General features: G+C 42.6%; 1 protein-coding gene across 1 annotated transcript; it reads left to right on the forward strand.

Annotated features, from left to right (window-relative positions):
* The first annotated feature begins 5,423 nt into the window (after nucleotides 1-5,423).
* Nucleotides 5,424-55,035, forward strand: LOC146670978 (mitochondrial adenyl nucleotide antiporter SLC25A23-like). The gene is made up of 10 exons (XM_085403115.1): nucleotides 5,424-6,217; nucleotides 12,830-12,953; nucleotides 13,055-13,142; nucleotides 17,550-17,661; nucleotides 17,961-18,119; nucleotides 42,655-42,807; nucleotides 43,003-43,116; nucleotides 45,555-45,722; nucleotides 49,951-50,101; nucleotides 50,228-55,035. The coding sequence occupies exons 1-10, from the start codon at nucleotides 6,005-6,007 to the stop codon at nucleotides 50,407-50,409; spliced, it is 1,464 nt and encodes a 487-aa protein (XP_085259241.1). The 5' UTR covers nucleotides 5,424-6,004; the 3' UTR covers nucleotides 50,410-55,035.
* The last annotated feature ends 17,054 nt before the right edge of the window (nucleotides 55,036-72,089 follow it).

A 72,089-nucleotide genomic window follows, 5' to 3' on the forward strand; every position in this document is an offset into this window, starting at 1 on the left:
TGGCCCCCATGGACACCCCTGTTCTCCAAAATCCACCGAGAGCAGGGGTCCAGGCTCATCCAGTCTGAGGCCCACAGTGGCAGCACTATAGCCTTATTTTTCCAGTGAGGAAGATGCCCCTGGACATATGACAATGCCTCCATCAAAAGCTGTTACTCTATCAGTGCAGCAGTCAAAATAGTGTTCTCTGCTTCTTCTCCACACTTTGACCCTTTGGACCCATGTACTAGGCTTACTCCAAATAATGGTGTAATTGTGCAACTTGGTTTTGTAGAACACTGGCTTAAAATTTCCCCAATTAGGTATGGGCCCTTTTCAGGTCAGTTAAACATGGCATGCTTGGAGCAGACTGATCACATAATAGACATCTATGTTAATAGATGCTGATATAGCACCAGCACTTTACCAGCATTTTCAGTAGCACAATAAGTATTGGTTTGGCATCGACACAGAAGATTTGGTAACTTTGTGGCAAAAACTATGCAACCATTCAAAAGTCACTTAAAAAAAACTCTCTTTCCCATTCTGATGCTTGTATTAAATTTCAGCAGGTTGTATCAGTCATGTCTACGCGCCTAAATGCACTGAGTTTCTACCACATGATCGGCTGTTTATTCAATCATTTATTTTGTGAGTTGCTCTGAATTGTTGAGTCTGAAGCTATTAAAGCACAGATGGACAAAAAAGTGCCTGTACAGGTGGAAATTACAAATCGTATCTGCTCATGACGGCTACAGTCCATCACAAAGAGAAAGTGACACTGACCATTTTAATCTCTCCCTCTCTGTGTCTAATCCTGTGGATGCTGATCAGTGCACTTCACTATCTTCTGCTGTACGTCACTGCTCAAAATCCGCACCCTATTAATAGCCAATAAGCGATTAATTGTTCATTCACAAGTCATCTATAGGCCTGCTGACACAACTTCACCACCAGTGATGGATTTTAGCTATATTATGATTATTAATTATGCTGTGTGTTGTAAAGCATTAGTTATGCTTTACAACACACAGAGGTTCAAGTGTTCATAACTGTACAGCAATGTCACTTAATTATTATTATTTCAAAAGCATAAACAGCAAAATCTTAAGTTTATATACTACAGTTTCAATAATTAGTAAAGGGGATTATTTGCCCATTATCCACTATGAAATGCTGGTATATTTTAGCTCGCTCTAAGACACTGGACTTGTCTCTTGAGTAATTGTTTTAAAGAAGCAACTCTTTCATTGAGTCAATTACTAAACAGCCCTATTTTTGATTAATCTGCTCTTTATCATGACTAAATGCTGCTTCAATAATTAATCTCACTTCTATAGTACACACTGAAGAGGGAGAGGCAAAGCAGAGATCCTCAGACCTATTTTTTCCCAGCAAATGCCTAGTTGAGGAATCCAGCCTCTCAATTGTATCCTTACTCTACCTCAAGTCTCCTTCTGGTTAGACAAAACACCTCAACTGGCTCATTTTCATGTGAGGAGTAGCATCATTACTTAAACGCTGTGCATGAGGTGCAAGAAGAACATGACTGCACATTCTTTGGCATCATAATAAGACATCTGTTTGAGTATGAATGTTATATGAGAGCACTTGGGCATAGAAAAAAGAGCTTATATGAATGGGTAGATTGAGTAGAGAAGTGTGACACAAGAATCAGTCCTTTTATTAAACAGTCTTTTGTCTTAAGCATCTGCATTAATCTGCATTGTAAATAAAACTTTGAACTTTTCTTCAGAGCCCTGTGCTTGAGTCCAACTTAAACTAAGGTTATGACACAAGGGTGGCTCGAGAGGTAGAACATGTCATCTATAGATCTACTGATCCCTGGCTCCCCCAGTCTACATGCCACAAAGCTACATTGGAGTACGAATGTGTGTGAATGTTAGCTAGAAAGCACTTAAAGCATACAAGAAAGTACTTGTGTGAATGGGTGAATGTGGCATGTTGTATTAAGCGCTTTATAAGAATCAGTCCATTTAGCAGAAGAGTCTGTTAAACTAACAACCATTTTGCCACCATCATTTTTATAGGCTGACATTCAGGATAATTCATCACCTTTCAACTTTCCATCACATTTCCATAAAAGGATAGTTGTTGTTGAAGGTCTAGATGGGGCAATCGTTGCTCAAGTGTTGGCAGTTCGTCTTGTAATCGGAAAGTTGCTGGTTCGAACCCTGGCTCAGACAGTCTAGGTTGTTATGTCCTTGGACAAGACACTTCACCTACCACCTACTGGTGATAGCCAGAGGGGCCGATGGCATGATATGGCAGCCTTGCCTCTGGGTCAGTCTGCCCCAGGGCAGCTGTGGCTACAACTGTAGCTTGCCTCCACCAGTGTGTGAATGTGAGAGTGAATGAATAGTGGCATTGTAAAGCGCTTTCAGGGTCTTGAAAAGTGCTATATAAATGCAATCCATTAGTATTATTACATTGATAATGTGTTGATCTGGGGGTTCTCACAGAAAGAACATGATTCTCACCTCCATACAGTATTCCCAAGCATAGAAAAATGTAAGATATCATCAAAGGAAGTTAAATTCCTCTGTAACATTTTCCCAGAAACTGGAGTTAAGCCATATCCATTCAAGACAGCAGCAACCAGAGAAATGCCTGACCTACTAACAAGACTGAACTGCATAGTTCAGTGAAGTTCTACTGCAAAGGTGGAGCAAAGAATGGACTTCCTGTCTGGACAGTCAGAGCGAACATCTCAGAGAGGACAGTTCTCTTCGACTGAAGCACACATCGTGCACTTCATGTCCTTGAAGTCCTTGTCAGGGCGAATGACCAGAAAGCAGATGTTGTGAAGGTGCCAATATATTAGCTTGCATGTACCGCTTACAGCACTGCCGTTTCACATCATCATCAACATAAAGATCATTTCTTAAGATATGACCCAAGTATTTCACTTTGCTCCCCACATTCAATACTTGGTCGGTTAAATAAAAAGATGGAATATTTAGCTTGTGATCCTCCTTAGTTGGAGCAATCACAATAACACTCTTTTTAGGGTTAAAAGCAATACTGGGCACCATACCTAACACAAACTCTAAGTAAGTGCTGCAAACCAGCACTGTAGGGAGACAAAATGACCAAATCATCAGCATACATTAATAACAATAACGTTACCCACAATAGACCCAGTCTTACATGCATTTAACTTGACAGAAAGATCATTAAGATACAGACTGAATAGAGCAGGAGACAATATTCCATCTTGTTCAGACACTACTAGATATCTTCCCAGTGAGTGGTCTAAACCACATGCTTTTTAGAGGCATCCTCTCTATAACAAGTTGTACTTCTTCAGGTCGAATAATTTTGCCATTATTGAAACCAACTGTACTACTGTTAGTAAAATCTATTTCTTTCCAAAAAGCATACACCTTAATGTGCTGAAGCTCTTTTTTGCCATAGAATTTGCCCTCATCATGCAAACATTCCTTTTAATGAAGAGGCTAAACACAAGCTACAGGTACCTTGGTGTTCATCTAAACAATAAACTGGACTGGACTCATAATTCAGATGCCCTCTACAGGAAAGGGCAGAGCAGGCTGTACCTGCTGTGGATACTCAGATCTTTTGGAGTGAAGGGCCCAATCCTGAAGACCTTCTATGACTCTGTGGTGGCCTCAGCCATCTTTTACGGTGTGGTCTGCTGGGGCGGCAGCATCCCTGCGGGGGACAGGAAGAGACTGAGCAGGCTGATCCGCAGGGCCAGCTGTGTTCTAGGATGCCCTCTGGACCCAGTGGAGGTGGTGAGTGACAGGAGAATGGTGGCTAAGCTGTCATCCCTGTTGGACAACATCTCCCAGCCCATGCAGGAGACTCTGACAGCACTGAGCAGCTCCTTCAGTGGCAGGCTGCAGCACCCACGGTGTGGGACGGAGCAGGTCTTTCCTCCCAACTGCTGTCAGACTCCACAACAAAGACTTTTGCAGCTGATCAAACACACACATCCACACATGTGGAATAAGACTAAGTGCAATACTCTTTTTCTGACAAAGTTGTATTTTTACTCAGTTGTATATAGCATTTGAATTCTATTTTTATCCTATTGTATATTTTATTCTATTGTATATAGTATTTTATTTTATTTTTTCGATTCTATTCTGTACAGCTGTGTACAGTATATTATTCTTATTGTATTCCAGTGTTCTCCAGTTTTTGCTATATAACTTTGCACTGTCCACTTTCTGCTGTGACAAAACAAATCTCCCACGTGTGGGACTAATAAAGGTTCTCTTCTCTTCTCTTCTCTTCTCTTCTCTTCTCTTCTCTTCTCTTCTCTTCTCTTCTCTTCTCATAAATGAGCAGGTACAGAAAAAACCTCCACAAAAAGGCCACAGATCTATTGCCTTGTTGGGATACTTCAGCCCAGGTCAATTCTTTATGGGGCACCTGCTTCATTCCACTGTGCCAACCTTACAATCTCTGCTCAACCTATTGTTTCCTGACAGTGCTGCTGTCAGTGAAAGTCAGAAAGAGAGCAGAAATGCAAATCAGAAATGAGTCAATAAGTGCCAGCATATGCATGAGCTCTGCTACCATCCACCTGGGAAACAGATGTGGTTGACCAGCACCAAAGTGACAGGGACTGTAGTGTGTGAACATTCAACACCACTTACACTGAGCTGTACACCAGTTTATTACAATGGAGTCCACAGTGTAGATCAGGCTGAGCAGTTTTCAAACCATGGAGAGTGGACCTGTAAATAAATAAGAATTTATTCTTGGTTTGAAAAAAAAAATCAAAATGGTTCTACTTCAGTAGTGCCACTTTGTTACCACAACAATCCTTATGTTAGTATGTATAATCAATTTGTTGCTATGTGAGGATGGGCAGGGGATCCTCCGTGATGTTTTTTTGCAGTAGAGGGTTACAATGCTAGTAACTGCATGTCGCAGGCAATAAAAGCTCATTCGCTACCACTCATTTTCCTTGAATACAAACCTCTTAATGATCAGTACTTAGTAAAACACGTAATTTTTTTTTAAACTATCCTAGATGAAAGTTAGAGATTTTGAATGCTTCTTCACACATTGTCACATGCATAGTCTGGAATAAACCTGTAATAAACACTGAGCTGATTACATGATTCTTATGTAATTCCTTCTTAGTGAAAGTGATGCTTTTTCTGCCATCTCCCTTTTTACAACCATCCCCAGTGTTCCCTAAAACTTAAAGGATGTGTTGAATATTATAATCATGTTTTATTGTGCTGATTGGTAGTGCTAAACAGCTGTCAAAACCAGACTATATTTTGTGCTTTAGTGCGGCTCTCCTGTATATATCCTTCCCGTATATACATGTGTACAGAGGAGGCTTCCCACAGTTACAGCGTGGTCCTCTGTACCACCCAGTAAAACATGGAAGCGCGCCAGACTGTAAGAAGGCTGGCTGTTGATTTGATTTGGCTCCCTGTAAAATATCGCAAACCTAATACAATCGCGTGAACTCGGTGATCTTCTCTCGTGCACTGCTGTAAGCGCGCGCGTACGCTGAGGCAGTAGGAGCGCGTGCCGTCAGTCCCAGGGGACGATGAATTTGCGGAGGTAGACTGCGTTTTACTCACTCTCCCTTCAAGTGGGTTTGAGGTTTTCGTACCATTTTTTAAGTGCAAGTAGGAGGTGATGTTAAGCTCCTGGCGCGCACACAGATGTGTTTCTAAAAGCCTACACTGCGGTAGAATGAGCGACTCATTTACGACCTTCTACTATGACGGAAACTTAAATTCAGCTGAATGACTTTATGGATTAGCGCGTGCTGGGGAGGACTGGCTATGTAACTGACACGGGGATTAATCAAGCTCGTCCAAACCGCATCCATCCATCTGGAAGGAACGTTAGTCTCTGCAGACTCCGTTCTTCTCCATTCATCCGTTACTATGTAAGACAATGGTACCAGTTCCTCTGCAAAAACACGCGCGGTTGCTTAGTTTCTGATGCTTGGCTGTGAAACAATCTGTCGATCAGCACCAAAACCCGGTTTTCTCCATTTCATATGGGCGAAGACGAGGAGTGCTCCAGCGCCCCTTCACGCCGCGGAGAAAATGCAGAGAACGGAAAGAGCGGAGCAGCTCTGGACCCAGAAAGAGAAAAGAGGTATGCGGAGCTGTTCGAGCAACTGGACTTGAATAAAGATGGCAGGGTTGACATCAATGAACTGAAGACCGGACTGGCAACTCGTGGTTTACAACTCCGAGAGGCTGAGAAGGTGAGCAGGTGTTTTTAATGCGGCACAGGCTGAGGCAGACGCACGCGCACGCTGTACGTGAACTAGTTTATAGTGTTTGTAAAAAAAAAAGTAAACTTATCTTAAGGGTAAAGAGTGTGGAAATGGTTTCTTCTGTATTTTAGGTTTTTATTTAATCAAGTTTATCTTTGTGTGTTTGTGATGCAAGGGCGTAGATTTGGCATGGACGGAAGGGACATGTCCCCACCAATATTCAGCGATTATTGAATTGTCCCCACCAATAATTTGATCTATTCGAGTAAAGAAAATCAAACCCGATAGAAAGAAAAAAAAAAACCCCGATCTGTCAACGTCTCATTCACCCAGCGGTGCAGAAAGAGTTAAATTACGTCCTCTACTGGAGTCCTACCTCATGTGACAAATATGGCCAATGTGATTGGCTGTGCCTTTCAGGGAGCTCTGTTTGGTTTTACCAGCGGCAAGCCTGCGCTCAGGTTTGCCAACTTAGCGACTTATTAGCGAGTTTTCAGACCCCTTAACGACTTTTTTTCTAAAAAAAAAAAAAGTCGCTAAAAAAAGACGTGAAAGCGCGTATCACTTTTACTCTCAACAAGCAGCGGGTGCTGTAACGCAGTCAGTTCTTCTTTCACTCCTTTACTCTTATGCTGTTTTGTGGATCACAAGGTTTAAAACTACTTATAAACACACACACACAAAGTAACTCCACCAGAGTGCCTATTTCGGGTCACTTTTGCCGGTCCAAGCCCAGGTAAAGGAGCAGGGTTGGAATTGTGACATTAAAAAAAAACAATAATTGCTAAAAGAAATTTAATTTGTAGTTCTAAATAAACTCTAAATGCATTTAGGACGTTTTTTACTCACTTTATGTCTCTTCCACGATGTTATTTCTCTCTCCAACAACATAGGTTACAATTAGATTAGCATGACCAATTAGGCGATGACGTCATTTAGCGACTTCTAGCGACTTTTAGGACAACCAATAGCGATTTTCCTTACTGAGGAGTTGGCAACACTGCTTGCGCTGCGAGGAGGAGAGGAGGATGGCAGCAAAAAGGAAGAACCTGGATATAAGTATTTTTCAAAGAAACCTGCAAGTCACTTAAAGCCAAATTAACTCATAATATGTGTCCGTCATAATAACGTTACAGGCTATGCTAGGCTTTGGCCCACATCAGTCTAAAATTGTATGTAACCACGAATAACGTGTTTTGGAAACTAACTGCACAACAGGCAGCACTATTAGTTATCTCAGTCTCCCAGAGTAGCATTTCTAATTTTGATTGAAACTGTCAGAGAAAACGGCAGCTTTGAGCAAGCCAGGATATTAGTTTACAGAGGCTGTTAAAATTATATGTCTAACATTAAAATGTTGGTGACACAATAATTTCATCCTAATGGTACTGACATATTCATAAGGTTAATTTTTGAGACAAAATGTCATGAGGTAGTCTTGTAGTGCCACCTTGTAGTGCAGTTTGCACAAATTGTTTTAAAAATGCACTCACCCTACAAACATTACTGATGAGTCAAGATCTGCACAAATTGACAGAAACACCGAAGCAGCTACTCATTTTATTCTTATTGTCATGTATGTCCTATTTGTCAGGTGACAGAAGAACCAACACAAAGCTCGGAGAGTAATGGTGATACAAGATCACAGGTGAAATTGGATGATGACTTGTTGGTTCATTACTGTATTTGAAGCACATGTGTGACTGCATGTATTTGGAATGTCTCACTGTTATTTATCAGGTGACAGAGGCAGCTCTGCCATGCTGTAGCTCGGACAGAGGTGAAGAGGTGAGGTCACAGGTGACTGACTGATGATTTGGTGCTGTAGATTAAATAGTATTTATTATCATGACAATTGTTAGGCTGCTGATGTAAATTGTTTCATTAGTGTATATTTGACAAAGAATCTGAATTGACATGTCTCACTTTTTATATGGCACGAATCAATGTGTTATTTTATCAGGTGGCAATATGTCGTAGTGCAGTCAGAGGGGAAGAGCCAGGGCCAAAGGTGAGGCACATCAAGCACAGAATAATAATTGTAATCTGAGGATAAAACGCATGTACTGAGGCTGAAAGAAGCTTCAGTGCTCTCAGAAGACTAAAAAGATGGCTAAGGTTAACAATGACTCAAATGAGATTAAACAATGCTGCTGTATGCCATGTCCACCAGGAGAGACTGGACAGTATAGATGTAAAACAAATATGCCAGCAGTTTGTCTCAGTTAACAAGAGGAGAAGGCATGTGTTTGGCTCCTTCACATAGTGGACATTGAGTTGTTGTGTGGGACACCAGTAGTCCATGTCTGTTGCTGTAACAGTAGTTCATGTTTAGAATAGAAAATCTCAGCTCACTGATTTGATCGGGGCAATTGTGTGCCTAAACTGTTGCATAATTTTGCTGAGAGATCTTTTACTTTGTGGTAATCTTAAATGAGTAGTTTTATGGACAAAAACCACCAGGTCATTCAGTGTTCCCTTAGGGCCAAAATATAACAGATGTTGGTGTACTATAACTGAAGTAATGATGTTAAGTCCTTAAAGTCATATTCTTTTATTGTCATGACTGTATTTGAAGCTATTTTTATTTTTGTATGATACCTGATTTATATGGATTATGGCTGAAGTAAACTAAAGCCTAAAATACTTAGTCATTTGTTTAATAGTACTTTAACATTATATAAGTCACATATAAAACTATGAATTGTGATTTTAAATGGTTTAAAAGCACGTAGAATAGCACATGTAGGCAAGTATATTTCTCCTCTTTTTATTAAGAAGCAAAAACCAAAAGGAAAAAAAAGAAACAGGGCAGAGTTCAGTGGTTGAATCATCCGTCCCCACCAATGCCAAAACCAAATCTACGCCCTTGTTGTGATGTCTTACTGAGGACACTCGACGTCAACGTGGTACGTGGTAAAAGTTATGTCTCTGAACAGAAGAATGAATAGAAGAAAAGAACTAACTTTTGAAATCCTGATCGTGGAGTACTTAAAGAAAAATAATATAAGGGATTGAGCTACTTTATGCTGGGGAGTCTAACAGCTGCATCCCCATTTTAAACCAATGTCAGAAATGGCAACAGTCTGTTGAAATAAATCAACTTTGTCACACATTTAGCAATAAGTCCAAGTTTAATGACATTGCTCAGTTTTTCTTGGACTCAGTAAATGAACTTTTTCTTCATTAGCCATTCAAATAATACAGGGGATGCTATACGCTTTATATATGGACTTCTGAAGATCCACAAGATGCATGTGGGTTATACCCATGAAAACCTTGCCAATCTTCTCTGCCAGTGACAAAAACGTATTCTGCTACTGACTCTTGTTGGGTGCTGTTTATTGAGTTGGATAATTGAAGACATATTGGCAAATAAAGAATTTGTTAATTTAATAAGCAAGGGCCTCGGTATCATATGGAAGAACAGCCTGGCACCTCCCCCTCATGCTGGTCACCAGCTTGGTCACACACTGCTGTGGGATGGCATTCCACTCTTCAACCAGCTTTTTTGCAAGTCAGCCTGTGTGATTGTGTTAGTCATTCTGGCTTGAGCAACATGTCCAAGCTGATCCCACAAATGTTCAATGTGGTTGAGATCAGGACTGCAGGTAAGCGATAGCATCCTCTCCAAATTCTGGTGGTAGTGTCCAATAAACTCCACTCTGTGGGGGTGAGCACTGTCAAAGTTCAGTCCCAGACTGTTGAGATATGGGATTGCCATAGAGATGGCCTCCAATGATGATAAATCTTGTTTTTACAGTGAGGGAGATGCCGCTGAACACAATCACACTGTCTCCAGCAAAAGCTGTTACCAATGAACATAGCATTCTCTGCATCTTCTCCACACTGTGATCCAACTGCCATAGGCAGAATCTGGACTCACATAAGGTTCCTCCACATTTTCAGCTTCCAGTGAACATGTTGTCAAAGCAAGAGTCAATAGCAGACTAAGGTGTTTAGTATTGGCAGAGAAGATTTGGTAAGTTTTTCATGGACTCATCCCACATACTCAACTCTGCTATTCAACCCACAGATATATTTTCCTTACAAATGTGGCACCATTTAAAGGGAAATAACAGGCTTTCCAGTATAAGATTTATTGCCAATTAATACAGCAAGAAACAATTGAGCATGCACACATTTTCTTACTCTTTAAGAAAGTTTAGTTTTGTTTGCCTCAAGACATAGCTCAGGTACTGAAGCTGGGCTTTATTTACCTTACTTACTGTCAGTGTTGGTCAAGTTACTTGAAAAAAGTAATCAGTAACTAATTACTTATTACTTGACCAAAAAAGTAATCCCGTTACTTTACTGATTACTTATTTTCAAAAGTAATTAATTACTTAGTTACTTAGTAACTTTTTAAAAACACGATTTACAACCTGAATAGGTGATAAAGCGATAGATCTTTCAGCCCAATTCTACTTTTTCTGCATAATCCATCATACAAAATGTAATCAAATGGAAAAGTCTCCTTTTAAAACTTGTTTTATTAGTTTTAATCTTTTAACTTTATGCATCAAGCAAAAATTTAATTATATGCAACATTCTCTGACTGGAAGAAATTTGTTTAATATTTAAACCTATTTTCTACACATTCCAGCACATAAAATAATTTTTTTGTGTGTTTTTACACTCACTCTTTCAAATAGATGCAAGTAAAACACAGCAGCAAATAAATAAAGTCAAAGACTAGCGAGAGAAGTGACTGAAGAAGAAATACTCAGTGCATCATGGAAATTGCGCAGCAGCCTTTACCTGTTGCAGCATAACTAAGGGAGGATTCAGGGTCACCTGATCCAGCCGTAACTCAGCAAAAATGAAAGTTTGAAGCCTAATCTTAAAAGTAAAGATAGTGTCTGTCTCCTGAATCCAAACTGGAAGCTGGTTCCACAGAAGAGGGGCCTGAAAACTGAAGGCTCTGCCTCCCATTCTACTTTTAAATACTCTAGGAACAACAAGTAAGCCTGCAGTGTGAGAGCGAAGTGCTCTAATAGGTGATATGGTACTATAAGGTCATTAAGATAAGATGGGACCTTGTATGTGAGGAGCAGCATTTTAAATTTGCTTTCAGGAAAGTTTTCAGGAAACACTGTGAAATGTTCAGTTTCTAGGCCATATGTCAGAGCAAGATCTAGAGTGTGAGAAAAGTAGTGGGTGGGTTCTTCTACATTTTGAAAGAAGTTAACTGAGTCTAATAATAAATAATAACAATGCCCTGTTAAGTATTTTTAAATGGTAAATGGACTGATTCTTATACAGCGCTTTTCTACTCTCCCGGAGTACTCAAAGCGCTGTATACAACAAGCCTCACTCACCCATTCACACCCACTTATACAAGCACTTCTAAACTCAAGTGCAACTAATAAACATTCATGCACATTCACACTCCGATGAACGCATCGGAGGGCAATTTCGGGTTAATATCTTGCCCAAGGATATTTGACATGCAGACTTGGGGAGCCAGGAATCAAACCACCAACCTTCCCATCAGTAGCTGATCTGCTGTACCACCTGAGCCGCAGCCACCATTTTTAGCATCTACATTGACGTTAAAATCACCCACAATACTTATTTTATTTGTGTTGAGCACTAAATTTGATAAGAGTGAGAAATCATACAGAAACCTTGAGTAAGGCATGGTGGGCAATAGATATCAACAAATAAAACTATTTTTGAGTTTTCTTGGGTGGACAAGGCTAAGCATCAGGCTTTCAAATGAATTGAAACTCCCTGGGTCTGTGGTTGATTAAAAAGCTGAGGTGCAAAGCTTGCTACCATATCCTCCCTTTGCCTGTGGTTTATAGATTCTGACATTTAGTATAACTCTGGGGTGCTGATTCATTTAAACTAACATAATCATCATGCTGTAACCAGGTTTCTGTAAGATTTGTTAATCAATTATTAATTGATGTGCTAACAGGCACTTAGAAAAGAGAGATTTAAGGTTTAATAATCTAGATTTTACTGTTTTACTTGTTGCAGTTGAGAATAATATGTTGTTCTTTCTTTGTCTTTTTTTGTGTTTAAATCATTTTTGCTGATTCAGTCCAGTAGTGAAATTTGCTAGTTACCAGCACTAATGTCAGGGCAGTACACTGATTAGTGTGTATTTCCTGGATAGCTAGTTAGCTAGCACTTTTACTGTATCATGCTGCTGAGTGACTGCTACTCGTCAAACACATTTCATTGCAATATTGACCCTGTGCTAACTTGCATATGACAAATAAAACTGAAAACTGAAACTGAAACTTTTACGGTTAGCTACGTTAGCTAAAATGGTCATTCGCTCTGATTCTTGCTGCTGCTCCTAATGAGGAATTTCTGTGTGTGTATTGATTTTGTTAATGTACTGAACAAAGTTTTGAAATAAACTCACCGTGGCTCCCTGTGCTCTGTGGTTGTGAATCCAGCATGGTAGACAGGACAATGGAAATGGACTGGCTGACTTCAACTCTCTTCTCCTCACTATTTACACTCCCTGATCCCACCGTTTGCCCCATGTCATTTACATTGTGAACACATCCTAATTTAAGCCTTTTTTTGGCTTTAATTCCCTGTTTACTCTGTGCTTTCTCTCTTTCTCTGGACTTACAGATAGTCCTTGAGAGCGACACCAACCATGATGGTCTGCTGGATTTCCAGGAGTTCTCTCAGTACCTCCAGACTCACGAGAAAAGACTCTGGCTCATGTTCCACAGACTGGACCGTAACAATGACGGTGTGTGCATGCTTAACACACAGTAAATACACCACCCATAAATAATCTCTTTACAGGCCCCAATTTCCAATGCTGTTTGTACTCTCTGATGTGTTTGGTAGGGCAAATTGATGTGGGGGAGATCCAGCACTCACTACAAAAGCTTGGAGTGGAGGTTACCATGGAACAGGCCTCCAAAATACTGCAGAGGTACCATGTCTGAAATGGAAATTTGATTTTGTTTGTATTTCTTTACACAGTGATCTATTACAGTCAAGTCTTCTCTATAGTTTACCTCATAAATCCCTCCATAAACTGCAGTTGGTTCAAAATACAGCTGCTCGTATTATTTCCAGAACTAGATCCACTGAACATATAACACCTGTTAAACAGCTCCATTGGCTCCCAGTTCACCTCCGTGTCAATTTCAAGATCCTGCTTCTCACTTTCAAAGCACTTCATAACTTTGCTCCTCCATATCTATCCGAGCTTCTCCATACATACTCACCCCTTCGTACACTCCGCTCTTCTTCAGCTTCCCTTCTGTCAGTTCCACCTGCTCAGATTTTACACCATGTGCCATTGTAGCTGACTTGGTTGAGCAGGTGATCCATATGCCAAAAGTCTACAGGTGCCTGGGTTTGATTCTATCTCCCTTGTGCTCGCCCTACTTTCCAGTATAAAAAAGGTTAAAACTACATAAATGATTTAAACTCAACTGGCTAAGTCGGAGGATTAGCTTTGAGGATTAAGGGAGTTTACAAAGCCAAAGATTTTGTGGCAGTGGCATTTGTGAAGGCCGCATCTTAAACAATCAGTAGCAGTTAGTGATAGAACTGAACTTTCAGGTGAGTTTCCAACTGGAGAAGGGCCCAGGGACAAGGCTGGCATACAGATGGTTAGCACGTGAGGGGATTTAGGACACAAGAAGTGCACGTAATAGTAAGGATTTAGAAAAGCAGCTACTTGACTGCTGTAATCAGAGGATGATGAAGTGTTAATATCAAAATATTACTAACAGTGAAAAAGAAGTGCACAATAAAAGAAAATAATATTAATGGACTTGGGTTGCAAGATGGCACCTGTGTTTGGCTGTGCCTCTGTCTATGTGTTTGTTTATTTTACATATTGTGCAAGTATTTTTGGTACAGTTTTGCCCGGTGTCATCTTCCTTTTAATATATGATGCATCTGATAAAATCTGCTATGGATAATTTTCAGAGTCAACAAAATGAGGTTGTTTTTCCAGTGCTGCTTGAGCACTTCGCCTTTGCTTAGGAGGCTTCGTCAGAGGAAGCGGGGGAAAAGAGCTGGTTTCTTTGTACTACTTTGTCGGCTTTGGAGAGAAGCAGGTCTTTGGGAGCTTTACTCCTGGGCTGCTGCCAGTCAGATTCACCTGAGGCTTGTTGAGGCTGGCCTGTTTTTCACATTGTCATCTGAAAGTGTGGAAAGCCATGGGAAAAATCTATTAAAAAGAGGCCTGTGTTGAGCTGGAAGGCTCAGGTTGATCAGGGTCAACTGGCCTCCTATACCACCGGAGTGAAGGTGTAATTTGGCAAGCCTTGGATTGCTTTGGAGTGCTTTGAGTGCTCAGAGTAGAAAACCACCATATAGGAACCAATCCATCTGCCATTCGCAGATATGGGCAGAGAAGCTGCCTCTGGCTAGGAGATGTGGCCGTCTTGAAACAAGTATTTATAATCTTGATGGCCGAATTACATGAAAACTTGTTTTAAACAGGTGAGAGGGAATGATGTCAAACAGATGGCACCTCCAACAACTTGCCTCACACATTATTGGATCTGAGCATCCTTAGAAAGTAAAGTCTGCTCATCCTCATCTTGTACAGCGTCTTGTACACTGTTGGTTCCTCCAGTCAGGTGAAGTACCTGTAGCCGTCCCCGTTTTCTAACTCTTCACCCGCCATGTTGATGGGCCTAGTTGCAGTGTTTTTTTCCTCCGAAAGTCAGCCAACATGTCATTTGTGTTGCTGAAATTCAGAAGGAGGTGATTTCTTCTTTCTTCTTAATACATCCAACCACTGCAGTGTCATAAGAGAACTTCTGCAGGTGGCATGTTTTAGTCTTGTAATGGAAATTTGAGGTGGACAGGAATGGAGACAGGACTGTCCCCTGTGGTGCCCTAGTATTACTAACCACCACATCAAACAGTGGTACAAATTAAGGGCTCTCTGACAGATAGTCAGCAATCCAGGAGACAATAGAAGTGGTGAGGCCCATCCTGAGCAGCTTATTATTTAGCAGAAGTGGGTGGATGGTATTAAAGACACTGGGAAAAAAAACATGATTCTAAAAATGCCACCAGTACCATCCTGTTAAGAGTGAGCATGCTGAAAGAGGTAGATAATCACCTCCACAAGAGGGTGGTACGCAAACTGAAAGGGGTCAGGGGATGTTTCACCTGCAAGATATGATGGGCAAGAACCACTCTCTAGCACCTTCATGACATGTGACATCAAGGCATTTGGTCTGAAGTCATTAAGGCCAGAAGGAATGGCTTTCTTCGGTACCAGTACTAAACATAACGTCTTCCATAGTACACTCAACAAAAATATAAACGCAACACCTTTGTTACTGCTCCCATTCCCCATGGGATGGACTTAGAGACCTAAAATTCATTCCAGATACACAATATAACCATCCCTCCCAAACAGTGGTCACAAATCAGTCCAAATGTGTGGTAGTGGGCACATCTGCTATATTGAGATAATCCATCCCACCTCACAGGTGTGCCACATCAGGATGCTGATCTGACATCATGAGTAGTGCACAGGTGTACCTCAGACTGCCCACAACAAAAGGCCACCCTGGAATGTGCAGTTTTGTCTCACAGCAAAATGCCACAGATGCCACAAGCAATGAGGGAGCGTGCAATTGGCATGCTGACAGCAGGAATGTCAACCAGATCTGTCGCCCGTGCATTGAATGTTCATTTCTCAACCATAAGCCGTCTCCACAGGCGTTTCAGAGAATATGGCAGCACATCCAACCGGCCTCACAACCGCAGACCTCGTGTAACCACACCAGCCCAGGACCTCCACATCCAGCAGGTTCACCTCCAAGATCGTCTGAGACCAGCCACCCAGACAGCTGCTGGAACAATTGGTTTGCACAACCAAACAATTTCTGCACAAACTGTCAGAAACCGTCTCAGGGACGCTCAACTGCATGCCCGTCGTCCTCATCGGGGTCTTGACCTGACTCCAGCTCGTCGCCGTAACAGACTTGTGTGGGCAAATGCTCACATTCGATGGCGTCTGGCACGTTGGAGAGGTGTGCGCTTCACGGATGAATCATGGTTCACATTGTTCAGGGCAGATGGCAGCTGAGAATGTCCCAGTTCTTGCATGGCCAGCATACTCACCGGACATGTCACCCATTGAGCATGTTCGGGATGTGCTTGACCGGCGTATACGACAGCGTGTACCAGTTCCCACGAATATCCAACAACCTCGCACAGCCATTGAAGTGGAGTGGACCAACATTCCACAGGCCACAATTGACAATCTGATAGACTCCATGCGACGATGTGTTGCACTGCATGAGGCAAATGGTGGTCACACCAGATACTGACCGGTTCTGGGTCCCCAGACCCCCAATAGCGCAAAAAACTGCACATTCCAGGGTGGCCTTTTGTTGTGGGCAGTCTGAGGTACACCTGTGCACTACTCATGATGTCAGATCAGCATCCTGATGTGGCACACCTGTGAGGTGGGATGGATTATCTCAATATAGCAGATGTGCCCACTACCACACATTTGGACTGATTTGTGACCACTGTTTGGGAGGGATGGTTATATTGTGTATCTGGAATGAATTTTAGGTCTCTACGTCCATCCCATGGGGAATGGGAGCAGTAACAAAGGTGTTGCGTTTATATTTTTGTTGAGTGTATAATGTCTTCACCTTCACCAATTGCTATAACAGTGATCAGACAGGAGACAAGAGGATGCAAAGGGGTCTGCATGGGATCCTACAGCCATGTTGGTGTAATTAACTGGGAATGCTTTTTATTAGTGAAGAAATCTTCCACTTAGGTTGAAGAGATACTGCAGGGGGCAGATGGTTGGGCATCACAGGACTTCAGGACCCTGGAATTGATGCAGCCAAGGGCCTGGAGCTTTAATTTAAACCCCTTTTCCATTAGTACCTACTCAGATCGACTTGCCACCGTTCGCCACAGTTTTCAGGGTTTTCCATTAGGTGATACTGTAATAATACCTGGTACCAGATACTAAAATAGTATGTGCTCTGAAGGGGTTCTAAAGCAATCTGAAGAGGTACTAAAATGCATGGCACCAATTGGCCGGTCAGTGGCATGACTCAATGAGTTATGAGAGCGTCTTATTCGCCAAAATCAAAACTGCTATTTTTTAAACCCGGCATCAAGGGAGATGGCATAAAGGGGGCAAATACTCTTTCACAGCACTGCATGCTTGCCCGTATGGTGCTTTTGCCCATGGCCATTTGGGACCCTTGAGCTCCTGAATACATCTGTTATACAAATGTCAGAAGATGTGATGTCACTTTGTCATCCAGTTAATGAGGGCGAGAAACAGTGAGCATTAACCGGCCCTAACCTTCTCTCTTTCTCCCAGTATGGACAGAGATGGGACTATGACTATTGACTGGAATGAATGGCGTGATCACTTCCTGTTCAACCCTTTGCACAACATGGAGGAAATTGTCCACCACTGGAAGCACTCCCATGTAGGAGTGTTTTTTTTTTGTTTTTGTTTTTCACTTTTAAATGTTATAAATGATTATAAATGATTAATAAATGTTAACATCCTGACAGTATTTATATTTTCATGCTAATGGGTTATTAGGATGAAAATATTTGGTCGTATTTGGCCAAAACATAATCAAGTTGAACTGTGAACTACACTGTTTTCATTCATACCTCATATAGATGTAGATTATGTAACAGTTAGCATGTGTTGGCAAGATGCAGTGGCGAAGAACGAGCAAACACAAACACAGTTTCTATCTTTCTAATGTTGTTTTAGATGTTTGACATCGGGGAACACCTGACAGTGCCTGATGAGTTTTCAGAGCGGGAGCGGCAATCAGGTTTGGTATGGAGGCAGCTGGTTGCTGGAGCCATGGCAGGGGCAGTGTCCCGGACAGGAACTGCTCCACTGGACCGTCTCAAGGTCTTCCTGCAAGTGGGTATTCACACTGTCCTGCCACTGATACACACATTTAGTTTACTATATAATGACCTGAAAAGAGCCAGAGACATTAGTCGACTTAATGCTCTGTGTAATTTCCAGTGATTGTTGTTATTGCTACACCCAGTCCTTAACGGACACATATTGTGAAACTCCACCTCTGTGAAGAGGTTTTTTTCCAAAGTATGAGTTTTGAACATTTGAAGCCTTCTTATAGCCTCTTCAGCAACAAGATTACCTTCCAGCTTTACAGCAATTACTTCCCCGTCTTTGTATGTGCATTCTGAGTAGATGCTTCCATGTGGTTGTTCACACAAAACTAAAACAAAGATGCCAACAGGTAAGAAGGAAGAAAAACATTAATAAACATTGAGAAAAAACCACTAGATGATCCATTAGAAGTTCAAAAGTTCCATATGAACACCAAGATTGGTCACTTTTGTCATTGGCTGTGTGTGGCAGGCAGGAATGGAGGACCCAAATACAGTCTCTCTGAGGCGAAAAGTGAACTCCAAAACAGCTTTATTGCTGGACACAAGGAAAACTAACTAAACTGAGGAGTACAAAATAACCTAGACAGACAGAACGCAACGTGAATGAGGGAGAACGCAACGGAGGACAGAAGAAACAAAGGGCTTAAATACACGGGGAACACAGCTGGGGCTAACATCACACAACGAGACAGGACACAAAGCTGAACATAACACGTGAGACGAGGAACCTTCAAAGTAAGTGAAGCAAAACAGAACATGGCCCACATGGAAGTAATGGGAACACAAACTGACATACACACACAGACGAGACCAGAAAATAACAGACGTGAAAACACAAGTGAGACAACGAGACACAAGAACACAGGGAAGGCACCATAAAAAAACTGAGAACTACACATCAGGAATACTAAATATAACTAGGGGAGCTAGAAATACAAAACTAAATAATAGAAACACTAAATCAAAGAACGTAGATGAACAAAACCGTTTTCAGAAGCCACTGGGCAACTGTGGGTGCTTCTGACTTGAACCAGTAAATTTTTATCATTTTTCTTGCAGTCATGAGGAGAAAATTTAGGAGAAAGCGCTGCTCATAGGAGAAACCATCAGGAAAGATATCCCAAAAAAAGATAAGAGTATCCATTGGGAGGTTGACTGACAATATGTTTTGCATAATGTTCTTAATATCCATCCAGCTCTGTTGTATGCAAACACAGTCCCAAAAGAGATGCGTCTGGTCCCCCCAAACCCCACAATTTCTCCAACACTTATCACCAGAGATGGGCAGTAAAAAAATTGAAAAAAGTTGGAAAAAGTAACGCGTTACTGTAATCTGATTACTTTTTCAAGTAGCAAGTAAGGTAAGGGATTACTATTGCCAAAAAAGTAATTAGATTACTGTTACTTTCCTGTAAGCACGCTGCGTTACTGCATTACTAAAGCCGTGATTTTTTTGCGAGTGTCTCATGACAATGACGTAAGCGAGTGCAACGTTCGTTGCAACAGCTGTGTGCAGATCAACAATGGATAATATGTAGAGTGCGGGAGAGCTTATGACCGTGCAGCGTTTAACGCGTGGAAGTACTGACCTTACTTTGAGTTTGATTCCGTAAAAAGTGACAAAAACATTAGCGTCCACTGTTCACTGCGTGGGAAGAAAACTTATTTTTACAGCGAAAAAAACCCCTAAACTTCAGAGCAAGCACCGAGTATGCTGCCACGGGAATGTGAAATTCACAGAGAAACTCACAGATTCTTCCACTGACCGCTGCGGCACACCTGCACCAGGGCAAACCTCCGCCTGCCGCACTCCTGCTAAACAGGTGAAAATAGAGCAACAGGACCGCTGAGTCTTTGATTTTATTTATTTTCTACTGTATTTCACTTTCATCTATTTGAAAGACTGAGTGTAAACACAAAAAAAATATTTTATTTTATGTGCTGGAATGTGCAGAAAATAGGTTTAAATGTTAAACAAATTTCTTCCAGTCAGAGAATGTTGCATATAATTACATTTTTGCTTGATGCATAAAGTTAAAAGATTAAAACTAATAAAACAAGTTTTAAAAAGAGACTTTTCCATTTGATTACATTTTGTATGATGGATTATGCAGAAAAAGTAGAATTGGGCTAAAAGATCTATCGCTTTATCACCTATTCAGGTTGTAAATCATGTTTTTAAAAAGTTACTAAGTAACTAATTACTTTTGGAAAAAGTAATCAGTAAAGTAAAGGGATTACTTTTGGGGTAAAGTAATCAGTAATTAGTTACTGATTACTTTTTTCAAGTAACTTGACCAACACTGCTTATCACTGACACTACTTTTGGAAAGAAAGGTTTTCAGTGGAGTTCTAAAATCTTAATTTAACCTTTCTCCGCCCACCTCTCAAAACTCAGATCTGACAATGATGGAAGGAACTCAACATTTCCATTTACGGGAACAGCTTGAGACATGGTTGAGTCTGACCCTTGGTTGTGTAATCTGCCAGATAAATTTAGATGTAATGCCTTCTAATAATTTGAATGCAGACTGTGGGATCAAAATGGGTAGGTTCTGAAATAGGAATAATAGGCGTGGAAGAATATTCATCCTTATACATTCAATCCTCCCCATAAGAGTGAGTGGGAGTAGGTTCCATCTGTCCAAGTCCCTCCTTGAATAACCGATCATAATTGAGTGCAAGTAACTGATTGGTTTTAGGAGTAATAATTATCCCCAAGTATCTGAAACCCTGTTTAGAGTGTCTAAAAGATACAAGATGATCTAGCTGTGTGGGCCAGTTCCCAACAATCATTAATGTTGCGTCTGTGTTTCCACATGCCCCGCTAGTTTAGAGACTTATTCCTCATGAAGAACACAAGACATAACAGAACATCTTCAACCGGTCTTTAACTCGCTAACGAGGGAAGCCTTGGTCAGAACCAGGCGGTGGAGCAATGCTCCTCTCCTTTCTCTAGCCCAAATCCTCTGTGAGCAACACAAGGTGGTGAATAACACACCCTTGGTAAATTCAAAAACCCAGAAAAATTGGCTGGCGTGGGTGGTCAGGATCAAAGGAATGGCTTTGATCCTACTGCTTGAACTAAGACTTTACAAATTTAAGAACCACAATGACAACATTCAACAATTTGACTTAACAATTAACGCCTCAGATTTGTTTGTATTTATTTTATAACCTGACACTGTACCATAATCTTTAAGATTGCTCAGAAGGGCTGGGACAGAGGTGACCAGATTCTCTAAAAATAGCAAAATATCATCTGCGAAAAGTGACAGCTTATATTGTGTATTGGTTTCATTTCTAATTCCTTGTATGAGAGGGTTGGATCTGATCAGTTCAGCTAACGGTTCAATACTGAGAGCAAATAAGGACGGCGCTAACATTTCACCCTGTCTAGTGCAGTGGCCTAGAGAGAAGAAGTCAGTAGCCATTAACCCTTACCCGAGACTTGGGATTTTTATATAATGTTTGGACCCATGAAATAAAAGTGACATTGATGAAGTATTTTTCAATTACATGTTTCAGCTTATATTATTGAATCTCATAGCGCTGCATACACACTTATAAAAGGTGAAGTTTTACTTGATATTTAATATTGCATTGTAATAATGTACACCTTAGTTTGCCCTTGTGTTTTGCAGCTTTGTGCATTTATTCCACTTACTTCTATGCTCCTGATGTTCCCTTAACAAGTTCTTCCTGTTTCATTTTTTAATATCCTATCTAATCTAATGTATGTTGCATTTGGGTTTGTTATCTAGTTTTCCTAATTAGTTGCAGTTCCCTGGTGTTCCCATCTCCCTAATTACCTTGTGTGTGTTTATAGCCCTCGTCTTCTATAGTTTATTATATATTTATCATCCTGTTTATTGTTTCCTGTGTTCACCTTAGTTTCCTAGCTCCCAGTATTTTCCCAGCATTGTTTTATGGATTCTGGTTCTGGTTCAATAAAAGATTTCACACCACATTGCTGCTCACTTCTGCCTGTGTGCTTTGCAGAGTGTCATAGCCTCCTGCACATCCCATTCATCCTGCTATAGATAGGCTTAAGCTGCTGTTGGATCGTTGCTTGTGTTAAGAAACTGAAGACACTTTTAGTCAAAGCCACCAGACTCCACTGGAAAAAATGACAATTTTACCTGCGATGCAAATAACCTGTTGTTGCCTCGATCATTTTTTGGGTGACTGATGTTTTAAGACAGTAATTCTAAAATCGACTGTGTTAAACAGTCACACAGTAACCTTGTGTCCTCCAAGATAAAGTTAGAGTTTGGTTTCATTTTTGTTCCTGTAAGTTGAATCTGGTGGGTTTAAGAGAAATACCTCTCCGTCAGTCACAGGGCTCTTCCTGAAAGACAGAGATGCAGACATTCTAATTTGATTTAGAAAAAGAGGACCAAACTAGGGGTTAACATTAATAGTAAAAAAAATGATCTGTGTGGTATTTTGGGCTGAAACTTTAAATATACAGTAACTTATGACTATCATTTATTTGTCTGGAAGTGGTATTTATTGAGACATTCAGGTAAACAGTAGTCAGGATTGTATTGCTCTTGTATGCACATATCTTATGCTTGTACTGTGTGGCAGCTGAGCATCAGCCAAAGCAGTGATGACACAACATCAGACTGTCCTGCACTATTGTTATACTGTTATATGTTGTACATACTTCACACTACAAAGTCTGTCATTATGACAATAGCTCATAATGACAGATGCCTGCAAGCTGCATGCATCATATTTTAATAGAACGATCTGGATATAATTTTGAGGCTATGGGCTAAATAATCCACCCCTAGTTATACATATGTCACATATCTTTTATAACAGCTGAGAGAAGGGCACAAATACTGTATGCTTGAGTATCATAATGACAACAAAGTTGACTTGGATGTGATGAAGTTACTAGTTCCAGTCCAGTTTTTACATGTTAGCTTAGCTAATAGCCATCACCATTTTGTCCGTCTGTATCTGGAAGTCCCACAGGATCTTAGCTCGGTCATTCTCCACCACCCTTGAGGGCGTCTCCCATTTTGACCTCGGGACTTCCAGGCCATACTCGGCACAGATGTTTCTGTATACTATGCCACTGTATACCAGCCACTTGGTTATGGCGTTCAATGTATGCCCTGCCTGCTAGCATCTTGCACCCTGGTGTTATTTGCTGGATTGTCTCAGGGGCATCTTTACACAGCCTGGTGTTATAGACCCCAGCCTCTATGGATCTTGTGTTCAGAGTTTGTTCCTGTGCGGCCATGATTAGTGCCTCTGTGCTGTCTTTCAGTTCAGCTTTCTCCAGCCACTGGTAGGTTTTCTGGATGTCAGCCACCTCTGCTATCTGCCAGTGGTACATAAAGTGCTGGGGCCTGTCCTTCCATGATGGTTCTTCCTCTTTCTCCTCTTTCTTGGGTTTCTGCTGCATGAGGTATTCACTGGATGTTCGTTGTCTCATCCTGGATTATGGTGCTGATGCTCACACTTCCACTTAGCATCCAGCCTCAGGGTGCTGGACTTGGAGTGAAACCCTCCATGCATGGTCAGGAGCTTCCTTGTCTTGATGTCAGTGGCTTCTATCACTTCCTTTGGCCAGCTTATTATCCCAGCAGGTTAAGGATCACAGGCTTTTTTTGTTTTACCTTTTTAACCATCAAATTTTATAATATGCAATAAAACAAGAATCTACAACTTTCTTTTTTTGCTCAAATGTTGCTGTTAGAACTTAAATTCATATAATTCATAAATTCATATAAATCACTAAAATATTTTTATAATTATCAGAGAAAGTTCATTTTGGTGCTTATCAGTTTTCCTATACATATCAGTGAATGTGTAATTGAGATGCATTAAATTAGCAAGAAAAGCACTATGAATTTCAGCCAGTTTATTAATATTAGTTTAAAGTGGTTAATGTGCTGACATATCACCAACCTACTCAGTGCAGCACCAGTGTATCTATGTCTACATTAATAACATTTGAAGTTATTTCTAAGCGATTTGAAGAGTCTGTTGTAGTGAGCAGAGTTTCCTCTGAGTCAGATGAACAATAAAACAAAACAAAACAGCAAAACAAAGCAACACTGGGGTGTAGAACCTTAAAGATAAGACAAAGATGACAAGAAAACCAGAGAGAGAGAAAAGAAGAGAAACAAAGTGAAAATGAGACAAAAATCAACAAAGCAGCATATTCTTAAAGAGAAGTAATGCACTGGCTAGCTCAGCAACACCAAAAGGCCTGTTCTTCTTCAACAAACATGTAGAAGAACACCAAAAGAGAGGTTATACTTTCATACCATCTGGCTCTGCCGAGAACACACTCAAGGAAGTAAGCATATCATTGTCAGAGTCTGCAATCAAGAGCCTCGTTCATGAACGTAAATATAAAAGGTCCAAACAAGGACTCAAGAACAGGTAGAGCAGAGTAGACTGTTCCAGAAAAGCATTGAAAAGAGCCTTCTCAATTGTGAAAAAGAAAACAATATTTGGACATAAGAAAGATTTCCTTGTGCCAGAATGATGGAAAGAGGAAAAGTATCAAAAAGGCTGTGAACAGCTCTTCAATATAATCTATTAAATATGGCAGAGGAAGGTCATTACTGTTTATTGATAGCAAGAAATGCTCTTGATTATTAATGGCTGTTAAGTGAATAGCACACTAACATCCATAGGCTGCACTGATATTCACTAACAGAAATGAAGCAAACCACATGGTGGGTAGTTTGAGTGGGTGGTTGGGCTGTTCACAGCAAAAAAGACACAGAGCCAAGTATGTGGTGAGAGCTGGAAATATTTTAGTCACTTAGGTAACAGTGGGTATTTATCCAGGTTTAAATCTGTCCTCGTTGCCCTCATGTCTTCATGTAAGCATTATTTCACTTTGTGTCCAGTCACAGTGACTACAATCTGCAGATTTGTAGCAGATGCATGAGCTGCTTGATTATGGCAATCACTGTAACCACAATGTGGCAAGGGTGTGGCCCAGGAGGCATCCTTGTCAGATGCCCAAACCACCTCAGCTGGCTCCTTTCGATGTGGAGGAGCAGCGGCTCTACTCTGAGTCCCTCCCGGATGGCTGAGCTTCTCACCCTATCTCTAAGGGAGAGGCCAGCCACCCTTCGAAGGAAGCTCATTTCCGCCGCTTGTATCCGCAATCTCGTTCTTTCGGTCACTACCCACAGCTCGTGGCCATTGTTGAGGGTAGGGACGTAGATCGACCGGTAAATTGAGAGCTTCGCTTTTACACTCAGCTCCCTCTTCAACTGTCGATCTCTGGCTCCAACCAATTACCCTCAGGGGTGATATAAGCTGGAGAAGAGCAGTGTGGAAGAGGAAGGAGAGGTTTCTGGTGGTTTTCCCTCTGTGCTGGTCAGAGTGGGCTACTGACTTAGGTGTGGAACAGCCTGCTGCGTGTGACCAGCCTTCTGGTGTGTGGCTCTGGTGTGTGAGTAGTGCTTAACTGAGCAGTGATTGCCCATGAGTGATGGCGGCCTTCATTAGTTTGTGTGGCCTGCCTGGATATTGTTTGTTAGCAGCGTTGCTGTCTCTTTCTGTTGAAGCCTTATTGTTGCTTTCTTTGTTGAGTGGTCATTACCACTTTGGGTTGACCTCCCTGATTTCTTATTAAAAAGCAGCGGTGCTGTCTCCTTTTGTTGTTGCCATTTGTAATTATTGAGGTGTTTGCCTACAATAAAGATCTCTTTTATATTAAATACCTCTGCCTGGCGTTCTTTTCATTCCACCTGGATCTAACTGTTACTGTCCCCCACCCTCATCGCCTAGCATTTAAGAGGGGACGTAACAAAGTGGGGGCTCGTCCGGGATCGGAATGAAAGGAATTGGGTTGATTACAAGTGCGTACAGGTGTTTGTGTGTTGTGTGAAGGTCATTTGGCAACTGCTGCTCTCCCCGGCTAGCACAGGGGAGTGCCTTGCGTTGGCCGCGGGATGTGTGGGCCATCCTGCTACAGTGCAAGCTGGTGGGCAAGGCGCAGGAAGTTTGTTCCTCGTTGTCCGCTGAATGCAGCTTGGACTACGACAAACTGAAAAGTGCAATCCTGTTAGCCTATGAACTAGTTCCCGAGGCTTACAGGCAGCGATTTCGGGGGCTGAAAAAGGTGCAGGGTCAATCCTTCCTGGATTTTGCAAGAGAAAAGAGTATCCTCTTTGATCGGTGGTGTATGGCCTGTAAAGCTGCAGACCTAGCTTCGGTACGGGAATTGATTCTCATTGAGGAGTTCAAAAATTGCGTCACCGAGCGGATGGCGGTATATCTGAATGAGCAGAAGGTCTCTACGTTGCAGCAGACCGCGACCCTGGCTGACGAGTTCGCACTCGTCCATAAAACCAGTGTTGTTAAGCATGAGCGACGCGACATACTAGCAAAGGCTAGTGGTGAGCAAGACACAAGGAGAGAGGTGCCTGTGCCTCGTCCCAGGTCAGACCGGAAATGTTTCTATTGTTTTAAATCCGGCCATTTAATAGCGGATTGCGAGGCCTACAGGCAAAGACAGCCAGTTTCAACACCACGTAAACCAAAAGGGATAGGGCTGATTAAAAACGCTTCTTCTGGTAGTAGACCACTTAGCACTGAAACGCCTGACGAATGTTTTAAACCCTTCATTTTCAAAGGAGCGGTGTCACTCTCTGGTAAGCCTGGAGATGGGCGTAATGTGACCATTCTACGTGACACAGGTGGTTCACAGTCCCTCATACTGGCTAGCGCCCTTGCCTTTGATGAAAAGACCGCCAGCGGCACTGATGTTATTGTTAGAGGCGTTGGAATGACTTATGTGCCAGCCCCCCTCCATTGAATTTGGGTGCAGAGTGACCTGATAAGCGGTGTTTTTCCTGTAGCTGTGTGTCCTTGTTTCCCGATTGATGGTGTAGACTTCATAATGGGCAATGACATTGCAGGCGGGAAGGTTTATCCTACCCCAGAGGTCATAACGACCCCTGACCCAAGCCCCTTGCCAGATGCTTTAAACCGGCAGCACCCGGATGTATTTCCTGTAGGTGTTCTTACCCGGTCACAGGCCCATCGGCGGGGAGAAGTGGTTGACTTGTCAGGGTCAGTGGTCGGCTCTATGCTGGAGATGGATGTGATGCCCTTGGAGGAGGAGGTGGGTCCTGATGCCAAGGAACTGGCTCAAGAAGTGGCTGAGCCTGCTCCTGAACTCGCAGCCCCCCCTCTCCTCACACGGGAGGCCCTTATTATCGCTCAGAAAGAAGACCCGTCGTTAACCAAATGTTTTGCTGCCGTAGATGAGAGTGATCATCCGACAGGAGACAGGAAGCAGACGTTTGTTGTTTTTGATGGATTGCTAATGCGCAGGTGGACTTCAAAGCCAGGGGAGGACTGGAGTGTAGTCCAACAGATAGTGGTCCCGGCTAGTTTACGTCAGCACGTGCTACAGTTAGCCCATGACCATTCATGGTCAGGACATTTGGGGATAACTAAAACATATGACCGTATTCTGCAGCACTTCTTCTGGCCGGCAATGAAGACAGATGTTGCGAAGTACTGTAATACTTGTCATACGTGTCAACTGGTGGGCAAACCAAATCAAACTGTGCCCCCCGCCCCACTATGTCCAATACCAGCTGTTGGTGAGCCATTCGAGCATGTTTTGGTCGATTGTGTTGGTCCGTTGCCAAGAACACGAGCAGGCAATCAGTTTTTGTTGACCATAATGTGTTTGTCCACGCGGTTCCCCGAAGCAATTCCTCTGCGGAGGGTCACCACTGCAAACATTACTATGGCGCTAATCAAATTTTTCACCACCTTTGGTCTTCCAAAAACAGTGCAAACAGACCAGGGAACTAACTTCTTATCTCGAGCATTCAAACAGACTTTAGCTTCCCTGGGCGTCTCTCATTCTGTGTCTAGTGCTTATCACCCAGAGTCGCAGGGTGCACTTGAGCGTTGGCACCAAACACTTAAGGCTATGCTAAAAAAGTACTGCCATGACACGGGCAGAAGCTGGGATGAGGGTGTCCCCTTTGTACTGTTCGCAATACGCAATGTTAAGCAGGAGTCCTTAGGGTTCAGCCCAGCTACACTTGTGTTTGGCCGTGAGGTGCGGGGTCCGCTAAAGGTGTTGAAAGAGAGGTTCCTTAGTGGGGGTGCTCCAAAAACTAACGTGGCAGATTTTGTAAAGACATGTAAGGATCATTGGCAACGTGCTACCTCATTAGCTAAAGAGGCCCTGTGTACTGCCCAGGCGTGCATGAAGACGTGGCATGACAGAAAGGCTGTGAAAAGGCATTTTCAGGCTGGGGACAAGGTTTTAGTGTTGCTACCGGTGCCTGGTTCTGCTCTTACGGCCCGTTTCGCGGGACCGTACGTCATAGTGAGGAAAGTGTCTGAGACAGATTATGTTCTCAGTACCCCAGAGCGCAGGAGGAAAACACGCCTGTGCCACATCAACATGTTAAAACCCTACCATGATAGGGAAACCCATGAGACTGTTGCCAGTGCGGCAACCTCCAGCTCTGTCTCCGCCACCGTGCTGAGTGTAGAGGCCAGTGCTGACGACGATCTGCATATTGTTACGACCCGTCTAGGGCCAGGCCATAACATGAGCGAGGCACTCGCTTCCCCCCCAAGACCCAAGCAGTCACACGAAACCAATCCGTTAGATATGAGGTGATTTATTTACAATGTGAATAAAGAGAACCAAAACGGGAGTGTCAACACTTCAGGGTGAGCCAAGGCCAAAACAATAAACAAAACAAACCTACACAAATCCCGCACCCCTGACCTTACCAAAACAAAGTCAAAAATAAAGACAGAGTCTGACCTCCTTAACTAACTCAAAACAGGAGAAAACGGGTGATCAAAAGAAATGGCAGCTCACCCCTACCCACTCCACTTCCACAACTTTCAAGCGTATACTGCAGCCAGCGGCTACCACAGGACTACTGCTGGGTGATGAGGAGAAACGCGAGGGCCTCTCCCGCTGTAGCACTCCAGCCTCCTTTTAATGGGCGGGTCCTCCAGCTGGATCCAATCACGCCGGGGCAGTATATCCACGCACCAATCGGAACAGGGCCCTGGCACAGCTAAATTAACATAGAAAAAACACAACACCTGCACAAACAAACACATGGACATACAAGTTCGTAACAATATACTTTCTGAGGGACAACAGTGTGGACGGTTGGCGAATTCAGCTTACTTAGCCGAAGTAACGGCCCACCTGTCTCATCTGTCCCCTTCACAATGCGAAGATGTGCTTAATCTACTGCACTCCTACCCCTCTCTCTTTGGTGATGTGCCCTCGCGTACTAATGTTTGTGAACATGATATCGATGTTGGGGACGCAACCCCAATCAAACAGCACGCGTACCGCTGCCCTATGGGAAAGCGCGAGGTGATGAGGAAGGAGGTCAGTTATCTAGCGGAGAATGGTTTGGCGAAACCGAGTCACAGCCCTTGGATCTCTCCATGTTTACTTACGCCCAAGTCTGATGGCACCCCACGTTTCTGCACCGACTACCGTAGGGTAAATGCAGTGACTGTCGCCGATTCTTTTCCACTTCCTCGTATGGAGGACTGCATTGACAACATAGGTCCTGCCACATTTATTTCCAAACTGGACCTTCTTAAAGGATATTGGCAGGTGCCTTTGACCCCCAGAGCCTCTGACATTTCTGCATTTGTCACACCCGACCATTTCATGCAGTACACCGTGATGGCGTTTGGCATGAAAAACGCTCCGGCCACATTTCAGCGGTTGATGCAGCTGGTTGTAGGAGACGTGCCTCAATGTAATGTGTACTTGGATGATGTGGTGATATACACAGCCACGTGGGAAGAGCATGTGGCCATCCTACGATCAGTATTTCAGCGACTGGCTGACGCCTCGTTGACTCTAAATCTCGCTAAGTGCGAGTTCGCCAAAGCGACAGTCATGTACCTGGGGAAACAGGTGGGTTTCGGGCGGGTACGCCCAGTGGAGGCAAAAGTCGAGGCTATCCTCAGCTACCCGGCCCCAGCCACTAGGCGGGAGTTAAAACGGTTCCTGGGCATGACTGGATACTACCGCTGTTTTTGCAAGAACTTTGCGGTAGTTGTGGCCCCTTTGACAAGGCTATGTAGCCCCAAAGTCCCTTTTGAGTGGTCAGGGGAATGCCAGCACGCATTCGAGTCTGCAAAATCCCTCCTTTGCAGCGCCCCAGTTCTGGCTGCCCCTAACTTCTCTCAGCCTTTCAAGCTGGAAGTCGACGCCAGTACCACCGGAGCTGGTGCGGTGCTGTTACAAGACGACGCAGAGGGTGTGTGTCACCCAGTCTGCTACTACTCTGTAAAGTACAAGCGCCATCAGCTAAACTATTCCACCATAGAGAAAGATGCTCTAGCGATGCTGATGGCCTTGCAGCACTTCACTGTGTATGTGGGCTCTAGCTCCTTTCCGGTAACGGTGTATACAGATCACAACCCCCTCACTTTCCTCCAGCGCATGTACAACCACAACCAACGACTAATGCGCTGGGCTTTGCTGGTGCAGGATTATGATCTAGTTATCCAGCACAAGAAAGGGACTGAAAATCTGGTGGCTGATGCACTCTCACGCAGTGCATAGTGATGAGTTTCTTCTGTGTTTTGTATAGTGTGGATTTAGGGTGGGGGGAATGTTACATCCTGGGAGGCTGTGGGAGTGTGTGGGCGTGGTGTTGTCTTCTCTCTCTCCTCCTCCTTCGTTCTGGCCCCTCCCCTTGTCTCTCTCTGCCCCTGCCCTCTCCTTTAGGTCACACCTGCTGCTCATCTGCTCTCGTTACAACCAATTACCCTCAGGGGTGATATAAGCTGGAGAAGAGCAGTGTGGAAGAGGAAGGAGAGGTTTCTGGTGGTTTTCCCTCTGTGCTGGTCAGAGTGGGCTACTGACTTAGGTGTGGAACAGCCTGCTGCGTGTGACCAGCCTTCTGGTGTGTGGCTCTGGTGTGTGAGTAGTGCTTAACTGAGCAGTGATTGCCCATGAGTGATGGCGGCCTTCATTAGTTTGTGTGGCCTGCCTGGATATTGTTTGTTAGCAGCGTTGCTGTCTCTTTCTGTTGAAGCCTTATTGTTGCTTTCTTTGTTGAGTGGTCATTACCACTTTGGGTTGACCTCCCTGATTTCTTATTAAAAAGCAGCGGTGCTGTCTCCTTTTGTTGTTGCCATTTGTAATTATTGAGGTGTTTGCCTACAATAAAGATCTCTTTTATATTAAATACCTCTGCCTGGCGTTCTTTTCATTCCACCTGGATCTAACTGTTACTGTCCCCCACCCTCATCGCCTAGCATTTAAGAGGGGACGTAACAAACGTGGTTAGCCTACTCAACGTAAATTACACACGAACAACATTAAGCAACTCACGCAGAGAAGAACGGCTGCTGCTGCATCATCATCCTCATCATTTCTGCTACACTGGCAGGGCTAGGGGCCAGGACTCTCCTCTTCGTGTTTTTGGGGGATGTTGCATAACAGGCAACCCACCCGCAGTAGATGTGCACAGTGTGAGGTCTCGCAGCAAGCTATCAAATACGGCGCATTTCTGGGCTTTAAAAAAAACACGCTATGCGTCTCCAGGTGTTTCATCGGATTTGAGGTGTTACCTCCTTTGACAGTATCACAGTATCAGCTTAAAGCACTTGTTGCAGGCTGCTGAGTTTGCATATTTTGCTGTGCCAGACTTTTGACCGCTTCGCCTTAGGCTTTTTAAATCTGTAGCTCTGCTCTAAAAGAACGTACGTACCTGGACCCGCCTACTATCCTCGGAAACGTAAAATGATTGGCTAGAAGTGTATCACAGCTCAGGAAAAAAAAGCACCGAAATAAAGCACCAAAATGTGCGCTGCTTTTCGGTCTGGTTACTACCGTTTATGTCAGAACCGGTGCCATCATGGCACCGGACACCGGTACCCATCCCTAGTTCCAAGTATGTTTTACTCCTGGGTGCGTTGCTCAGGCAAGCAAACAAACTGTCTCGCTCTCTGTGGCTATATGGCCACAGCCCAGAAGAATGTGTAGACAGTGGTATGTGTGCACAAACATAACAATTGGTCTCATTATTTATGTGAGCAGTTGTGTTCATAAACTGCCACCAGTAATTGGTTGAAATCCCATGCAGGTACTGGGTGTGGTTTACTATGTCCCAGTGCGCTCCTGTCAACCCACTCAGGGTCAACAGGCTCAAGAAGGTGCACAGCACATTCCTAGACATTCTAAATTGGGTTCTGGATCTGTTGGTTTCTTCACCAGGATTGAGACGAGAGGCCCTAGAGACTTTCTCCCCCCTTTGTACTCCGGTCTTTTCACCATTACCCAGACTCGACCAGGAAGCACCTTCTTGCAGTGCTCTTGATGTATCCAGGTGTATCTCTCAGCAATCTTCACTGCTGTGGGCGTCGTCAGCAGCACCTGATAGGGACCTTCCCACCGTGGACTGGACCAGCACTTCCTTTTTATGGCCTTTATCAGCACCCAGACTCTCCAGACTTCAAACTCTACTCCTGTGGAGAAACAGAATCATCTGGCAGATCATTTGTTCTCATGACTTCTTTACTTTTTAACATTTTAAGCATCAAATCTGCTAATGTGTTCTCCTCTTGTGACTGTTTGAGGCTGTGGACAGGTGTCTTTTATACAGATGATGAGTTCAAACAGGTGCCATTCATACAGGTAACGAGTGGGGGACAGAAAAGCTTCTTACAGAAGACGTTACAGGTCTGTGAGAGCCAGAGATTTTCCTTGTTTGAGGTGACCAAATACTTATTTTCCACCCTAATTTACGAATAAATTCTTTACAAATCCTACCATGTGAATTCATGGATTTTTTTTCACATTCTGTCTCTCACAGTTGAAGTGTACCTCTGGTGCAAATTACTGACCTCTGTCATCATTTTAAGTGGGGGAACTTGCACAATCGGTGGCTGACTAAATACTTTTTTGCCCCACTGTACATCTTAACTAATTCTATACAGCCTAACCATGTCCTGCCTTTCTCTTCCATTGTTTTCCTAAGTCTTAGCTTTACTGTCCCATTAGTTCTATCTACCAACCCTGCACTTTGTGGGTGATATGAACAATGGTGTTTTAGTGTTATCCCTAGATGCTGTGCCATTAACCCAATCAGTTCATTTACAAAGTGTGGGCCATTATCACTATAAATGGTCTCTGGAATCCCGTGTTCCGGGATGATATTCGTACATATTGCTTTGGCAACCGAAATAGCATCTGCTTTCCTAGTTGGGACAATTTCTACCCACTTTGAAAAAGGGCACACTATCACTAGACAGTACTTATAGTTATTACAGTTGGACAGCTCTATAAAGTCCATGTGAATAACTTGAAATGGGTGAATGGGTCTGGGGAATTTCCCTCTCTTAGGTCTCAAATTACCCTGAGAATTGTGCTTGCAACATTTAAAGCATTAAGTCCTAGAGTATGAAAATGTTGCTCTACTGCTGCCATCATCCCCCCCTGTTGAGACATGGCACGGCCCATGGCTCAAAATCACAGCAGTCTTATAAATTCTCAGGCAGTATTATCACATAGATAATAAACATCATCTTGCAAGCTTGCACTTTTTGTGAACCACAACTGTTTTTCCTGCCGTATGTGGGCCTGCATGTCTGCCAATACATCTCGTGTAATAAGAATGTCTGCTGGTGCTGCACTGCTAAAATGTGAACACCATGTGCTCCTAAAGCTGTCTCTTTTGCAATCTTATCTGCTAAGGCATTCCCTAATGTGACTGGATCTTTCCCTGGGGTATGTGCTGCACATTTACAAACAGCAATTCTACTGGGCATTAATACTGCGTCCAGCAGATTTTGCAGGAGTTTGGCGTGTTCTACAGGTTTCCCTGTCGAGGTTGTCATACCTCGTCTTGCCCACTGTGCTGCAAAGAAATGTAATGTAGCAAATGCATATTGGCTATCAGTGTATATTGTCACATTTTGTTTCTCTGCAGCTTTACACGCTTTCGTTAAAGTTGCTATCTCTGCTGCTTGAGCAGATATGAAACATGCTAACTGTCCTGCACAGATAGCTTTCTCACTATCTACTACAGCAAAACCTGTTTTAGCCTGTCCCTCTGCTGTTTTAAAGCTCAAACCATCAACAAACCAAACCTTTCCCTCACCAAGTGGCACATCTTTTATATCATCCCTTGGCTTACACTCCGTCTCCACGTGCTCTCTATACTCATGAGGAGTGCCCTCTTCCTTCGTTGGCAAAAGGGTTGACGGATTCAGAGTTGTGCACCGCTTTATGGTTATGTGTGGTTGTGAGAGTAACAGTGACATTAAAAACAAGTATCTTGCGGGTGACAGAAACGTCATTTTAGTCTGCAGTAGTAAAACGTCTACCTCGTGTGGAACTAGCAGTGTCAAAGGGTGAAATAAAACTATTTCCCAGAACATTGTACAGCCTGAGCCGCTGCACATACTGATCTCACACACGGAGGCAAAGCACAAGCAACTAGATCTAATCTTTTAGAATAGTAAGTTACTGCTGTTAGTTATTCCACTGTCACCTGGCATTCGTGCTCTTCACAGAACCACAAGTCCATCGCTGAACTTCTTCCTGCCCGTCGGATGGAGCTTGGCACGCTCCCTTCAACCTTAAGGTTCTCATGTTCCAATGCCGCGGACGATTTAAGGCAGAGCACGTCGTACACCTTAGTTCTCTTCCTCAACGTCGAAACTCTTTCACTTCATTTAAGATTTTGCTGTTCAAAATCTCCTCATGACAATCTTCTGGAAGCCCAGTAGCACAGGTCTCTGTGGGATGTCTGCTGTGCTGAAGATGATCTCTGATCCTCCTGAAGCCTGGCGTCTTGTGGACGATCCCCTCAGTCACTCCTTCTCGTCATGGCACCTCATGACACCTGCAAATCAAAAATTGACTCTCCTCTCGCCACACGGCTCTCGCCATGTATCAACTGCCACACAATGAGACATGTACAAGAATGTTGCACATTCTCCCTAAAAAAATATTCTCCAGGCTCCAGGGTCCCTCTTGGAGTAGCTCCACTCCAAACCTGTAACCCTGTGTCAAAACATTAGTCAGTGGTTAAATGTTAAGCTTATTTAAGTCCCAGGTCCACCCGGAGCCTGTATCCTAGAACAACTTCACATTTGCAACCAACTGTAGCTCATAAGTGTAATAAAGTATTCAGCATCATAGAGACAAGTACCGTTGCAGGGTTATTCTAAACTCATTAAACCCCTACCTTTTCCGTAATTTGCTCCAAATCATTGAACATCTCAACTTCATTCCACATTGTAATCAGTGGCTTTCCTTAAATTTGTCACTCACCATGAGCTCAATAGTGATCAGCCCCATGTAACTATTCTGTAACCACTGCACATCTGTTCAATTGTCACTTGTCTGTCTGTGTTGAATCCTTTACAAGCACTCTTAAAGGAAAGAGCATTAGCCAAACACACGGATCATCCTGGTGGTCAGGTGTCGGTCACCCAGTAAATCATACCAAACCTAATTGGCAGGCTCAACTTTGTAACAAAAGACAAATCATCAGCCAGTTTAATCTCAAACATTCATCCAATCAGCCACACCACACACAACATACAGCGTAACCCTGTTGTCTCATCACATAATAAGTTTCTTCTCATGTAACCAAATGTGCGCCATGTTAAAACTTCTTCACACATCAGAAACTCAACAATCAGCTCACTCAGCTCACTCATTCATGACCCCTCATCAGCATTCTGTTTTCCACCCCTATGATGCAATCATCTGTCCTCCTATAATATTAGACACTAGACTATGTATCACTTTCATCTTACTAGTGACCAGGGCCGTGCAGAGAGGTTTAAAGGGGCGGGTGCTCAAAGCTAAAATGGGGCACATTGAACCAGGCTGAATAACAACAACACACATTCATCAAGAATCTAATATGGGCAACAAGGCAAAGCAAACGTAGCCGATGCTTTACCTGATGGGTACAATGTTGCTGTTGAGGGGTTGCTGCTCCTGCTGCTGATAGTGCTGGAGGGCAGGGCTGTGTTGATCTGAGACTGTAGACATTAAAAAGTCCATAGGAGAGATGGTAGCTGATTAAACAAGTGTCATGAGATAATAACAAAATGCAAAGATTGGTGACAGCGCTTGGAACCATAAGGCAACAAAAAACTGAGAAATAATTTAGGCTCTGCCTGTGAATCACTCTTTGCTTCTCTTCTTCCTTCCATCCCATCATTTCATATATCACTCTCCACTTGCTGTCTATCTGAGAACAAGGCACAACTTGCTATTGCAATAAACTATAATCTAATTATCCACACCTAACAACTCTTGCACTTAATCTAAATGATGACAGAAAAATGTTATAGCCCTGCCTTTAGTAGCCTCCCACAGCTCCTACTGTTTCCTCCTCATGTCCTTACCAGCCATGTCTGGACAATGTTATATCATGAGTAATATTTTTTTTTAAAATCCATCTAAATAAAACACACACATGCACGCACACACAGTGACATTTTAGACCTTCTTCAGAATACTGTATATACTATGGGCATCATGGTGCTGATCCAGAATCCTTACATTATTATTTATTACTAGAGCTACAATAATAAAGCAAAGAGGAGGGGGAAGTAATAAATATGAAATAATGTCATTATGAAGATTCCATTTGTTTCACTATCCACTCTGTGCAGGGCAAAGCTTATTACATTTTTAAACTGCAGAGATACAATAATTTTACTGCTGTAAAATCCAAATTTTGTCTTATTTAAAATATAAATCTAATATAATCTGCTTCTTAATGTATGTTCTTTAAAATACAGCGTGTGTTTTTAATATATTATAATTATAATAATGCATAATTATGTGGAAGTGCATATTAGATCGTTTTTTAGTGAAATATAATCCCTCCAGAAAGGCCGGAAAAGCCCGGAAACTTACTTTAAAACTAAATATGTTCTAAATACTTTAAAACTAAATATGTTCTAAATACTTTAAAACTAAATATGTTTCTAAATACTTTAAAACTAAATAGGTTCCCTAAAACGGTGACAGAGCTACAAACCCATGACAGCCTTACACCGGTAGCCAGCAGCTATGACCAGCACTACTTGTGCAGTTAATATCAGAATCAGAATCAGAATCAGAATACTTTATTGATCCCTGGGGGAAATTATTTTTTGTTACAGTGCTCCATTTTAAACCAACATTAAGACAAGACAGACAATACGCTAACTAAGAATAGTACAATATATACATACATACATAAGTCACTTATAAATAAATATTTGGAAAAGAAACATGTGTAGTTGTAGCAGCAAACAGTGTGTTAAGTGGATGCGTTGTACAGGGAGATGGCCACAGGCAGGAATGATTTCCTGTGTCGTTCAGTGGTGCTTTTCGGTAATCTCAGTCTCTCACTGAACGTGCTCCTGTGACTGACCAACATGTCATGGAGTGGGTGGGAGGTGTTATCCAACATTGTCTTTATCTTGGACAGCATCCGCCTCTCCGACACCACCTTGAGGGAGTCCAGCTCCATCCCCACAACATTGCTGGCCTTACGGATCAGTTTATTAAGTCTGTTGGCATCTGCGACCCTCAGCCTGCTCCCCCAGCATGCAACAGCATAGAGGATCGCACTGGCCACCACAGACTCATAGAAAATCCTCAGCATTTTCTGGCAGATGTTGAAGGACCTCAGTCGCCTCAAAAAATAGAGACGACTCTGGCCCTTCCTGTAAAGTGCTGTGGTGTTTTTAGCCCAGTCCAGTTTATTGTCAATGTGTACTCCAAGGTATTTATAGTCCTCCACAATGTCAACACTGACCCCCTGGATTGAAACAGGGGTCAAGTGTTTCCTGGTCTTCCTGAAGTCCACGATCAGTTCCTTGGTCTTTGCCACGTTGAGCTGCAGATGATTCTGCTCACACCACGTGACAAAGGAGTCGACCACAGCCCGGTACTCTGTCTCATCATCCCTGCTGATGCATCCAACCACCGCAGAGTCATCAGAAAACTTCTGAAGATGGCAGGTCTCTGTGCAGTGGCTGAAGTCTGTGGTGTAGAGGGTGAAGAGGAAGGGGGAGAGGACAGTCCCCTGTGGTGCCCCTGTGTTGCTAATCACCTTGTCAGACACACACTGTGGGAGACGTACATATTGTGGTCTTCCTGTCAGGTAATCAACAATCCAGGACACCAGAGAAGCATCCACCTGCATCGCTGCTAACTTATCACCCAGGAGGGTCGGCCTGATGGTGTTGAAAGCACTGGAAAAGTCAAAAAACATGACCCTCACAGTGCTCGCCGGCTGGTCCAGATGGGTGTAGACACGATTGAGCAGGTAGATGATGGCGTCCTCTGTTCCGAGACGAGGCTGATAAGCGAACTGAAGGGGATCCAGATGTGGTCTTACTATGGGTCGCAGCTGGTCCAGGATGAGCCTTTCCAGGGTCTTCATGATGTGGGAGGTCAGTGCCACGGGCCTGTAATCCTGGGGGCCACTGGGACGAGGCGTCTTTGGTACAGGGACGAGGCATGATGTCTTCCACATCACCGGGACCCTCTGCAGACTCAGACTCAGCATAAACAGTTTATGAAAGACTCCACACAGCTGGGGGGCACAGGCCTTGAGGACAAGGGGACTCACTCCGTCTGGTCCAGCAGACTTGCCTGAGTGAAGTCTCCTCATTTGCATCTCAACCTGGTATTGAGTGAAGGTGATGGGTGGGGGAGGGGTGTCAGGAATCTCACAGGAGGCAACATGTGAAGAGAGAGGCTGGCACAGTGGTGTGGCTCTGGATTCCAGGCTGACTGCAGGTGAGGTTGTGGGGGTGTGAGCAGACACTGTGGTGTCGAATCTATTGAAAAACAGATTCAACTCGTCGGCTCTGTTCTCACCTCCCTCAGCTCCCCTGCTGTTGGTTGGCCTGAATCCAGTGATGGTCTTCATGCCCCTCCACACCTCTCTCATGCTGTTCTGCTGGAGTTTCCACTCCAGCTTCCTCCTGTAATTGTCCTTAGCCTCTCTGATCTTGTCCTTTAGTAACACCTGGACCTTCCTCACCTCCTCTTTGTTTCCCCCTCTGAAAGCCCTCTTCTTGTTGTTGAGGAGGGCTTTGATGTCCTTAGTCACCCACGGCTTGTTATTTGGGTAACAATGAACAGTCTGAGCTGGAACAATGGAGTCGGTGCAGAAAGTTATGTAGTCTGTGATACACTCAGTAAGCCCATTGATGTCCTCGGCGTGAGGCTCACAGAGTGTTTCCCAGTCGGTCACCTCGAAACAGCCCTGTAGTTCCGCTATTGCCTCCTCTGACCACCTCCTAACAGTCCTGGTGGTCACAGGTTCCCTCCTCACAATTGGCACATAGCGGGGGGTGAGGTGAATCAGGTTATGATCTGACCTACCAAGTGGGGGGAGGGAGGAGGAGCTGTATGCATCCTTGACGTTAGCATACAGTAAGTCTAAAGTTTTCTCTCCCCTGGTGGGACAGTCCACATATTGTTTGAATGTTGGTAGTGTATTGTTCAGTGATACATGGTTGAAGTCACCCGAGATCACAATAAAGGCACTCGGGTGCTGAGTCTGTAGCCGAGCTATGGCAGAGTGGATAGTGTCACATGCAGCTGTGGGGTTAGCAGAGGGGGGAACATAAACAGCCACCAAGATGACGTGAGAGAATTCCCTGGGTAAATAATACGGCCTGAGTCCAACAGCACACAGTTCAGTGTCCGGGCAACAAATCCTTTCTTTGATTGTTATGTTGGCAGGGTTACACCACCGGTTGTTAACTAAAACAGCAAGCCCACCTCCTTTACGCTTACCGCTAGCGATGCTGTCCCTGTCCGCCCGAACAGTGTGGAAGCCTTCCACGGAAGCATTCTCATCGGGAATGACCTGGTGCAGCCATGATTCGGTGAAACACATCAGGCTACACTCTCGGTATTCCCTCTGACTCCGTACCAGTGCTGAGAGCTCGTCGATTTTACTTGCCAACGATCGCACATTTCCCATCACGATAGACGGCAGACACGGTTTAAACCTCCTCCTCGCTTCGAGCCTCCGCTGTCTCACCGTCACCTTTTTTCTTCTCTTCTGTCCTTGACCTCTGCATCCCCGATGTGTTTAATAAAAGGACAGGTAATGTTTGTCGCGCTGTTGCACACACAGCACACTGGTTTGTTTCAGTTCGTCAGTTGCAACAAGACAGCCTACCAACGTGTACATAATAAGCTAATACTCCTGGGTGCTACACAATACAGTGTGCGCTGTACACCTACTTACTAGTTTTGTCGCATCAGTCTGTGTCTCTGAGTTAACTTGTGTTTCTCCTACAGCTCCGGACCGCAACAAATGCGCGTGCTCTTTGTGAACTCGTTCCCGGCTCGTAACCAGCGCGTTCTGCCGACAAGGGCGATCATTGGTTAATAGTGATCATGTGACTGATGCAAGCAAGATTGTATTTAGCAAAACTGTGATTAATAGTTAAATATTATTGTTGAGGGGCACAGACAGGACTCCGCACTCACACACACATTAAAAAATAATAAAAAAATTTTTTTAAAAAGTTGCCTCAACAAAAGGGCACTTTTGGCACCCATCAGGAAAGGGGCGGGTGCTCAAGCCCCTCTAGCCCCCCCCCCTCTGCACGTGCCTGCTAGTGACTTGGACAAGATGACAAACAGAATCTCATGCTTAGATGCTGTCTGGTCTTCATGAGTGTCATTGTATGTGTATATGCATGTAGGGTTAGTATGGTTAAGACATTTTCTGTTTGTGTGGGTTTTTATGTACCTCTCTCATCAAGTTTTCATTATTCTCATCACCGCATAAACAACACACATCTCTCTGTTTTTGAACTCTCCTTTCTTAAAAACAGAAAGTGGGATTGCAGTTGTTTCAGGCTGAGAAACACCAAACACTCCCCAGTTCGAGACCACTTCACTCACATACTTTCACACCTCTCTGTGGCTCACACACACCATGATGTCAAACACAATCACGTGCCTTTCGCCAAAACAAAAAACGTGATACTGATGTTACAAAGGTCTCACACACATGAATCAGGATGCAGAAAAGCTGTTGCCCATCTGAGGTGTGAGGAAGAAACTGAACTCACGGATAGCTGCATGCTCGAGTTATCATAGCTCTGTTTCCCTCCCTCTAATGCGTTCTCAACCGGCTTCTGCTCTGAAAATGTGTACCTTGCTCATCAGCTTAAAAGTGACTGCATACAAAACAACAATCAGACTCACTCAAACAGACCACGTCTGGCCCGCACACACAAAATAGACACCAACAAGAGCTCTGACAAGTGCTGGTTTCTCCAGCGTTGAGTGCTGGAGAAACCAGCACTCAACGCCCTCAGCGGCGGAGAAAAACCTTCCTTTCGATGGGAAACCTGCTTAACCCTCCTTAAAAATTAAAAAAAAAAAAAAGACACTAGTGCCATCCAACCCGAGGAGAGTTCAGACACAAACTCTCCAGCCTGGCGATAAAGTTAAGCACCAGGGCTTTCATCAGGCATCCCAGATGCTGGCTGCTAGCAGACTTCGGCAGCGTCATCTCCCTCCTCCTCGGTGGACGCAATGTGTTGGGATCTGGCTCAAAGGACCAAATAAATGTTGAGTCTGCGCTTCCACAGATCCCGCTAGTTTAGAGACTTATTCCTCATGAAGAACAAAAACAAGCCAGAACATCTTCAACCGGTCTTTTACTCTCTAGCAAGGGAAGGCTGATCGGAACCAGGCTGTGGAGCTTAACGCTCCTCACCTGTCACCAGCCCAACTCCTTCAAAGAGCAGCCCTCCTCGTAGTGTGTGTGTGTGCATGCATGTGAGAATGTGTGTGTGTGTATGCGTGTTCTCCTGCTCCCCAAAAGGATCATAAAAGCAGGAAGCTTACAACACAAGAAACAGATCTTTCAGATAGGATGTATCTACAATAAAACCTCCCCCAGCACCAGTGGCTGGAGAGGTGGTCAGAGACAAAGGAATGTCTTTGATCACACAGTTTGAAACAATGTAGAGATGGTAAGCATAAAAATGACAACATTTAACAATTCACTTTAACATACACCATCACCACTTTTCACCGCTAATGACATAATTGTCATCCACAGTGTAGAGTGTTTTCAGCAAACAGCAGAGAGGTACTGCTTAAAAATGTCTGGTGAACATAGTTCATATCATAAGTAAAATTTACTCAGGGCCAGATGAAGACCAGAAACAGAGCTAAAAGACATTTATCACATGGGATTAAATACAGCTTCAGATGAATGCTCCTTTTTTTACTTCAGATACTTTGTAGCCAAAGTCTGTATAAAGACCAAAAACAAGTGCTGACTGTGATCCAAACAAAAAAGAATCTTTGGTGTGCAACATTTACATCTATATGGCCTTAATAAGGAAGATATTTACCTTTGTATTCTGCTTATATACCCAACTAGGGTTGGATAAGCACGCTAACATATTTGGTTGGTGGCCAACAGCGTATTTTTAAAACATAGTACAGATTGTAAAAAAAGAAAAATCAGCTTTACTGTCATAATTTGAATTTTTAGGTACATGGCTCCACAGCTCGAGAGATTAATCTGTGGTTTGGCCTGAGGGGGATGATCCAGGAGGGAGGTGTGCTTTCACTCTGGAGGGGAAATGGTATCAACGTCCTGAAAATTGCCCCTGAATCCGCCATTAAGTTTATGGCCTACGAACAGGTCAGTGGACAAACAGTGAGAAAGTGGAACTATGTCTTCTGTTCTCTTAAGTGTTTACTTAACTCGTGGTAGAAAAAGTAGTAACTGTATATTAGTTTACAGTGGGGAAAAAACAATAGTCCACTCTGTGTCCTTCTGAAATCTTTTATTGCTTGTGGTTTCCCCTCCTCCTGCTCCTCACTCTTCCTACTCCAGATCAAGTGGCTGATCCGAGGTAATAAAGAGGGGGGCAGTTTAAGGGTACAAGAGAGGTTCATTGCTGGGTCGCTTGCAGGAGCTACTGCCCAAACTATCATCTATCCCATGGAGGTGAGTTTAAAATTTGTGTCAGTCATTTCCTCTTGAAGATATGTTTCTTTTAGATAGATAGATAGATAGATAGATAGATAGATAGATAGATAGATAGATAGATAGATAGATAGATAGATAGATAGATAGATAGATAGATGGATGTTCAATGTTCCAAACATGAGCTCAGTAATGAGTAGCTCCACTATTATTGTTGATCACTTCAAAAATTCCTTGCGGCATGCTTGATGGAAGCTTTTCCATGAGGTGAGTGGGAACATTTCTTCAAGTGGTAAAGACGGCCATCTGAAAGGAATCTACTGTCTGGATCTGTTGTCCATTTTTGTAAACTTCCCTTGCCATCCATCCCCAAAGGTTCTCAGTTGGATTTAGATCAGGGGAACACGCAGGATGGTCCAAAAGAGTGATGTTATTCTTCTGGAAGAAGTCCCTTGTCCTGCGGGCATTGTGTACTGTAGCATTGTAGCACCCCAGACCATTATGGCACCCCCTCCACTGTGGAGCGTGGAGAACATCTCAGGTGGGATCTGCTTGTTAAGCCAGTAACATTGGAAACCATCAGGACCATCAAGGTCACATTTTTTCTCATCACAGAATAAAACCTTCTTCCCCCACCCCACCCGACACACAGTCACACACACCAAACATATTAAAGATTGTAACTTAACATATTTTATTGTGAAAACTGTTGTTGAATTTTAAATTGAGAATAGCAGACAAATCAACAATACAGCTCTTCCAGTAATGGCTAATTAATATTGTACTGAACACAGCCCAAAAGATTGAGTAAACCACATCAGTGTCTACTGTCTGTTTACTATCATAGCCAAGTGGCTAACAAAGGCAACCAGAAGTTTTCCCAATACCTACTAATGAATGTTATCTTGTTTCAGGATACATAATACCTGCCATTATCCAAAGACACATCTGCTTACCCGTGTCTTTTGTTCGTTTCTCCTCTTCTTTTCTTTTTTTTTCTAAACTGAGGACCTGATGGCTCTGACCTTTTCTTGTCAATCTTCCATCAGTAATTTTGCACTCCAGTATCAACAACCAAACCCCACAACATACACTAATAGACACCTTATGCACAGATTCAGGTTCTATAGGTTGTTTTTTGTTTTTTTTGGATTCCACACAACCCAGGAAAAATAATTCATACATAGTGGGCTTGGATTGACAATATTACGAATGATTATTATTATTATTTTTTAAAATATTTATTTATTTTTATTTTGTGAGCTTGTTATTAGATGCTGCTCCAGCCAGCCAGAGAATCACTTGCTGTCCTACCCCTCGCCTCCATTTACGAGGTGCCCTTACTCCTTGCAAATGGGCAATAGAAAACCATTCGGTGCCTATGCAATCCCCAAAATTTGCTGGCATGATGTCGGGGCAGCGTGAGTGCAAGCAACTTTTTTTTCCCCCCAATGCCATGATGCAACCCCCACCACAATGCTGCCCTGGGCAGCTGCCCATGTTGCCCATATCTAAAACCGCCTCTGGTCCCATGTTTGGTGCTCTGTTGCAAAGTCCAAAGGGTCAGTTCTGTGGGTATTTAAGGAGGCCTTTGAAGATGTTTTTTGTTTTTGAAGCCCTTCAGTCTCAGATCAACATTAATGTTTCCTTTGAGCTTCAGTTTAGTCACAGGAGAGTTTCACACGATCCTCTGGCCCTGTCTTAGGGATAGGCATCAAGCCTCTTTCAGGGTCAATTAAAGGTTGTAGTCCATCCAAATTTGACAGTTTAGGGCATTACATGAATTTGGAGTAATGGTGCTGCAGGGGCACATGTGTGGGCTTACTCAGTTTATTTCCATTTTTAATATACCAAAAATCGTTCAAACTTTTTCTTTAATCTGTTCTCCCAAATTCTTAAACATCTTAACATCAAGCTTAACAGGGCTTCAGCCTATCATGCTCAAAGTCAGGGGAGCTTCGGGGTGTTTCCATCAAACACGGAACTCCCACTTAATGCAATCAAATGGGGGAGACTGCGAGGAGGGTTTGCCATGGTTGATCCTGGCTAATGGAGAGAGCACACATTTAGCCCTTATAAATTATTGTTTGGACATAAGTAGTTAAGAGGAGTCAAACCCTCTTAAAGGTGGTAGTGGTGGCTAGCTCTGTATTTTGTTTGCAGCTGGAGAGGCATGGCATAGGAAATCTGGCTTTCTGCTCAGAGTAAGAAGAAAAATGTTTGGTAAAAGACGTTTCACCTCTTATTTAAGAGGCTTCTTTAGTTAAACTGAAGAAATGCTACCGTAAAGTACAACTGTATCAGTGGAAGAATTAGAAAATAGGTGTTTAAAGAAACCATAGACCAGTTCTACCTTCTTTGACTCATTGAAGAAGAACCTCTTGCTACTGTTTCTACTTACTCCTGTGTTAATTTTGGATTTGTATGCGTTTTTTTCTTCTATTCCCTATGCTGGATAGGTGCTGAAAACTCGCCTTACATTAAGGAAGACCGGACAGTACTCAGGTATGGCTGACTGTGCCAGACAGATTCTGAAGACTGAGGGTATCCGAGCATTCTACAGAGGATACCTGCCCAATACAATGGGCATCATTCCATATGCTGGCATTGACTTGGCTGTGTATGAGGTATGTACTCCAGGCTTTTTTTTTAACAACATGGCGGCGCGTGCACACGCAGCGGCTTCTCTCTCTCCCAAACAAACTACTTTTTCGTGTTTTTCGTCCTGTAAGTTGCAGTGTTTTTGTAAGTCTTTGTCGCGTCTATCTGTGTGCAAGCGAGGATATGCCCGAACACTTCTTCTCGACATCGGCAGAAACAAACTTTTTAAGTTAAACTCTGTGGACATCGAGAAGCTGAAAGATCTGGGTCTGCTCCGAAGGCCTACTCAATCACCGACCCCCACTCCTGCACTTCGCCCACAATGGATGCGCCTCAAGCGGTGTGAGAGGAAGCAGAAGAGGGGTAAGCGCGGTGGCATCCGAGCTAGGCTAGCGGCTAACCCACACAAACCCGCCATCCCCTCTATCGTTCTGGCCAACGTACGCTCGCTAGAAAATAAACTGGACGACATCCGACTGCTACGTTCATCTCAAAGGAACGTAAAGGACTGCTGTGCTTTTGTGTTCACGGAAACATGGCTTAGCGACAGTGTCCCGGACCGCGCCATTCAGCTCGACCAGCTAACATGCTACCGTGCTGACAGAGTCATCGTCGCGGGAGGTAAGACCCGCGGGGGAGGACTTTGTGTTTACATCAATGATGCCTGGTGTCGCGATGCTGCTGCGGTCTGCAAACACTGCTCACCAGTGCTGGAGTTTATGGTTATTAAGTGCCGGCCATTCTATCTACCGAGGGAATATACAGCCATACTACTGTGCGCTGTGTACATCCCTCCCTCCTCCAATGTCAACAACAGGAGTGAGGCACTGAATGAACTGTACCAGCACATCAGTGAGCAACAGACAGCCCATCCTGATGCTTTTCTCATCCTGGCTGGGGATTTCAATCATGCAGACTTAAAGTGCGTGTTTCCAAAAATACAACAACACATAGACTTTCCAACAAGGGGAAATAACACACTGGACTTTGTTTACACCACCCAGAGAGGAGCCTACAAAGCTTTTCCCCTCCCCCACCTCGGCGCCTCAGACCATATCACTGTCATGCTAATGCCTGCTTACAGACCGCTCGTTAAAACCACCAAACCGGTTCGTAAGCGGATACAAGTGTGGCCAGAAGGGTCTTCAGAGGCTTTACAGGACTGCTTTAACACCACAGACTGGGACATGTTTAAGCAGGCTGCCACCTATAACAACACCACTGACCTCCAGGAGTACGCAGAGACTGTTACTGCCTACATCAACAAGTGTATTGAGGATGTAACAGTCACGAAAACCATAACTGTCCGGGCAAATTAAAAACCATGGATGACAGGAGAGGTCTACAGGCTGCTGAAAGCTCGGAATGTTGCCTTCAGAGATGGAGACGAGGCGAGCCTGAGGACAGCTAGGGCCAACCTTTCCCGTGGCATCAGAGAGGCTAAGAGACAGTACTCCAGGAAAATATCTCATCACTTCAAAGACAGCAGAGACTCACGGAGCCTGTGGCGGGGCATTCAGACCATCACAGATTACAAGCCCCCACCACAGACCTGTGATAGCACTATCCCCCTGCTGAACGAGCTGAATACTTTCTTTGCTCGCTTTGAAGTCCAAAACAACACCACTGCACAGAAGACCCCACCCCCTCCTGGTGACCAGGTGATGACTCTGTCCCTGGACAGCGTGAGGAGATCCCTCAGCAGGATCAATGCACGAAAAGCTCCGGGTCCTGACAACATTCCTGGTCGTGTACTGAGAGACTGTGCAGTGGAACTCACTGATGTCTTCACAGACATCTTCAACATATCACTCATCCAGGCTGTCGTCCCCACATGTTTTAAAGCCACCACAATCATTCCGGTTCCAAAAAAGTCATCTCCCTCCTGCTTTAATGACTACCGTCCTGTTGCACTTACTCCCATCCTGATGAAGTGCTTCGAACGACTAGTCATGAAACACATCAAGACTGTCCTGCCCCCCTCCCTGGATCCCTTCCAGTTTGCGTATCGGCCCAACCGCTCAACCGATGATGCCATCTCCACTGCACTCCACTCAGCACTCACACACCTGGACAAAAAAGACTCATATGTTCGAATGCTGTTCATAGATTTCAGTTCAGCATTCAACACTATAATCCCCCAACAGCTCACTCAAAAACTGGTCCAGCTGGGGCTCAACTATGGGCAGAAATCTGTGCCATCAGAAACTGAATTTGAATAAGTTAAATTTGAATTTGAATTGCTCAGATTGAATCTGAATTGTAACTTGAATAAATGCTTTTGAAAACTGAATTTGAATTAGTCTAATTTGAAATTGAATTTATGGTTTGAAAATGATCATCACTAAATTGAAATTGAATTTTATATTTTGAAAATGAATTGATTTGCTTTGAAACTGCATTTTATCCTTTAAAAATTCAGCTCTCGAATACTTTCAGTTTCACTTCTCACCATTCAGTTTCAGTTCTACAATTCAATTTCAGTTCCAAAATTCAGTTTTTTGGAACTTACATCCGGTTCCGGTTCAAGCGCAGATTAATAGAACTACGTTTTACTAGCGGACCGAAAGTGTTACTGACGGGAATCTACAGCGTCTTGAGCTGAATTAAGACTTCAGAAGTCATTCGTCATGTCGAATGACCAGCGGATAAACTCTCAGGTTGGTAATAAATGTATTACATGTATAAGAACAAGCGTCATGTTAACAAATGATAGCCGTACGGTAACTTTTATGCTTATTGTAGCTGCTAGCTAAAAACGCTAATTTAGCGTAGTTTGCCCTGAATTCAGCTTTGACAACAAATATGATCGACTGTTTCTAGTAGAATTCCAAAGTTGTCATCTTGGACCCTCTCAGAGTACCCCCTCTGTATGCTTGCAGAGACCCCTACAGTAGGGAAACATGCAAAACGGTGTCCAAACCTTTGTATTTTAGCTTTATGTCTTACACAGCATCCCAACTCTTTAGCTAACTTAATAACTTTAGCTAAAGTGAATAGTTAGTCTAATTCATTAGTGCAGCATTACTGGATCACCTCTGTTTGAAGTGATATAATATGATATACAACTATCACTGAAACAGCAAACTTTGTAAATAAGCAAACAACACTTCTCATTCTCTAAACGTTTGGCCACAGCACTACTCTGCCTGGTTTACACTCAATGTCATTTACCCTTACCTGAATACTGTATATTGTATAGCTTTCTTGTTAATTTGTATTGTATTTATTTAAATTTTTACTTTTTAATTATTTTATTTGCATTTTTTAATCACTCTCTTATATTTAAATGTTCATTGCTATTTCATCTAGGGTTTGAGAGTAACGAAATTTCTATTCTCTGTATGTCCTGTACATGTGGCAGAATTGACAAATAAAGTTGACTTTGACTTTGACTTTGACTACTGCTTTCTGTACACTCTCTGTGTATAAAGAGTTACTTCAGATCAGAAGCATTAGCATGTTTGTTCCTTTCATGGGCCAGCTGAGTCTCGCCATGTGTGGTTATGGCACCGCCTCTGGGCAGATTCCTCATCAGCTCACCGCACCTGTTCGTGATTTGAAGCAATCAGCCAGTGGTATTTAAAGCCAGCATTGTCAACTGTCCTTACCCGGTTCTTCTGCTAACCTCTGTTAGTACAGGCCACCTCAGTTGTCTATGTTTTGCTGTTTCCATGCATTGCTAACCTGTGTTCTCCTTCTGCTCCTAATATTTTCCATTTGATCTCTCATACTCACCACTTGCATTTGGATTCCACACCTGAACACTGTACTCCCACGCACGCATAATGTAGATATAACAGGTGGTCATTTGAGTTATTGTTGTCTTCTGATCTACTCATTCTTGTTTGACTTCTGGCAGACAGATTGTATTTTTGCCCAGAGAAGTAACACTTACTCACTTAACTTCTCTGTAAACCCTAGAGATTTTTGTGCAGAAAACTCCCAGTAGATTCTAAAGAAACCCACCCCATACCATCTTGCACTAACAACCATGCCACATTCAGTACTTAATTCCCCATTCTGCCCCATCCTGAATTTCAACAGGTCATCTTGACCATGTGTTCCTGACATATTTGGCTGATTACATATTTGCATTATTGAGCAGCTAAACAGACTATCTAACAAAGTGGTTGTCAGTGTATGCGTTTCAGTTCATTTCTTTCCCCTTCCTTTTTCTCTTCCTCTTTCTTTTAACTTTTAACTGCTCTCCTCTATTAGTGTCTTAACATTTTTCACTGCTCATGCTTTAAGACCCTGAAGAATGCCTGGCTCCAGAGGTACTGTGTCAACTCAGCAGACCCAGGAGTTTTGGTCCTGCTGGGCTGTGGTACTGTCTCCAGCACCTGTGGCCAGCTAGCGTCATATCCCCTCGCTCTCATCCGGACTCGCATGCAGGCACAGGGTGCGATATGATGTAAATGATAGATTGTAGGCAGTTGTAGGCCTACAAAACATTGGAACAATTTAGCAATAAGTCTGTCCATATATTACTCTCTGTAGCTTACATTGTTCTCATTTTTACTTTCAGCCATTACTGAGGGTAAACCCAAGCTGACCATGGTGGGTCAGTTCAAATACATCATATCTCATGAAGGTGTGCCAGGTCTGTACCGAGGCATCACGCCCAACTTCCTCAAAGTTATTCCTGCTGTCAGCATCTCCTATGTGGTCTACGAGCACATGAAGAAGGTCCTTGGAGTGGTTTACTAGACTGATGCGACAAACACAACTGTGGAGGCAGAAACACATTTGTTAGAAGAAGCAGAAGTGGAGAATTAAGCTTCTCGGGCCTCTGAAGAGAGAAGATGAAGGATCAGTGCACCGATGCCATAAAACATTTGTGGACACCATCAACTTCCAACCTTTTTAAAGTGCAGGTACTAGGTCAGCAGGATAAATTTATTGATCTAGGAGAGGAGAATGAGGCTAATGATGCCCACTCTAACAGTATTATGTTATGCTTGAGGAATCATCAAAAAGTTCTTAGGAATGAAAATTCTTACCCTATTCTTTTCACCCTTATCCAGATGGACTCACTTGCGGCTGCTATTTTTTGTGTTTTCCTTCTCCATCCAGTGTCTCAGCACATTCCAGTAGAACTCCACGTTTACATTGTCATAAATTTATAGTGCACAGTACATGTCACAAAAAAGGACAAGGATTCTCCTGATCTTGTTTCTCACTTTTTTCCATGGCCCTTTTTCCAGAATGTTTGGATAACGTCTCACACAAGCAAGAGTTGAATCTCAGACTTTTTGTCCTGTAAGCAACATTTTGGGTTGGTTTAAAGGTATCAATATGTAGTATATCAATATCTGATAATGATTTAGGAAAGGTCACAAAAAATACTGCAAAATACATGAGATTCCAACAGCGGGTTATCAGATTCCAAAAAGGAGGACTTCTCAGAATTTTGTCGAAACAAACATGAGGTAAACAGCTGGGTTTGCTTGTTCAAGTTATAAAATAATATAGAAGCAGTGTGTGCATGTGAGCTGCAGCATGACTTAGCTGTGTATTGCTGTAAACCTTTGAAACCTTTAACTGTTTTGCTGCTAGCTGTTGCTGGAAACTACATTGAAATAAATGGAGAAGATGGATTTCTTGCATGTAGTGAAAATGTGGATGTGAACACAAAACTTGGTTTGATATGAAGAGTTTATGCTCCATTTTTTTTCAACAGTGTTCCTTCCTGCAAGTTTCCAAAAGGAACAGGATGAGAAAAAAAAATCTTAGCTTAAACAAACCTAGCTGTAATCTTAAAAGGACTATAGGCCATCTCCTGACCTATGACAGACGGGATATGCTTCAAAATAGAAAACCTATGAAATGTCTGAACTTGGGAAATGTACCATTTTAAGAAAATATTAGCTTATTTTAAATTTAATATAAGCAACACATCTCAAAAGATTTGGGTGGGGACAACGAAAGGCTAAAAATGTAAGTGGTACTAAAAAGTAATAGCTTGACAAACTAGCCACAGGTCTGCAACATGACTTTTAAAAAATATAAAATATAAATAATATAAAAAATAAAGCAATGTTGGGAAGAGGTTCACCAGTCTGCAAAAACACTATGACTACAAATTGATGATTTCATGGAAACCTTTTGTTGCAGGACATAAAATGACTTGAAATACAGTATCTTGTCATCTACAGTACATAATAACATCAGAAGAGTCTAGAAATCTCGAGAAATCTCTGTATACAAGGAACAAGACCAAAAATCTATATTGAATGCTTGTGATATTCAGGCCTATAAAAACCAAACAAAAACTGATTCTGTAATGGAAAACTGATAGGGGTTCGGGAGTGCTTTCAGAAATGATTGTCTGTGAAGACCGTCTGTTGTGCAGATTAAAATGTTGTCATATAAAGAAGCCCCCATATATGAGCATCATCTTCTGGACCAAATTCATTTAAAATGGACTAAATAGACTGACAAACCAGAAAACCATTCTGTAGTCAGACAAATCAAAATCTGAAATTCTTTTTGAAAAACATGGAGAATGCATCCTCCAGACCAAAGAGGAGATGGATCATACAGATTGTTATCAGCACACATGTCAAAAGCATGCATGTCTGATAGCATGGAGGTATATTAGCACCTGTGGAATTGATAGGTTCCACATCTGGAAAGGCATCATCAATTGCAAAAGGTATATAAAGGCAGTGTTGGGGAGTAACGGAATACATGTACTGGCGTTACTTAATTAAAATACAAAATATGAGTAACTGTATTCCGTTACAGTTACAGTTTAAAAAGGTGATATTCAGAATACAGTTACTTTGTTGAAATAAATGGATTACACTGCAGTATTTTCCTGTTTCATATGTTCGCCTATGCTCTAACGCCGGTGGAAACCCAAACAAAACAGGCATTAAGAGGCTCTAATGCCTGTGTCTCAATCTTGCGGCCCATGTTACCTCTGCTTGCGGCCCGCATAATGACGTGAAGAAATAGTTTTTCTAATTATTGTTCAAAAAATGATTTAATATGAAGTCAATAGGCAGTGTTACAGGCATATCTCTAAAGAATGTAGCCTCATGGGCAGTGTAGCCCAGTTGTAAGTAAGCTATTAAGACTCGACTGTACACTGTGTTTGTGTTTTCCTCCAAAACAATAAGCAGCCTTTCAACGCCTCTCTCTGTCTCTCACTAGCAAAGTTGACCCAGACAACAAAGTAAAGCTAGTTTTCGGCTACGAACCCGACGTATTAGCCAGAGGTCCCTGTTTTATATACACACAAAATAGTTTTCTATACACGATCGCTGCAAAAGTGCAGCCTTACCTAATGTCCACCCTACTGTTACTCATTTATATTAAGGTGTAAACCTCTAGTTGGTAGTGGTATGGCGAATAACCTTCAGTAAAAGTAATAAATCACACAGCAATAGTACATTCATGTAGTTGTAAAAAGCATGATAATATATTAAGTAATCCAAAGTATTCAGAATACGTTACTCTCACTGAGTAACATAACGGAATACGTTACAAAATACATTTTGGGGCATGTAATCTGTAATCTGTAGTGGAATACATTTTAAAAGTTGCATTTTTAAGTCCAGCAACTTCTTCCATCAGTTCCCAGATCTGTCCCAACATTTGAGATGTGTTCTGACATCAAATTTAAAATTAGCTAATATTTTTCTTAATATGGTGCATTTTCTCAGTTATAACATTTAATGTTTTCAATTTCTGTTTTGAATAAATAGGTTTTCTATATGTGAATAAAAATGGGTTCATTAATTTTGAAAATCCTTGCATTCTGATTTATTAACAATTTCCAGCATCCCAACTTTTTTGGAATTAGGGTTTTTTAAGACATATCAGATTAATCAAAAAACAGTATATCTTTACAGTCATGATTCAGAGTCTTGATGTCTGACTGTGATGCATTCTAACCATAACCTTGGACCTCAGTGATTGGCTGGTATAGTGTTGAATATTACGAGGTTAAGTCCTGCAAGTTGTGTTAGGTGTGCCTTTCTTCCAGGACATCCCCATCTTTACTGTCACAAGTTAGGTTTGTTTCAGGAATCCTCCACCTCAGTCATCTGGCTGTAAGACTTTGCTATTGTTATTGCCCCACAGCCAACAAGCTGGTTAAGAAAACTAATTGTTCCCTCAGTAAGGGCATCTTTGGGTGGTTATTTGGATTTTTTGGCTAGGTTTTGTTAAGTGTATCCAGCCAACGGTTACATTTTTTTCTGTCAGGGTTTTGTGAGTTGAATAAAGTAAAACCACTGTGGTTTATAACCTGATCATATCAAAGAATTACCTGCATACTGCACTAAGAAGCAGGGTTAGTGGCTATTACACACTGAAGTGCTGCTTCCGCTCCTGATTGACCCTGTTTGTCCATTAGCCTGTGGTTAATAGCCAGAAGACGGGCTCACCTGGGTACCTAGGGCTAAGCAGAAGTGAGAAGTGAAATGAGGCTCCTAGTTTATGTATTTATTACTTCTAGACTGGACTACTGCTATTCTTTCTTATCGGGATGATCTAAAAGCTTTAAAATTTATATTGTCTTCTCTTTATTTGCTTCCTGGTAAATTTAGACTCAGATTTTAAATCCTTCTTGTCACATACAGGTCCCTGAGGTATCAGGGCCTGCTGACTGTGCTTCACATGAGGCTGAAAACTAAAGGAGACAGAGCTTTTGCAACAGTGACCCCCAGACTTTGGAACTTTCTCCTTCTGAGCTTGAGATCTGTGGATCTTGTGGTCTCTTTCATAAAAACACCCAAAAAGTCATCTTTTTTCACTTGCTTTTTGTTAACTTTTGTTTTTATCTTCTAGCATTTTAGTGTGAAACAATTAGAGATGCTTATCTTGAAATGTGCTATACAAATAAAACTTTACTTGCTCTCAACCATGTTATGTATTCACCATTAGTTACCACAGTGGTATAGCTAAGAGAGCCACTGTCGTGAAACAGAAAATGCAGATTTTAAGCTTGACGCAGCTCACTGAGATATGAATATCACGTTGTAGTACACATCTGTTTTTGTACTCAACCATATTATTGACTCAAGTGGTAAAACAGGGATAGCTCAGTAGGTAGAGTGGTGGCCCCATGATCGGAAGGTTCGATTCCCCTGAACAGCTACCCTGAGGTACCCCTGGGCAAGGTACCGTCCCTACACACTGCTCCCCGGGCGCCCAGTGGCTGCCCACTGCTTCACTGAGTGAATGGGTTAAATGCAGAGAGGGATTTTCCCCACGGGGACCAATAAAGTACACTTTCTAAAGTACACTTTCTAAAACAAGTTTGTTTCCACTATTAGGGAGAACAGTTTTCTTACATATTTTGCAATGTACTGGGCTTTGTTGGTTATTGAACTAATTCAGATTTCTTTGTATAGCACCAAATCATAACAACAGTTCCCTTAAGACACTTTATATTACATGGTAAAGACCCTACAATAACAGAGAGGAAACCCCAACAATCAAATGACCTAATGACAATGGCCTTAAGAACATCACCTTCACTAAAGCTGTTTCTGTGTTGTGATGAGTTCTTAAACCTGACTGAAATTCTTCAAATAAGCCATTCCTCTACAGATCATCAGTTAACACTTTTACAACTACTCTTTCCAGATTTTTTTAGATAAAAGGAAGGCTGGAGATTGGCCTATAATTAGCTAAGATAGCTGTGTCAAGTGAGTTTTTTAAGTAATGGTTTATTTACTGTTATCTTAAAGGCCTAGCTCACTTTTATGTACATAATCATCATCGTAAGCAGACAGTGGCTCTAATTCTACATAAAAGTTGTCCCAACAAAATCCTGATATAACAAGGCCCACCCATTGACTTAGGGGCCAACTCAGACATGGGTGTTTGCTTACCTTCCTATTTGCATGTCTCCAGTTTTCTAGACTCCAGGACCAGAAATAAGGAGCGCCCTCACTTTGAAATATATCCTTTTATGCTCTTCATTCCCTTAGACAGTTATCTATTTTTATGATTTAACCTTCCTGCCTTCTTGGGACCTTTTTGTGCCACTGCTATGTGTTAAATGGCTGCCATTTCCACTGTGTTCAGTGGAATATAACCAAACTTGCCACAGGATAGTTTTTACCTGTCAATGTTAATATTCCAGTGTGAATTCCTTAAATCAGCCTAAAATGGCTGAGCAGCAGAAATCCCCACACCCATCACCCTGGGGACCATTTTCTGCCCATTGACTTCCATTATAAACGCTATTTTTCAACCCCAAATTATCATCATATGATTTTATTTTTTCTTCTTTTCTTGGATGTCAATGAAGACTCAGGGCCTTGAAGTTTTAATTTTTAAATTGCAAAAAAAATAATGGCAGGTCAAAATGTATGTTGGTGCCAATCTTTGGTCCATCTAAAGGCCTACTTATAATGACAATCACATATTACTTCAACTGGTTTTTTGTGGAAATATTTAGTTTCGTTTTTTGGTTTTTGGGGCTTATAACACAGGGCGCTCATGTAATAACACTGGGATTTGAAGGGTTAAAACAACGAAAATATAATTAAAACTTTACATGAATATTTCAGGGAGAAGTAGTTTTACAAGGTTGGCTAATTTAAAGTGGAATAAAATATGGATATATGGTCTTTTTATGGCGTGGCTGAGAATGGTCCCTAGGGTGATGGGTGTGAGTTTTTTAAAGGATGGCAGGAGGGCTAAGAGATGGAAGAATAAGCAGTGTTGGTTTTATGTTTAGAGGTAAGTTCCCTTGTTTGATCATTTAGACTTTGCTGAAACAGTACACTCAGTACACTGTGCTCCCCACATTTGGGAAAAGGTAAGTCAGAAATATGAAAAGTAGTCTGGTGCACTGTGCACTGTGCAAAAGCTTGCAGGAGGCGTCATCTGGAATTATAGGCTGATTTAAACAGCAGGAATGTCTTAAAGACATAAAGACCTGGATGGCTGCTAACTTTCTGCTTCTTAATTCAGATTAAACTGAGGTTATTGTACTCGGCCCTGAAAAGCTTAGAAATATGGTATCTAACCAGATTCTTACTCTGGATGGCATTACCTTGGCCTCCAGTAAAGCTGTGAGGAACCTTGGAGTCATTTTTAACCAGGATATGTCCTTCAATGCACATATTAAACAAATATGTAAGACTGCTTTCTTCCATTTGCGCAACATCTCTAAAATGAGAAATATCCTGTCTCAGAGTGACGCCGAAAAACTAGTTCATGCATTTATTACTTCCAGGCTGGACTAATGTAATTCATTATTATCATGAAGTCCTAAAAACTCACTGAAAAGCCTTCAGCTAATCCAAAATGCTGCAGCAAGAGTACTGACAGGGACTAGAAAGAGAGAGCAGATTTCTCTTGTATTGGCTTCCCTTCACTGGTTCCTGTTAAATCCAGAATTGAATTCAAAATCCTGTTCCTAACATACAAGGTCTTAAATAATCAGGCCCTATCTTATCTTAATGACCTTGTAGTACCATATCACCCTATTAGAGCACTTCGCTCTCGCTCTGCAGGCCTACTTGTTGTTCCTAGAGTATTTAAAAGTAGAATGGGAGGCAGAGCCTTCAGTTTTCAGGCCCCTCTTCTGTGGAACCAGCTTCCAGTTTGGATTCAGGAGACAGACACTATCTCTATTTTTAAGATTAGGCTTCAAACTTTCCTTTTTGCTAAAGCATATAGTTAGGGCTGGATCAGGTGACCCTGAATCCTCCCTTAGTTATGTTAAGTGCTAAAGCGCCTTGAGGCGACTGATGTTGTGATTTGGCGCTGTATAAATAAAATTAAAATTGAATTGAATCAGAAATCCTTACAAACCTAGTGTAAGTCACTGCTCGGTTCTTTGTTAATTTTAGCTTTGGCCCAATTCAAAGCTCTTTCTCTAAACTTACAACATAGACTTGGAATAATTTAAAGCATAATCTTTAAACAAATGAGCAAAGATGAATTCTTTATATTTTTCCAGCTCAACACTGAAGGACTCTGGATGTGGCATGGAGGGTTTTCGAGGTGTACTAGATGTAAATGGAGGTTTCCATTAGTAAGTGGGAACAGTTGCTGTTGTTGGGGGAAGCAAGTGCTTTGGTTAATGTTGGTGCATTGGCTCATACCTGTAATTTGTCAAATTTGCTGCTGATTATTTTGTTGCAATTCTATGAGTTGTCTTAAGGCCTGTTCATGGCTTCCCAGCATGATTTCTTACTAGGAGACGGTCTCGTGTACAGTACCTACTGTCTCCCGAATTCATAGCAACCAGATAATTCAGTCAAGGTTGCCTAAATGCACTCAAATGCAGGACATATCAAGAAGTTTACTGCACTTTAATTCCTGTTTAAAATTTTCGCAGCCGAGTTCAGAAATATTACCTTGGAATACTAATAGGCATGTATGGAACTGAAAGTCTTTGTAGAGAGGTTTCAGGTTCAATGAGCAGGTAGGTAAACCACTGAAACTGTGAGTGAGCGTACTTAAAGATATCTGTTGTGCATCCAGAGGATGCAGAATAGATCCCACTAAAAGAATATCAGGAGGATTCTGATCACTTTTCTGTCTTTTCACAGAATAGTGACAGGGTATTTTTTTCCAGCAAGTGGAATGAAAGTGGGCAAGACAGGTGGGAGGCAGGGCTTGGCCATGATTTTCATAAAGTCCCCAAACAGAGGAGAAAAGAGGTACATATAAGGCAGAATCAATAAATAAGCAAACTGTTAGTAGAATGGTTGTGAAGTGAAGTCATCCATCTTCACTGCTTCTACTCTATGGGGCTTCACTGTTACACCTGTGTCCCTGTCATTCACACACATGTATTCTGTCTTACTTCTCTGACTTCATTCCTCTTCTGTCCAGCACACAGCTCCACATTTTCGGCTCTCTTTCACCTGCTCTCTACTCCCATTACAGATCACAATGTCATCTGCAAAAATTATAGTCAGTGAAGTGGCTGACTTTATCTTTCTGTTTGTCCATCACCACTGAAAACAAGAAGAGGCTCAGGGCAGATCCCTGATCGAATCCCATCCGCAGCTTGAACCTATCTCTCACTCCTACTGCACACCTCACCATCATCTTGTCTTCAAGATATACATTCTGTACTACCCTCACATACTTCTGCCAATTCCTCAAGATCAGAACTGCTCGTTGATGCAATTTTCTCTTTCTTGACAGCCATACTGCTGCTCGCTGATCATCACCTCTCATCTTAACCCAGCTTCAACAGCTCTTTCCCATTGCTTAATGCTGTGGTTTATCAGCGCTCTCTCCCTGTAGGTAAAAGGTTCACTGCCCTCTCTCCTAGACATCTTGCCTTCATCATGCCTTCACTCACTTCCTCTTTTTTACTTCCAAAGTCGTCCTAGCTGCATTCTTCCGTGATACAACATTGCAATCTCCTATCTCTTACAAATTTTAGCATTGGTATAAGTTTTAGTCCATCTGCAGACACCTTCCTCCAAACTTATACTTAACCCTTATGACCTCCCTCTACTTGAAATATTTGTTCACCACAGCCTGTGCATCCTTTTCAAAAATCCAGTAATCATCTGTAGTGTGGGCATGTACATGTACCGTCTTATTAACACACTCTCTTCATTTGTTCACATTACCATCTCTATCCTGCACATCCTTTTCAGCTCTGCCTAGCTAACTTATAAGTCCTTTTAAGCTTGTCTCATATACAATTCACTATTTATTTTTTTTTTTTTGCTTTTGCCACCTTGCTTTGTTGTATGCCTACCCTCATAATACTCCCGTCTACTTTGTTCATCTCCTACTTTTTCTTTGCTAGCCTCTTGCTTTGAATACTTTCCTGTACCTCTTGATTCCATAATCAAATCTCCTTATCTTCTTTCCTCTGTTCAGGGGATACACCACGCACTGAAACATGCTGAAGATATTTTTTTCAAAAGTTTTCAAAATCAAAAGCAATCAAATCAAAAGTTTTTGGATTTTTCATTTCCCAAAAAAATACATTCAAAAATAACACAATTCATTGTGCTACAAACTGAACTAAGAGGACAGAAACAAAGTATTAATTCTGTCGTGCTAGTATTGATGTAATATGAATATCAGGGTTGTTATCAATACTATTTATTTTGGATAGCTCTGCCCACCTCTAACTGCCATGTTAAAATGTTCAGTTCTACAGCATTAATGGTCTAGTACAGAAAATGGTTGTGGGATCTGTGGTTAGTTTTTGCCTTAGTAAAGGCTATATGTGGTATGAATTTTTTTTAAACTCAGATTGGGTACTGTTAGTAAAGGGCTGTGGTGGTGGCGTGGTCCCTGGCTCAGGTGAAGTGGAGGGGTGGTGCAGTGAGCCCAAGGGGCAGTGCCAGGGAGGTTGGTGAACAGGGGCACAGAATCAACTTTTTGTCATGGTCCTGAGCCTGCCGACTCAGTGTTTTATGTTTCCTTATGCTTTTGTTCATTCCGAGTATGTATTCTGTTGTGATTTGCCATTTGTTAGGTTTCTGTTCTTTGCCTGCCTGCTCCCACTTTTCTGTGTTCCCTCCTTCTGTCCATGGTGTCACACTGTCTGCTTGTGAATCTGTCTGTTTAGTTCTGTCTTGTCTGGTTCTGTGTCTGTGAGTTTCCTGTTTTATTGTGAAGGTCTCTGTCTGATGTGAGTGTGAGTGTCAGTTTACTTTTCCCCTGTCCCGTCAGCTCTGATTTCTCCCAGCTGTGTTGCCCTCCTGTCTCTCATCCCGTGATTACTGGTGTGTGTATTTAAGCCCTGTGTGTTCTCCTGCCTGTTGCCGGTTCGCCTGTGTTATTCCGTGTCCCACGCATGGTGTCCTGTTCCTCATCTGCGTCTCTCTGCCTCTCATCCCTTTTGGTATCTTCTCAGGTTAGTTATTTCGTTTTCCCAGTTTAGGTTTCTTTAGTTTATTGTCCTCCCTCATTGCCTGTTTTGCCACCACTCCACTTTGTAAATAAACATCACTAGCATTATCATCCACTGCTTGCATTTTGGGTCCTTTCTCCCTCCAACACCACACGGCTCGCCTCGGCAGCCGTGACACTTTTGAGGTTTCTTGCTGATATATAGTGGAGCCGGCACCCAGAGAGGAGGAGGGTGTGCTGGAGACCAGCTGGAAAACTGGTGGATCGGGTGCCAATTATATAAACGTCACATGTGTGCTATTGTAATAAACACGCCTCAAAATGTGAACAACATACGTGTGTCAGGTCAATCTTTACAAGGGCATAACAGCCCTGAGACACATATGTGCAAACGTAGGCAGTTGTAGCAGATAGATTATGCTTCACTAAGTCAACTCACTGAACTGTTTATAGTGTTGGTGCTTTTTGAACTGTTTCTATACTGATTATCTGACCAATAATATAGCCTGCTGACTAAATGGGTCTGTGCATTACATCGATAAAGCTTATGAATGCAGTCTGGTAAGCTAATAACTTAACATATGGACAAATATACAACCTAGTTTCAACCTAAACAAAAACATTCTTTGCTACATCCATTATATTCATCCATTATAAGGGAAGAAGTCTGTAATACTCAATGAAGCTGGTTATAAACTAATTAAGTTAACCCAGGGTTTCCCCTGGGGGGCAACTGAACTAAAAATTGGGGGCAACTGCCCCTCCAGCTGCCCCCAATTATTATGTTCTTAAAATACTTGTAAAATCTAATTGTTTGTTTGTCCAAAAGCCTCTTATAACCTTCAAATTAAAATTTAATTCACCAAAATTATAATTATAATCTTAGGTCTCTGAAAAAATTTGTTACATGCCCATCCAGTCTGACTGAGTTGTGACATTCCTGTAATCTTTTAAGGAGCTTTCTGTTTAATATAAAATAAAAAATAAAAAAATCTCCCGCTCGCCCCTGTGGGCAGTCTATCCTTCAAGCTTGGGTCCTCTACCAGAGGTCTGGGAGCTTGAGGGCCCTGTGCAGTATCTTAACTGTTCCTAGGACTACGCTCTTCTGGACAGAGATCTCCGATGTTGTTCCCGGAATCTGCTGGAGCCACTCGCCTAGTTTGGGAGTCACCGCACCTAGTGCTCCGATTACCACTGGGACCACTGTTACCTTCACCCTCCACATTTTCTCGAGCTCTTCTCTGAGCCCTTGGTATTTCTCGAGCTTCTCGTGTTCCTTCTTTCTGATGTTGCTGTCATTGGGAACCGTGACATCTATCACTATGGCCGTCTTCTACTGTTTGTCTACCACCACTATGACGCACGCACACATCCTCCAACCACACACACCCATATTTTGCTCCATTGCGGTTTATGTCACACCTCAAACATTTAGTAAAACATTACGCAAATACAAGTTATCTGCAATAAATTACAGGTAGTAAGAAAATTAACTAATTTACGCTACGTCCACACCTACACGGGTATTTTTGAAAACGCAGCTGTTTCGTCCACACGTAAACGGCATTTCGAATCACCGAAAACTGAGATTTTTTTTAAAACTCCTTTTTTGCGTTTAGGTGTGGACGAGGAATACAGAGTTTGTCGCAATGTCAAAGGTATGTGCCTTATTTCACGTCACGCTGTTATTGTTTACATGAGATGAATTGCAGAATGGCAGATAGATACTGTTTATCTGACTATCTTCAGGTTTTACACGCTTACATAGACACACGCAGTTAATGTCCCTCCATTTACAAAGGCAGAGGCTTTGTAAATGGAGGTGATTATTTTACGTGTAGTTGTTTTTTTTCCTGTGTAATAATATTCAACATTGCTCATTCAAAAAATGCCTCTCTGTGCAAAATAGGTTTAAAAACATAAACATCTGTGGGATACTGTTTGTCCGTGATTTGAACCAGGGGAACAAATCGTGGCAGGATCAGCCTGATATTATTTGTATCCTACTGTAACTTTACTGTATAAAGTATAGTATAGTATGTATATCTCCAAAATGTCAGGAATAGTTAGTCATTACAAGAAGTGTTTGTGAACTAAATCACGAATGTGGGATACTGTTTGTCCGTGATTTAAACAGCCCAGCGCTGCTCCCGACGAAGGGAAAAGCAATTCTGCAGGGGAGATCTACCTTGGCACTTGTGCAGGTGAAGCCAAAGGGAAGATGTGCTTCACCATATTTTCTAGTCTTTGGCTTAGAACAGGGGTGTCAAACTCAAATACACAGTGGGCCAAAATTCAAAACTGGAACAAAGTCGCGGGCTAATGTTAATATTTATTGAAATATATTTATTCCTCCAGATATAAGAATGAATCTTTTCTTATGGACTCAAACACGTTTTGCTGAAAAACTGAATATGGAACAAGCAAAGCTTAATACTAAACAATATAGGGGGCCCCACACTTTGGGAAGGTCTGCTGTATACTATGCCGGCCACTTGGTTATGGCGTTCTATGTATGCCTTGCCTGCTAGCATCTTACACCCTGCTGTTATGTGCTGGATTGTCTCAGGGGCATCTTTACACAGCCTGCACCTGGGGTCTTGCCTGGTGTGATAGACCCCACCCTCTATGGATCTTGTGCTCAGAGCTTGTTCCTGTGCTGCTATGATTAGTGCCTCTGTGCTGTCTTTCAGTCCAGCTTTGTCTAGCCACTGGTAGGATTTCTGGATATCAGCCACCTCCGCTATCTGCCGGTGGTACATACCGTGCAGGGGCCTGTCCTTCCATGGTGGTTCCTCGTCTCCCTCCTCTTTCTTGGGTTTCTGCTGCCTGAGGTATTCACTGAGCACGCTGTCAGTTGGGGCCATCTTTGTGATGTATTCGTGGATGTTCATTGTCTCATCCTGGACTGTGGTGCTGACACTCACCAGTCCCCGGCCTCCTTCCTTCCGCTTAGCGTACAGCCTCAGGGTGCCGGCCTTGGGGTGAAACCCTCCATGCATGGCCAGGAGATTTCTTGTCTTGATGTCAGAGGCTTCTATCTCCTCCTTTGGCCAGCTTATTATCCCAGCCGGGTACCTGATCACGGGCAGGGTGTAGGTGTTGATAGCCCGGATCTTGTTCTTACCGTTCAGCGAACTCCTCAGGACTTGCCTGACTCTCTGTAGGTACTTGGTGGTTGCAGCTTTTCTAGCGACCTCTTGATGATTCCCATTTGCCCCAGGTACTTGTAACTGTGCTCTATGTCTGCAATGTTGCCTTCTGGTAGTTCAATCCCCTCAGTTCTGACTACCTTCCCTCTCTTTGTTACCATCCGACTACACTTCTCCAGTCCGAATGACATTCCGATATCATTGCTGTATATACTGGTGGTGTGGATCAGTGAATTGATGTCTTGTTCACTCTTGGCATACAGCTTGATGTCCATGTACAGGAGGTGGCTGACAACTGCTCCATTCCGTAGTCGGTATCCATAGCCAGTCTTGTCAATTATCTCACTGAGGGGGTTAAGGCCTATGCAGAACAGCAGTGGGGACAGAGCATCTCCTTGGTAGATCCCACACTCGATGGCAACTTGTGCTATGGGCTTGAAGTTGGCCTCTAGTGTTGTACGCCACATCCCCATTAAGTTCCTGATGAAGGCTCTTAGGGTCCTGTTGATCTTGTATAGTTCTAGGCATTCCAGGATCTATGTGTGGGGCATTGAGTCATAGGCCTTTTGTAATTAATCCAGGCAGTGCACAGGTTGGTCAGTCTGGTCTTGCAGTCTCGGCTGATTGTTCGGTCTACCAGTAGCTGGTATTTTGCCCCTCTGGTATTCTTGCCCATCCCTTTCTGTGCCCCACTCATATATTGAGCCATGTGCCTGTACATCTTAGCCACTATGATGCCTGACAGGAGCTTCCATGTGGTGCTGAGGCAGGTTATTGGTCGGTAGTTGGAGGGGACCGGTCTCTTCTGGGGGTCCTTGAGGATCAGGATTGTCCGGCCTTCGGTTAGCCATTCTGGGTGTCTCTTGTCAACTAGCAGCTGGTTCATTTGTGCTGCCAGACACTCGTGGAGTGCAGTCAGCTTCTTTAGCCAGTAGGCATGAACCATGTCATGGCCTGGTGCTGTCCAACTCTTTCTTGGATGTCTGCCACTGTGATGGTTACTGGACCCTGTTCAGGGAGGTTGCTGTGGTCTGCCCCCAGATCCACTAGCCACTGAGCATTGTCGTTATGGGTTGCATCCTTCTCCCATATGCTCTTCCAGTATTGATCCATCTCCAGCCTTGGTGGTGCTGTTCTCATATTGTTCCCCTGCCACTGAGAGTACACCTTGGCGGGTTCTGTGGAGAACAGCTGGTTTATTCTTCTGCCTTCGATTTCTCTGGTGTACCTCTTCAAATGGCTGGCCAAGGCTGTGAGTCATTGCTTGGCAGTTTCCAAGGCCTCAGGCATGGACAGCTTGCTGTACTTCTTAGGCACCCTCTTCATCGCACCTTTCTGCAGCTCCGATAGTTGGCTAACCTCCCTCTGTGCCAACTTGATCGTACAGTGGGGCAAAAAAGTATTTAGTCAGCCACCGATTGTGCAAGTTCCCCCACTTAAAATGATGACAGAGGTCAGTAATTTGCACCAGAGGTACACTTCAACTGTGAGAGACAGAATGTGAAAAAAAAATATCCATGAATCCACACGGTAAGATTTGTAAAGAATTTATTCGTAAATCAGGGTGGAAAATAAGTATTTGGTCAATAACAAAAATACAACTCAATACTTTGTAACATAACCTTTGTTGGCAATAACAGAGGTCAAACGTTTACTATAGGTCTTTACCAGGTTTGCACACACAGTAGCTGGTATTTTGGCCCATTCCTCCATGCAGATCTTCTCGAGAGCAGTGATGTTTTGGGGCTGTCGCCGAGCAACACGGACTTTCAACTCCCGCCACAGATTTTCTATGGGGTTGAGGTCTGGAGACTGGCTAGGCCACTCCAGGACTTTCAAATGCTTCTTATAGAGCCACTCCTTTGTTGCCCGGGCGGTGTGTTTTGGATCATTGTCATGTTGGAAGACCCAGCCTCGTTTCATCTTCAAAGTTCTCACTGATGGAAGGAGGTTTTGGCTCAAAATCTCACGATACATGGCCCCATTCATTCTGTCCTTAACACGGATCAGTCGTCCTGTCCCCTTGGCAGAAAAACAGCCCCATAGCATGATGTTTCCACCCCCATGCTTCACAGTAGGTATGGTGTTCTTGGGATGCAACTCAGTATTCTTCTTCCTCCAAACACGACGAGTTGAGTTTATACCAAAAAGTTCTACTTTGGTTTCATCTGACCACATGACATTCTCCCAATCCTCTGCTGTATCATCCATGTGCTCTCTGGCAAACTTCAGACAGGCCTGGACATGCACTGGCTTCAGCAGCGGAACACGTCTGGCACTGCGGGATTTGATTCCCTGCCGTTGTAGTGTGTTACTGATGGTGACCTTTGTTACTTTGGTCCCAGCTCTCTGCAGGTCATTCACCAGGTCCCCCCGTGTAGTTCTGGGATCTTTGCTCACCGTTCTCATGATCATTTTGACCCCACGGGATGAGATCTTGCGTGGAGCCCCAGATCGAGGGAGATTATCAGTGGTCTTGTATGTCTTCCATTTTCTGATGATTGCTCCCACAGTTGATTTTTTCACACCAAGCTGCTTGCCTATTATAGATTCACTCTTCCCAGTCTGGTGCAGGTCTACAATACTTTTCCTGGTGTCCTTCGAAAGCTCTTTGGTCTTGGCCATGGCGGAGTTTGGAGTCTGACTGTTTGAGGCTGTGGACAGGTGTCTTTTATACAGATGATGAGTTCAAACAGGTGCCATTCATACAGGTAACGAGTGGGGGACAGAAAAGCTTCTTACAGAAGACGTTACAGGTCTGTGAGAGCCAGAGATTTTCCTTGTTTGAGGTGACCAAATACTTATTTTCCACCCTAATTTATGAATAAATTCTTTACAAATCCTACCATGTGAATTCATGGATTTTTTTTTCACATTCTGTCTCTCACAGTTGAAGTGTACCTCTGGTGCAAATTACTGACCTCTGTCATCATTTTAAGTGGGGGAACTTGCACAATCGGTGGCTGACTAAATACTTTTTTGCCCCACTGTAGCCTCTAGCCTCCTTCTCCATGGCGGGTACTGTCCTTTGTGGCTGTTCAACTTGTGGCCAAGCATCTCACTGATCACTGCTGCCATATTGTAGATCATCTTGTTAGTCTCGGTAATGGTGGCTGTAGGTATCGTCCGTAGTGCTGCATTAGTGTAAAACAGAATAATCAGCAGATTAGAATAAAGTATAACATTTAGATATTTTCTAAATCACTAAATTAATACACTGACAATGTGGCACAGTGTTTGTTTCCTTCAGTGGTTCAATAAGGTAAAATTTAACAAGCTGCACATAAAAAATAAATAAATAAATACAAATAAAATGTATTCCCCAGCAGATAATCTATAACTATATAAGTTAAATGTAAAAACAAAATTCAAACTTATACAAATTTGATATGAGGTCAGTAAGTGCAGTGTTGGTGTCCTGATTTAGGATACCTGATATTCATGCTTATAGAAGAATAAAACAGTTGTAAAATTGTTTGATGCTATGAAGAAATAATGTTGCATCGAACAGCGTTTTCACACCTATTGTTCGTTTGGTCCGAATCAGCTGATGAGTTTGTAAACTTGAAGCTTCTTCCTGTGGTTTGATTTGTTTTCACACTGAGAAAAATTCAAGTCAACTTTAAGTGAACCAAAATACGTCACTATAAATCACGTGACAATGTCCAATCCGCTCATTGGCCGGATATATCTGGGGCGGGAGCAAAAAAAGTAAATACAGGAAGAAGATGCTGTGTGAAACCTGTGAGGTTATTACAGGAAACGGTCCGTTCTCTCTGTTTTACTTCATAAATTGATTTATTGTGAACGACACGAATGTTAACAGAGGGAGAATGTATGGTGTTATTTTTGTGCCACTATTCTGAGCGCACGTAAAAAAAATTGCAGGTGCAAGTGTTGCATTTTGAGGAGAAATTTATTTTGAGCGAAGAAAAGATAAATTTGAGTGAACAAAATTCATTGCTGCGTGCAAAAAATGTATTTCAGTGTTTGCTATTATCCATACACACACACACAATAGACCCTGTGCACGAGAAAATGCTAACTTCCTAGTTTGAGACCAGATGTGGGGTTGTACATTTCCGGTAGCTTTACTTTGCGGTCAATCGCTACTGTGAAGATATACTCCAAAATCATGTCCAAAACTCGAAAACGGAAAGATCGAGTTAAGTTACGAAGAGGAGAAGGTGGGAACACTCACCACTGTTGTGTCATAAAAAATCGAATGATCAATTTTGACATTTAAAGAGTTTAAAGAGATCGATCAGTTGTTTACATCACTCAACACAAGCAGAACTGCATTACTGCATGCAGAAGACACATCGTCCACATTCAGAAGCACATCTCTGTATAGTGACAGTTATTATGATTTAAACAGGCAAATGTTCAGCATTCAAACTACAGGTGAAGAATAGTCAAACCAGATGTTTCCCCCGTTATGTCGATATCAGCTAGTAAAGTACACACCCACACAGCATGGTAAATGGACTGATTCTTATATAGCGATTTTCTACTCTCCCGGAGTACTCAAAGCGCTCTATACAACACGCCACATTCACCCAGTCACACCCATTCTCACAAGCACTACCTCTATACTGAGTGCTTTCTAACTACACTCACACACATTCATACTCCGATGAATGCATCGGAGAGCAACTTGGGGTTAATATCTTGCCCAAGGATATTTGGCATGCAGACTGGAGGAGCCTGGGATCGAACCTCCAACCTGTAGGTGACCTGCTCTACCTCCTGAGCTACAGCCACCCCTATGTTAACAAACCGTGAAAAAAAGCCACACAAAAAATGAACGATTGTTGGTAACGGTTTCTATACATTAGTATTTACGAAGGGTATGTTGTGACTTACCTTCAAAATTACAGTGGTCCCTCGCTATAACGCGGTTCACCTTTCACCTCGCTGTATCGCGGATTTTTGGCACCGTCAAAAAATAAAACTGGCTACTTGATTTCACCTATCGCTGGTTATTTTTAGAACATAACACCCGCGATAAACAAGGGACCGCTGTTTACAGATACTGAGAAATATAACATTTGAATCCCTTTTCTCTTTTGCTCTGAGGCACGGGGGAAAAAATATCGACAAGTCGATGAACATCATTTACAGATATATTGGGTAAATACCCAAGACATCTATAGAAATGTAAATCGCCGCTTGATTCATTCATTTCCTTAACTTGTTTTGCACCGTAAACAGGGCGCGAATAGAACACCGGAAACAAAGCTCCCCACAGGAGTTTCCGCACCGGAAGTAGCATATGCTAACGTGCACATAGTCTTTAGCAGCCCCTGTCGCTCAGTTTTTGCACGTGTGCTTGCTCGCAATGTGTTGCTTGTGCTCTCAACATTTCTGTCTGTGCCGCTCAACTCTTTCTGTACACTGTTATATTTGTGCGCTACAAAACCAGCCAATCACAGACTTGGATGCAAAAAAAATCTGATTGGCTGTTTTGGTCTCTATGCAGCTCGAAATGACGAAATGCAATATCTCAGAATCCATTTCGTCCAAAACTCAAACGAGGCAGTGGCGGAGGAACACAGAGTGGCAGCGTTTGAAATATCACTCTTTCTGGGTCACAAAATAAACTTTTAAGATATTTTCATGTGAGAATGGTGCTGTGTAAACTTCATATATTTGCTTGATTTATCAAGACATCACATATTTGCATAAGTGCTCTAACGTTTTCGGAGATGCCTGTTACCCACCAGCTGACCGCATAGCTGGACTGGCCGTTGGGCATTTGCCCGGTGGGCTGATGGTGATTTTTAATTTTTGTTTGTTTGTTTGTCTTTGTAACGGTATAAACAATGAAAGGTGGTGGATTAGCCAGTTGGTCATGATCAACTCTGGGCTGGACCAATTACAATACATCCGTATTGAGGGGAAAAGGAACGCGATTCGTCCCGGACTTCAGCTACAATGAGAAAGACACAAAGCTGGAGTTATTCTGTCTTTGGTGCACAGCTGCTGCTTCTTCTCTCATTCTCTCCCCACTCTCTCCTGTTGCTACTTCAATCATGAAACTGATCAATGATCAGCTGATCGTCTCTTGTTTGTTTATCGCCCACTTTGCGCCAGAAAGAGGAAATCAGCGGATGTCACGCTAAACAACAGCAGCACGTTCAAGCTTGATAAGCTGTTGTTAGAATTTATTTAATATTACTTTCTAGTATCAGCTGATGTTTGCTGGAGCCACAGCTGTAAAAGCTGCTGGCCATGATATCGGTTTGGATATGTGGTGAGAGGGAAACATGAAGGTGATACAAATCATACATATATACCAACAAGACAGTGTACATCACTGTCACAACAGCGTTTGTTTTAGTTCAAAGGCTTTATGGTTTTTCCTATAATACCTGGTGGTGTAGTCAGTGATTTTTTTTGTCAGTTCAGCCTTATATATTATGTTTAACCCGAGTGACCACCAGGTCAGCTGGTGGGTAACAGGCATCTCCGAAAACGTTAGAGCACTTATGCAAATATGTGATGTCTTGATAAATCAAGCAAATATATGAAGTTTACACAGCACCATTCTCACATGAAAATATCTTAAAAGTTTATTTTGTGACCCAGAAAGAGTGATATTTCAAACGCTGCCACTCTGTGTTCCTCCGCCACTGCCTCGTTTGAGTTTTGGACGAAATGGATTCTGAGATATTGCATTTCGTCATTTCGAGCTGCATAGAGACCAAAACAGCCAATCAGATTTTTTTTGCATCCAAGTCTGTGATTGGCTGGTTTTGTAGCGCACAAATATAACGGTGTACAGAAAGAGTTGAGGGGCACGGGCAAGCAACACATTGCTAGCAAGTGCAAAAGCTGAGCGACAGGGGCTGCTATTGTGTGTGTGTGTGTGTGTGTGTATGGATAATAGCAAACACTGAAATACATTTTTTGCACGCAGCAATGAATTTTGTTCACTCAAATTTAGCTATTCTTCGCTCAAAATAAATTTCTCCTCAAAATGCAACACTTGCACCTGCAATTTATTTTTACATGCGCTCTGAATAGTGGCACAAAAATAACGCCATAAGAATGTTGCTGAGGCACACTGTTTATTACGATCACAGCCTGCTGTCTATAACAGCCTCACTATCTTTCTTGACTTGTTTGTGCGGGGATTCCTCCCACACGTGTGGGCACCACCATCAATACCAAGCTGGTATAAGACGTAGTTTTGTTTTGAATTGTGTCTTCTCTTTGTCATTGTTTCACAGAACATCATGCTGTGGCGATAGTCAAATTGGCCAGCAGATGTCACTGTGGAGATGGCTTTCACATTCTTTCAAAGCCCGACACGGATGTTCCGAGCGTTTCAGTGTTTCAGGAAGCGTCGCAAATGCAGATTGTGAGAGTTGAACAAAAAAACACAAGACAATCATTTTGGCTGAGATGAAAACTATAAACTTACTGAAACCTAAAACTTAGACAGCACACTAAGGCTCGGAAACACTGGCCCAGGGAGCCACTGGGGGGAAGGCAAGAGGAGACAGGGACTATGTAGACACAAAAGAGGGATAATCAGGGGAAGTGGAGACCGCTGGGAGAACAAGACAGGTGAGCAAAATCACAGGGGAAGTATTGGAGACAAGAGAGCATCTAAATAAAACAGACGCACACTCAAACAAATAGACTTAATACAAAAACAAAAGAAAAACAGAAACAAACTTGTTTTATTTATTGATTTGTTTGGCACTTAAAGCTACAACACTGTTTCTTTAGCATTAGATACACTGACCATTAGAGGTGGGAATCACCATACAGCCCACGATACGATATTATCACAATACTTAACGCACGATACGATATTATTGCAATTTTTTTTAAATATTTTGCAATATTCAGATTCTGTACATAAAGGTAAACTTTATCAATATTCATTTTTATCTAATAACAAAGTCTCACACTCAGTCTTTCTCTCATTTCAGTCAGTTTTATTGTTGACAAACTGAACGGTTTGTATTACAGTCTAGTCCAACTTAACTGAATGCAACCATCTGGTACAATTATAGCTATTCTGAACTATGCAATTTGTGAAAACTATGCAGCCCCTTCAGCAACAGAAGAATTTGAAAGTAAATTAAAACAAAATATAATTTTACATTAAATAAAAAAGTTTTAAACTTAATTAAAATAAAACGTCTTAAATTAAAATAAGTAAACTGTAATGTTTATTGCTGCCATAAAAAAAGTTAAACACATTTGGACAGTGTCAGGATTCTTGCTCAGAAAAAGGAGCTGATCAACATGCTCTGAAGTCCTTGTATCGATACATTATTAGCAAACAAAATATCACGATACTACACAGTATCGATTTTTCCCCCCACCCCTACTGACCATGAGATAATTTCCAAGAAAAAAAAGTTAAAATGTTAATTTTATTTACTCGTTACCTTGGGGTTTTTCTCT

Source organism: Rhamphochromis longiceps, linkage group LG4, assembly GCF_057381845.1.
Source record: "Rhamphochromis longiceps isolate RC_006_pf linkage group LG4, R_longiceps_female_GT1.1, whole genome shotgun sequence".
NCBI lineage: Eukaryota > Metazoa > Chordata > Actinopteri > Cichliformes > Cichlidae > Rhamphochromis > Rhamphochromis longiceps.

Excerpts from the sequence above, each read along its gene's own strand:
- LOC146670978 (XM_085403115.1), top strand. The coding sequence starts at position 6,005 with ATGGGCGAAGACGAGGAGTGCTCCAGCGCCCCTTCACGCCGCGGAGAA. Across the intron at positions 6,218-12,829 it reads AACTCCGAGAGGCTGAGAAG|ATAGTCCTTGAGAGCGACAC; the intron begins GTGAGCAGGTGT and ends CTGGACTTACAG. Across the intron at positions 13,143-17,549 it reads GCCTCCAAAATACTGCAGAG|TATGGACAGAGATGGGACTA; the intron begins GTACCATGTCTG and ends TCTTTCTCCCAG.